This window comes from Megalobrama amblycephala, linkage group LG12 (genome assembly GCF_018812025.1).
Source record: "Megalobrama amblycephala isolate DHTTF-2021 linkage group LG12, ASM1881202v1, whole genome shotgun sequence".
Lineage (NCBI taxonomy): Eukaryota > Metazoa > Chordata > Actinopteri > Cypriniformes > Xenocyprididae > Megalobrama > Megalobrama amblycephala.
In genome coordinates this window covers 17,183,683-17,255,771 of record NC_063055.1, presented here as the reverse complement: position 1 = coordinate 17,255,771, position 72,089 = coordinate 17,183,683, and the positions used below count along the sequence as shown (strand labels likewise).

Below are 72,089 nucleotides of genomic sequence, written 5' to 3'. Positions count from 1 at the left end.
CAATCGCTCCAGCGGCCTCGTTCAGCTCCCACAACACTCGGTCCTGCTCTGCTTCATACTACAGTAACGTTAATAATTGCATCCATGAACAGGATTTCTTCCCGACTCCAATTCCTATTCTTTTGCACCGTCCGTTGAGATGGAGACCACATGTCCCAAGATTCCGCTCTCAAACTTGACGTCATCAAGCTACGCCTTTGTTTTGAATAGGATTCTAGCGACCTCTAGCAGACAAAATTATTACATGTTGTACCTTTAAATATCATCCTACTAAGACATATTATTGGGAGATATGGAGTGACAACTGATATTTATATGTAATTAGTCTAATATACTTTTGTAAAGATCTAATTTGATTTACATTACAAGCTATCAGAATGACATCTTACTTTTTGGCCATATAAATATCAGCATCTGCACCAAATTGCATATTTTTGCTCAGTTTGAATTAAATTGAGGGGTTTTTTTCCTCCCTACTTATGGGCTTCACATTTTTCCTATGTTATACTATATGACGCATAAAAGCCTGTATCAAATATGATACTCAACAAAAAACATACACTGTCATGCTTGTCACTGGGGCAGTACCTAAGGTACAAAAGTGTGATGGTACATCTTTGTACCTTACTTACCCCTAAATGGTGCATATTAGTTTGTTAAAGGTACATATTAGTACTGTAAAAGTGCATACTGTATTAGTACCTTTTTACCTTAGGGAGCTGCACCAGTGACAAGCACCATACTTTTTTTTCTGACAGTGTATGCAAACCTTTTGAAAAAAAACTGTCTAAACTGTTCCATTAAAAAAAAAAAAAAAAAAAAAAAAAAAGTACATTTTTTGGACTATTACTTCATATGTCTAGCTCAATTGTTGATATACTTTTCCCACATTTATATGCCACAAATTAATGTTAAAAACTTATCCCTAAAATGTGTAGAATGACATTAGATTTTGTTAAATGAATTTACTAAAATCTCCTCTTAATCTCACTCGTGTGCAGCTCATTTCTAACTAGTTTAAACTGATGGTGTTACAATGAACCCCTTGTTTCAACCATCCTCCTCTCCATACAGCATTTATTGCGATAAGATGCATGACAGATATGGGTTCCTTCTTCAAACCAGCTCAAACCAGCCAACTATTTGCCAGTTTTAGCCACTATGCCAGAGCACCCCACCCCAAGTTAACATAGGTTATATTTCAGGTGCCTCATTTACATATAATCTCTAAACTGTACGTGACATATAGACATTTCACGCAGACGTTCACCACCACATTTGATGTATTGTGATTAATATCATTCTGTTATGGAAATGATGATGAGTGATATTTACCAATTCATGTGTATATATTATATATATAATAATTTTATGTGATATTTACCAATTCATGTGTATATATTATACATAAAATAATTTTATAATTGATATAACTGATACATTTAAAAGTCTGCATCCCAAGGGTAACAAAATAAAAACTATACATAGAAGGCATTTAAAAAGTATCAAAAATAAATGATGAAGGCATGATACAAAGTTTCCAAGACAGATTTAATGTGACCATCCTATAGCAAAAAGAAGAAAAAGTTCAAATCTGTTACTTTTAATAAAAATCGCCCGTCCACTCGTCCACTCAGAATCAAAGCTGCATCAGAGGCGTCTCTGTTATGGTTGAAGATGACATATTTTAGTAAATTTGTTAGTCGCTGTACACAGCAAACACACTTTTCTCTCTTGAGCACTCTTTCAGTTGATCTGACACTGCGCTGCGGTCACATGAGGTTTAACCTACATTTTAGCTCGGTCACTTTAAGTTATTTAAAAATATGGCATGTTAGTTTAATAAGTGCCACGATTAATAACTATCTAGGCAAATGGATGTCACTAGCATATGTTTGTGCTTGCTTTGTGGACCGTAGACAAGGTTGGGTCCACATTGCTTAACTACATAAAGAGACCACTTTGATGGAGTAATGCACCCCACCTCTCCCTCACACAACACACATATTACAGCATCCTCTGTCCACTCAAAGGGACCTCACGTCCTCACATCCCACAGGGCTGGACATCAATGAAGCCTCTGTCTTTTTCCAATAAAGGCATGTTTTGTCTGTGTTACTTAAATGCATTATTAACAGTTTATCACATCTGAAGGCTGGCTCACGGATGAATTCAGTGAAATAAACCAGGGTTGGATGTGAGGGGCCAGAGAAAGAGGTAAACAGTTTGTGTACATGTGTGTATGCGTCTAATAAGGGTGGAGTTGGTCTGGCTGATGGACAGGAATGATGCCGAAGCCAGACACCTCTGATGATGGCATCAGGGTTTTGACGGCAGACTGGAAAGTAAACACATCTTTCTCCTCCGTCCATCCCAGCCCAACTCCCTAATGCAAGCCTTGATCACTAGCCTAGGTAACGTCTGAGGAGTATGAAAAATAGCAGGACACAGGCAATGCAGTAAGCCCTGCGCAAAAACATTCAGGTTATTTTGACAGCTCAGACAGTACATAAAGTCTCACCAAGGCTGTAAAAATAAAAATATTTGGTGTTAATTTCAATCAAACTTCTCAACTGTAACAGCTACTGAGAGTTAGCTAATGCTGAGAGGTCAGTATAAAATGGAAAGAGTTATTTTGTCCTTCCTTGCTTTTTTTTTTTTTTTCCACACGATGTACGGTGCCTCGATTGATTAGCAGGACTCCAGGCAAATTAGGGTGTTTAGGGAATTAACATTAAGGAGGCACTTCAGTGGCAGCATGAATGAAGAGAATAAAGGAGCTGTTTACTCGTCGGGTCCTAGAACCAGCACAAACCAGCCTAAGGTGGTTAAGCTGGCATCTCTTGAAGATTAGAGAGGGTTTTGGGAACTTGTCCAGGGCTGCGTTTCCCAACAGCATCGTAAGCATAAGTCAATCAATTGCCACCAATGGTATCTACAATCAACTTAGACTTACGATGCTTTTGTGAAATGCAGCCCAACTGGCCGACCAGCTGAAAACCAGCTTGGCAAGGCTGGTGTTCTTCTTGGCTGGTGTTTTGACTGAAAAAATTTACGTTTTATAATTTAAAAAAGTGTAACTTCATCTGAATGGGGCATGTGCTGTGTAAACACACAAAAAAATTAGGTTGTAGTTATTAAAAGAAAATAGTCACACTTGTAGGTTTTCAAGGTCAAAAATGACCATATATACACGTTACACTTTAATTAATCTAATTAATCGCTAATTATTCACACATCGCATTTGGCTGAGAAATCACCCTTAAAAGGTTATTTAAAGTCATTATTGTGTTAACTGAGAAAAGCATCAGATAGACATTACAAAAAGTAGCTTTAGAAAGAAATATTGTATTTTATTCAACATAGAATTTATTACACAAACTTGAAGGTTACAATAGCCATGAGGCCATGAGGATGTGTAAATGATGACAGAATTTTCATTTTTGGGTAAACTTCTTTAAAGGTGCAACATGTTTGCCTGGCAAAGCTAGACTGATATATCTTCTACAAGATATATCAGTCTGGTCAGTCCGCCCTCTGTCGCGATTCGAGTCAACTCCAAACTGTACCATGCAATCAGATTCATTTATTTCAGTGACGCAAACAGCGTCACTCTAGAGCGGCGAAAGTCCCTTCAATATCAACAAAGATTGACGGGAGACCCGAGAGTTTGTTCTATTCAGCCATGAATTCAGTTTTAAATGACCAAAAACACATTAATTATTTACTTTTCGCTGGTGACTCTCTTGTCGCTTTGCTATCGTCATATCCGCCCTTCTCTGATTGGTTTACTCCGCTTCCAGTTTGCTCGGATTTGCTCCACCCTAGAAATCGAATTGATTCAATGGCCGACCAGACTCATCCGCTGGTACAGTGGTAAGGCTGGATTTTCCAGGCAAGCAATATGTACGATTTTTGCAATAAAATATCCAAAAGCCAGTAGACCAGTGTTATATATTTTGTTCACTTGAGTACTTACAATATCCCAAATGTTTTCAACTATTTGTAAATCATGAGAAAATTGCAATTTTAACCAAAGGTGCGTCCCAATTCGCGTACTTATGCACTATTTTATGAAGTTTTTAAAGTATAAATAGTGTGAGTAGTGCGTTCACACTGAAAATTCCAAAAAGAAAAAGTGCACTTTAAATACCCGGATGATGCACAAAATTAACGGAAAAAACGAAGTGTGGAATGTTGGACACTTCGTGCACTCAACTGTCGCAGCTTTAATTACGTAGTGGAGGGGAAGGGAGGATCGGACTCTGTTGTTAAATGACAAAATAACCTTATACAATTCACGCACTACATGGATGAGTGCATAGTGCACAAGTACATAGTGTAAAAGTGCATAGTGTATAGTGCGTCATTTGGGATGCAACTCAAGGCTCTGGGACGTGTGAGGAGTCACCTGTCAATTGACCCTTCGCCGGGAGTTTGACTGACAAGCGATCTAACCAATCATAAGGCCGAATCCTCTATTTAGTCCGACAAAGCAGTCAGGAGTTAGAAGATTAACCTCGGTGGACTTGAACTTGAAAAATGGTGTGTATTGACGTCTTTCTGCGTTTGAAACAACATTCCTTCTCATGTTCATTCATGTTTATTTGATGCTATTAATTAATAATAATAATAATAATAATAATGAATTTTATTTTAGGCGCCTATCAAATCACTCAAGGTCACCATACAACAAGAAATAGCAAAAATAACAATATTAAAATAATAAAACAGTAAATGCCAATAACTTAAGCAAAAAAAAAAAGAGAAAAAAAAGCAGCAATTACAAAACATGACAGTTATAAGAATAACAAAAAACTAAAGTGGTAGACTTGAGTGCAAACAATAATCATGAAGGATAAGCTGTTCTGAATAAATGAGTCTTAAGTTTAACTTTAAATTGAGCTAATGAGTCTGAATCACGGATGTTGGCTGGGAGAGAATTCCAAAGGCGAGGAGAAACACGGCTAAAGGCCCTATGGCCCATGGTGGTTAGACGAGCAGAAGGTGTATGGAGGAGACCCAAAGAAGAAGAGCGGAGAGTTCAAGAAGGAATGTAGGGCTGTAAAAGATCTGAAAGGTAAGGTGGAGAGAGGTTATGAAGAGATTTGTAAGTGAGGAGAAGAATTTTAAATTCAATCCGGAATTTGATAGGAAGCCAATGCAGCTGTTGGAGTGATGGGGTAAAATTAAATTAACTAGTAGGAAGAGATTATCGGTTCACGAGCTTGAGCTGAGGCGCTACAGTGATCTGTCACTACACATTAAAGAGCCACAAAACTGTTTTTATTGTTCGAATTTCTTAAAAAATTACACAATTTGAAAGCTGGGACTTTGTTTAATGTCATAAGTAACCTGCTCTGTCTTGTCTGTCGACGTGTTGTCAGTGTCCTCTTTGCTCCGTGATGTATTTTTCACTTTGTGAGGTGTGACAGCGCCATGGCTTGTCGGACAAAGCAACAGTAACTAAGGGGGGCGGGTCTTTGCGAAAGGTCAATTGCGGCATACCCGGTCTGCCTCGGTTTCCGGTTTTATTTTGTAGGAACCATTGAAACATCAAAGACGCTTTAATATATTACACGCTTTAATATACGCTTTTAATATACGCTTTAATATAAGTTTTAATAGACAAGGGAACAACTGTTTTAATATATGTATACACAGAAAACTAATTATTGTTATATAGCTCAACACGTTTAGTCTTATTGTTTAAATCTAATTTTCTTGATTATTTGAGAGAACCATGCTTTACCACGCCTCAGAGAAAAACACTATTTTGTCAAGCAGCTAACATAGCATAATCAGATGCAGCTTTATTTTTAGTGAGAGTAATACAGAATTTTTTTCCCATCATACAATGTTTTAAAATTAATTGCATGCCATTTATCAACACATAAGCCATCCAGTATTTAATATGATATTTTAAAATCAATCTAGCTTACTACAGTGTGCAACAAGTGTCTCACAGCAGCCACCGAGCGAACACACAGAGAGTCGCTATAACATCATTTTCAACACTCTCAAATGTTTATAATATGATAAATAGAGCTGCGTTACCTCATACTCATAACCGGAAAAGCAGAAGCGGCGCCGGCAACTGTGGCATAATAAAAGTTCCGCTGCTCATGAGGTGTGTGTTGCGCAACCGCTCTAGCGGCCTCGTTCAGCTCCCACAACACTCTGCTTCATACTACAGTAATGTTATAATTGCATCCATGAACATGATTTCTTCCCGAGTCAATTCTTTTCCACCGGCCGTTGAGGTAAAGACCACATGTCCTAAGATTCCGCGCTCAAACTTGGCATCATCAAGCTACACCTTTGTTTTGAAGAGGCCTCTAGTGACCTCTAGCGGACAGAAATCCTATATACTGCACCTTTCTTTTTTTTTTTTTTTTAAAGGAATACTCTAAACTGCCAGTAGGTGGTAATGTCTAAATGAGTAAGTCATTGATTCATTCATTCAATCAATTCGTTCAAACGGCTGATTCATTCAGGAATTAAGTAAATGGCTCTCTTTATGAATGGGCCATTGAATCATTGGTTCACCTGATTCATTCAAAACATGAATTCATTCAGAAAAGAAACACCGCTGTGTTACTCGGAGACGCACAACCATTCTGCTGTGGCCTTGTAGGTAATATTTTTGATGACAAAAATGGACAATATTGTGTCAATATTGTTGTATAAAATCAGTATCACGTTTGCACATTGAACAAAAACAGCACTTGTGTGATACTGAATATGATATAAATATGAGAAAGGAAATATGGATTTTAGGGGCATATAACTGCATTCTATAGGCTACATCATACAGTGAGTTGTTGTCCTGCGTCAGAGAGTCAGACAGATAGACTTCTTATATTACATCTATAAATATCAACAAAATTATATATAAATATCCACAAAATTATATATAAATTCTGAAAAATTATATAATAATAAAGTAATTCATTATTTTTCAGCACCAAACTAAAAACTTTATGTTCTCTCTATTTAACATAGCATAAAACGTTTTCTAACAAAATGAGTTTTGTAAAGAGTTTTTACAGTGTTGTGGAGAATGTGGACACTGGGAACCCCTGACTTCAAAAGGTTGTGGCTAGTCATTGAGATTTGAACTGATGGACTCTCAAAGTTCTATCTTTCTCAGCATCAGTCCGTGGGTGGGCCATATGAGGCTGAGAATAAGTGTCAGTGATACAAAGAATAGATGGAGTCTATACACTTGTCAAAATTGTTCCTTAATATGGTTTTGTTTGGCAATATCTCTTTCTTGTTTCCCCCACAAAAATCCCACATATTTCTCCTCTTGCCACCGCAGGAACTTCACAGTCCCATCCTTGCCAATAAACCGGATCTCCTTGAGCGGACATGCACTGACCACAACAACTTTAATCACAAAGCCAGCTGCACCCTCACATGAGCAACTTCGGCTCCAGCAGGGTCATATCACATAAGGAATTCATATTCTAGACTCCTCACATTACCATCCAAAACATTCTCATGCACATCATTTATCATCATCAACAAGAATCATAATATCCAAAACGCAATACAACCTGCATGGGGCTCTTACAATATGCAAGGCAGAAGCAGCAAATAAAAAGAGTTTTATCTGAATCAAAAGCTCCCAAACTCTAAGCAGTGTCATTCTCTCTGTCTCTGATTTTCACTTTTTAAACATGGTCCAGTATTTACACAGTGTGACCATTTTGTCTTTATTCAGTCTCTGTTTGAGATCAATTTGAACAGGCTTGCCACCATCTTGAACGCAGTTTGCAGAGAGACCACATTTACGTCATGATACTCGTTGAGGCCCGGATTCAAACGACTCTCAACGATGTGCAACTCCTGTCCATGTACCGTAACAGCTATCCTCTAAATTGCTTTCTCACACAAAAAGTCCCAAAGTGATGAGTGCTTTAACCTGTAATTCAGGGGGGTTGAGTAGTATAACCTGTAATTCCTGTAATTAATTTATATATATATATATATATATATATATATATATATATATATATATATATATATATATATATATATATATAAATAAAATTAAAAATTATATTTAAGAGAACTTATGTCATTGATTAAGATATAAATATTATAATAATATAATAAATGTATTTTCTGATTGTATATAATTATTATTTTAAATGAATTTTCGCTAGTTTGAAAAGCCCTTGATGGCTTAGTACTTGAATGCACTAAACTCTTAGAATATTAATATAAAACAGTTACATTGACATGTTCAAAGCAGTTGTAAAATGACTATAAATGCACACCTTTGACTGCAAATACTATAATAAAGGCAAATTTGCTACATTGTTTAAATAAATAAACCAATTGTTAATCGATTAATAAATATCAATGTTTTTATTTAATAATAATAGTTATTGTTATTATCAATTATCACACACTACAACGATCAGGCATAACATTGTGACCACTGACAGGTGAAGTAAATAACACTGATTATCTCTTCATCACGGCACAGGTTAATGGGTGGGATATATTAGGCAGCAAGTTAAAGGGATAGTTCACCCAAAAATGAAAATTTGATGTTTATCTGCTTACCCCCAGCGCATCCAAGATGTAGGTGACTTTGTTTCCACTTGTGTGACTTTGTTTCCACTTGAACACAACCACTTGTGTTCTCTAGCTTTCAGACTTTGAGTTTTTCTGAAACAAGCCTTGAAGGATTTCACGGCTTTGGTGTCACGGCACTTCAGTGAGGTAGCGAGCTTCCCGAGGAGCCCGAGCATAAAAGCTCTCAACTGCTGTTTTTACAGCAACTTTGTCCCATTTTAACCACAGTTGTCTGTTGCGATTTGGGCCGGTTCCTCCGTTGTGTTCAGGGAGTGGTGTACCTGAACACAATGTGACACTCCCTGTGTGCTTCGGCACGAGAGAGCTGTATTTCCCCTCTAAAAGAGCTTCAAAGACGAACCCTGCGTCTTTATCAAGATGTCATTTTGTCTGTGTGTTACTGGATGTGGTCGTTCACTGGTCCCCGCTGACGGTCACAATCGCTGCATCACGTGTCTGGGCGTTCAGCACGCTGAAGCTGCTTTTGTGGATAGTTCATATAACTCATTGTGGGAACATGACTATCGCAGTACTGAGATCGAGACTCTCGTTCCTTGGTTCTCAGGGAGCAGGGGGTCCCCTCCCCTATGCCCGTTTTCTCTGGCTCTGGCCGGGCTGACGGCGCATCGGGTGTAGGCAGGGTGATCTGAGGATCACAGTCAGGGCTTCCCTGCCGAGCGCCGCTCCGCAGGCTCCTGCCCCCTCTACAGTACTGCAGCCTGTGGTGCTGCTGTTGGATTGTGCTGGTCCCTCTACGGAGCGATCTCATCCGTTTCCTTCGGCACACCTGCGGACGATCAAATGTCAATCGTGGCATCGGAAGGTGAGCAAGAGTCCTCAGGAGATGAAGACTCGGCTGCGCTGCCTCCCTCCGGGACAGTAGCATTGCCTTAGGCCGGTCCTGAGTTGACGGTTATGCTTTCCCGGGCTGCCGAGAAGGACGGGCTCATCTGGAATCCTCCACCATGTCCCGGCCCCTCTCGGCTTGATGATTGGTACCTGATGCCTTTCTTCCCGGAGGTGCACGATGAGGTGACCAAGTCCTGGCGGACGCCGTATAGCATTCGTGTGAGATCTGGCCCCTTGTCTGCCTTCACCACCCTGGATGGCGGAGAGGCTAGGGGATACACACGGATTCCACCGGTCGAGCGGTCTGTTGCGACGCAGCTGAGTCCAACGGCCACAGGCTGGCGCGCTGACCCTGGCCTGACTTACGCAGAAGTGCATTTTCAAATGCATCCGTCTCCAGGATTGGTTTGCAGAGATCAACCTGAAGGACGCGTAATTTAATGTCTCGATTCTGCCTCGTCACAGACCCTTTCTACTGTTTGCGTTCGAGGGTACCCTTCGGGCAGGCCCTGTCGCCCCGCGTCTTTACGACGGTTGCAGATGCGACCATTGTTTCGCTCAAGGAACAGGGTGTTCGCATCCTCAACTACCTCGACAACTGGCTCATCCTGGCCAGCTCGCGAGAGCAGTTGTGCGAACACAGGGACATGGTGTTAGCTCACCTCAGCCGGTTGGGTCTTCGGGTCAACTGGGACAAGAGCAAACTCGCCCCCGGGCAGAGGATCTCTTATCTCGGTATGGAACTGGACTCGGTCGCCCAGACAGCGCGCCTCACCGAGGAGCGCGTCCAGTCAGTGTTGAACTGCCTGAGTACACTCAAGCGCAGGACAGCAGCCCCACTGAAATTCTTTCAGAGGCTCCTGGGGCATATGGCATCCGCAGCTGCAGTCACACCGCTCGGATTGCTTCATATAAGGCTGCTTCAACACTGGCTCCATGGCCGGGTACCGAGATGGGCATGGCAGCGCAGCACGTTCCGTGTCCCCGTGACACCGAACTGCCGTCGCACTGATGCCAGGCCAACGTCTGTCACCGACGTTGATGTTGGCTGGGTTATATATGTCGCGACCCCTCCACGTAAGCGGTCCCATATGTGCATTGTCCACGGTTAACTCCACACGGTGAGCGCATGTCTTTCACTTAGCAGAGCCAGCTCTGCTGTCAACTGTCAGATGAGTCTCCCCCTATGCCAGGTGGAGCCATCCCAGGGACTCCATATGCATACTGCCCACGGCCAGTCCATATGTGTATTCTCCACGTAAATTCCTCCCCTGCATGGTAGGTAGTGGTCTCCGCAGCATCCCCTATGGGTTCGCTTCCCCAGTGTAGTCTAGTTTACTGGTGCACCGGGTGGCTGAGCTTGCAATGGGCACTGGAAGGGGTCCATAACTGTGGCGCTTTATTTGGGATCCCAATTCGTTGGTCACTACTGACGTACGTCGAACGTGACCAACTGAAAGGGAACGTCTCAGTTACGTATGCAACCTTCATTCCCTGAAGGAGGGAACGGAGACGTACGTCCCGTCGCCACAGTTTCTATAGCCTCGCTGAGTGCGATTGCATCTGCTTCCTATTTAAATACACCTGTCGGAGGTGGTGCGCATTATGCAAATATCACACGCCAATTACATTGGCCTGTTTTAGTTTATTCGAAGCTGATAGGGCTCTCTAGCGATTTCCCAATTCGTTGGTCACTACTGACGTACGTCTCCGTTCCCTCCTTCAGGGAATGAGGGTGACATGCGTAACAGAGACGTTTTCTCACTATTTTGCCTGTTCTACTCTAATTATCCACATGTTTTTTTTCACCTGATTTTGAAAGATTTCCACTGTGCTTTCATCTCAATTTACAACCTTTTTCCTTTTGTTTTTACACACACTATTTTACTTTCATTCTCAAGTCTGTGCCACACCATAGCATTATTCTCAGCAGCAGCACCCCTGTTTCCTCTCCACCGGTGACACATTCACTCATTCAGAGGAAGTGCAGAGAGGCTATACACTCCCTGTGTGCTTTCGAAACCTTTTGGGTTAAAAAAAAATATATAATTTTAAGACAGGGGTTCTCAACCTCTTTGTCTTTACGGCCCACATTTGTCCTCATGACATTCCTAGTTACATAAATTAAAAGTCAGTATTCCAGAAGAGCTGAATGTTCTTATGGGATAGATACCACCTACAAATTTATATGAATTTTCCAGTTAAGGACTTGTAAAAGTAATTTTTACTCAAATTTTCTACCTGATAAACTAAAAAAAGTATAATATATAATATATATATGACCGTGGAATAATTAGTAGTGAGGAAATTTCACAGGTGGCAACCTATCACAGTACCACGCTTAAATTCACTGAGCTCCTGAGAGTGACCCATTCTTTCAAAAATGTTTGTAGAAGCAGTCAGCATGCCTAGGTGCTTGATTTTATATACCTGTGGCCATGCAAGTGATTGGAACACCTGGATTGAATGATTTGGAGGGGTGTCCCAATACTTTTGGCAATATACTGTATATAATGCATACGAGTTAAAAATTGTTGTAAATTACATAACTAGGTCTAAAAATCACTCTTTGAAATCACTGTTTTCTGGGAACCAGGGAATCCTGTTTCTCTCACACACAAAAATAAATAAATAAATCTTGCTCTTTATTTCTACTTTTAGCTTATTTTAATGCATGTTTTATCTTATTTTGAATCAGAAAAGTCCCCTTGATGTTTGCTAGAGCCCCTTAACTATGAGGCCTCAGCAAATATCAAGGGGACTAATTGAGAATCACTGAAATAAGATCACATTTTGCATTTATGGTTTTGTTAGACCTCTTCTCCTCAAATGTGCAATTTAAATGTTCATCCTAAAATGAAAATTCTGTCATCCTTTACCCTGATGCTGTTCCAAACTTATATAACTTTTTTTCTTCTGTTGGACATAAGTTTAGCAGAAAGCTGATGGTGCTCTTTTACATACAATGGAAGTGAATACCAGAGTAACCAGTGCCTGTCAACTCCAAAAATGACAAAAAGCAGCATATAAGAATCAAAAAAGTGGGCGATATGACATACTCAAATATCTATATCATGACGTGTCACATCTGGTTTAATGTCAATGATGCCAAACATCATTATTACATGTGTTTTGTAATAGATTGTCATATATCAAATTGTAAATAGGAACATTCTAAATCACCCATTTCATATTTAAGAGATATGGCAGAGAGGAAGATTTTAAGCAAACATCTCACATTTTTTACTTCCTCCATCATCACAACTGCATCATATGAATTCAGATAAGCTTGACAGCCTCTGATCATTTATTAGGATATAATATGTAATAAAATGTTAATTATTATTTTTATTTTAAATAGTTTTTCACTAATTTGCAAAGCTTGAATAAATACTATAAATGCAGAATAATATAAAATGGTTATTATAAATGCACACCTATGACCGGACATCCTGTAATAATGTACCATTTTGCTGCATGGTTTTTCAATTTCTAATAAATTCATTTATAAAAATTTATTAATACATAATAATAATAATAATAATAATAATAATAATAATTATTATTATTATTATTATCATCATTATTATTAGTAGTAGTAGTAGTATCACAAGCAATTACTCATAGTAATAGTAGTAGTAGTAGTATTGTCACCTCTGGCCACCTTTCATTCATGAGTTTGTAATAAGGTTGAGTAAATAATGTTAATTTTTGGGTGAACTATCGATTTAACCACTACAAAAGAAGAGCAATCAATCTAGGCTTTGTTTCCCAAAACATCATAAGCCTAAGTAGATCGTAGAGAGCATTGTTGCCAATGGTTTTATGATCTATTCAGGCTTACAACGCTTTTGGGAAATGCAGCCCCAGCCTGTGAAAATAGGTCTTGCTTGTAAAGCTGGTTTGTGTTTCCGGCCCTTAAAATTTTGCTAGTGATGAAATATAACGGTCATTCTGAAAATACCCCACTGTGCTGTTTAGTCCCCACAGCCACTGCTGTACTTTCTTGTGAATTCAGGACTAATAAATAGACTCTGCTCCATCAGCTTGGTGGAAGGCTAAGGGGAAGGCAAGCTGCATAAATAAATACTGCTTAAAGAAATCAAATCCAACGCTATGCACCATGTGAACTGATCAAACAGACTGCCGCCTTTCAGTTATATGGCCAAATACAGAACATTTGAGAACATGAGGGTCATGCACGCACACACAAACGATGGTGGTATTCCCATACACCAGATATTTTAATAGTTCTCATTCTGTCAGACATTTTAAGTGTGCAGGTGTCATTTTCCAAACCAGATTAAAACAAGGCTCCAGACTACAAAAATAACTAGGAAACAAAATGGATTAAATGAAACATTTAAGCCATCTTTAACCCTTTCGCACATAAGTTTCAAATATTCTGTCTGACCCCCCAGCGTGAGTTTTTTAAGGCGACCGTTATTTAGAACGTATCACTTTATGGTTTCCATGGTGACGCGTCATTGCTTGTTACGTGACACACCGCAGCACTGTATGAATGATGATCTGCTTTCATTTAATTATTCCTTTTTTATTCAAAATATTCACAAATTTGTTAACTATAGCATGAAATATCTAATATTCCGATTGCCAAATATGTGCAAGTGGATGTGTTTTGTTGTTTAAACACCTTTATAACGATCGCGTTAGTTGAGCCATATGAGCGATGGGCGCCGCCATGTTAGTTTGCACCGAGCAGAGAATTGGATCTGTTGGATTTACAACCCGTGAATTTATCCACTTCTCCCGAAATACATGAAAGTAAGTGTGCCGGTGAACTGGGGAATAATAGAGTAAGCTTTAAAGTTACTTTCACAATGTGTCTCTGATATGAATTAAACTTGTTGTCAAGTTATAATGGAAAGGGTTGTTATTTCCGCTTCTATAGACATCATTGTGTATTTTACAAACTCTAAATATATTGTTTTGTTAGTACTCATGTGCATTTAAATGTCTGAAACCTGAAATGAACATTATTTGGTTGAAAACACTGCATATATGTGATATATGAAAAGCGCTGCGCGCGTCCGTCTCTGGTTTAGCGCCAGTTAAAGCGCGCACGCACATTTGAATTTGGCAGTTGATCACGTGATGCACTGAACATTCTAATCACACCGGTGTGATCGTACGCTCCTGGGGCCAGCCAAGACGCGTCAAAGGGTTAAATCTCATCTGAAGCTGCATCTTAAATAGCATTTAGGTGTCCTTGCACAGTTTAATAGTTTAGAGGTTGCGTGAATACATTTAAACAACGATTACAGTTGCATAATGTTACAGTATTAATTTAAGACTAAAATATAAAATATATGCTCTATCAAGACAACAACAAAATTAAAGTCTGCTCTGATACTGAAATTAATTTACAAAGAACCAAAGCAGCATCAGAACTGCCTTTGATACCACATGTTGAGCTGGGTCAGAGCAGGCATAGTTTAGTCTGCCTTTACACTGAATTTTGAGATGACACAAAGCAGCCTAATTGTGGCTGTGTAAAGATAAATTTAAAAGTCAAATAATTTATTTATCTGACAAAATACAGAATTGCTCATTTGTGTTTAGCAGCACTGCTGTCCCTGCTCACATCACAATTGCTTGACTTGGTTGAAGATCAACATGGATTGGTGTTTCTTCGGCTTTGGGCACTTTTATGTGCAACTTTTCAAATGCCTGTTATGTGTTTATTGTATTGTTTTACTCTTGTCCCAGATCAAATATTTTAAATGATAAAAAAAAAAAGCATAAAAATGTGAATTTTTTCATTTAAAATATATATATATATATATATATATATATATATATATATATATATATATATATATATATATATATATATATATATATATATTTCTCTCTCTAAAGAAACACGCATATATTATTAAAGAGAGCACCCAAAAATTACAATTCTGTCATTAATTACTCTTCAATAACCCTCATGTTGCTCCAAACCCGTAAGACATTCATTCTTCTTCGGAGCACAAATGAATATCTTTTTAATGAAATCTGAGAGCTTTCTGTCCTTTCATTGACAGCCTACGCAACTACCAATTTCAAGCCCCAGAAAGGTAGTAAAGACATCATTAAAGTGTGACTCCAGTGGTTTAACCTTAATTATATGAAGCGACACGAGTGTTTTGTGCAAAAAACTGATTACTTTTTACAATGTCTTTACTACCTTTCTGGGGCTTGAAATAGGTAATTGCGTAGGCCGTCAATGAAAGGACAGAATGACATGAGGTTAAGTAATTAATGACAGAATTTTCATTTTTGGGTAAACTAACCCTTTAAACTTTATTTTATGTTTTAGTATTAGCTAACATATGGAACAGTTTTTCTTTTTTTTCTCTTCAGTTCATTGAGTGCATAGCTCCCCATTCTACAGTAACCTTTAACCAACAGTCACTTCTGTGTGCTGTGATGAAGGGCCGTTTCATATAAACTATGACTATGAGGATTTAAGTACATAAACTACTGCATTTTTTACTGCATTTAACAAAGACAGATTTTAAACCCATTTGAAACTACTCATGAGCTGAAAGTAAACATGAAACCAAGCAGCACTTACTGAGTGAACATATGCAAAGGGCCTCATTTCTATAAGCGTTTCCTCTTGGCAAGACTCAGGTGCGGGGGAAACTTATCACTACTCAAGGGCTTTTAACATACAGAGAGGAACCATATGAAGCCACTTAAGAATTTATCAATGCAATTGAAATTTTGCCTCTCACGTTCTCACATTAGGTTTTCACAACAACACGAGCTCATCAGAGTGATTATGGGCGAAAAAGGGAAAAAGCAAAGCGCAAAAACTAGCATTTGTTTCCAATCTTTGTGTAATGACAGCGATTTTCCCCACATACTGATAGTTGCACTGCTCCAACCTGCACAGTGTGTGTTAAACATTTGCTTTATGATCTCATCCTTTCTTCTACAGACAAAAAGAAATGCTGCTGGGATTTCACAGGATGATTCCACCCTATTTCTCTACATATTTTTATGTTACTGACTTTCTAAATGGTGACAAAACTAGGAGTTAAGAAGCAGAGCTTACCCTTCAAAACATTATAATCTTACATCCCAAGAAAAATGTGATGAAGAAAACATCTTTAACTCATGAGACACAAATTGCAAAAATAGGAAAAGAACTAAATAACTTCTAACACAACAAGAATATGATCATAAAATTATGAAAGCATACTGTACAAATATAACTCTTATATGCTGTAGCCTTGAAAACAACATGCACCCCATTGGTAAATTGTATTTGATTTTTTTAAGCATAAACTTCAACATTTTGTGAGATTTATGCTTTACATAGAAAACAAGGAAATAATGGTTTAGAAAAATGCAAAAAATAATTAAGTATCTTGTTTTAAGGACAATGCGGTGTAGAAAAAGAAGTCTGTTACTGTCATACAATTTGCAACCTTCTGTGTTTTTCACCAGTTTTACTGAGAAGAAACATGAGAGGCGATGAGGGGAATGGGATCACAATCCAGGTTTGAACTCAGGTTGCTCGCAAAAGTGTGATCCACGTGGCCAAGGTCTGGCTAGTAGATAACCACACCATCGGGATGCAAAAATGTCTTTCTCTATTGATGGCTATATTCAGCTGGATTCAACTTCATCACAAATATTTAATTATATTACATCAGATATTTTATCAGATATTTCTGATTTATTTCCAGGCTCTTAAAGTGTGAAATGGACTTTTCCCTGTCTACTGACTTTGATGTCAAAGTAACGTAATGCAGCAGCTGCAGGAATCAGAGTTCACTGATCATGTGATGAGAGTAATTGACTGACAAGACCATGGCGGATGATTTGTTGCACAACAGAGCCTAAGCGTCTGATAAATGTCTGATCTTGTAAAATGTGCACTCAGCACCGCCGCTCCCTATTCACAGAGTACGCGCAATTGCGAAAGTAAAAACACGAACGTACATTCAAACGTGATGTCAATACCCCGCATTTTGAAAGCGGCTCCCTGATGCAAATATCTCCCAATATGAAAGCCATCTTAGGCAGGGCTGTGTAGTTGTAATAATCTCTTGGCTCTGTATCATTCTTGAAGAAAAATGTGGTCTCTATTTGCACTTTGAATTTTGAGAGAGTACTTTATGGTTGTACTTATTGTTTGCACTTAAGAAGACTAAGAGAAAACTGTGTTATTTGTTTTTACTTAAACTGTTTTTATTTCTATGATCAATTTGTGGAAAGGATTTCAGTTAGGAGGTCAAAAGTTGTAGAAGCTCATAAATCATGGCCAGTTCTAAGAGACTCATGAAATCATACAGGAGAGAAGCCTGTAGAAGTGGCAAAACCTTTTACAGTGCTTGAGTGTTGTTGTGTTCTACTGCATATGATAGTTCATACTCAGAAAGTAGATTTGAAATGACATTCATTACAAGATGATTAGCTAAAATAGGCCTATTTCAAACTAACCTGCAGAAATGGATTTCTTAAAAATACTGTGTAAAAATCTCATCTCGTTCTCACGAACTCAATCTCGTGTCTTATCTTGTCTCATGACATAACGGCTTCGTCACACCCATAGTGATTGGCTCACAACTGAATGGTCATGAGTAAAGATGGCAGGCTTCAAGTCACTTACATCTAGGGGTGATTGTCCTCTGCCAGGTGAGATGAATGGCAATGCTAACCGAGAGCTTTCTCCAGGTATGTACAGGTATTGCATTCTAGCTGTAGCCATAGTCCATGTCTCTGAAAAAAAGAAAAAAAGAAAGAAAGCAATTTACATTTAAAAAACATTTGGGAAATTAGCCAATTTCAAAAAGGACATTAACATCCTGGTGTGCATTTCCCATACAACAACGTAAATTGCTGCTTCAATACCATTGTACGATGCATCGTTGAACAAATCAACTAGCTAGTCACGACTGTTTGCCGAAACCGTATTGTCGCAAACCTGTCGTAAAGCCACATTGGTGAATGATGTCACGCAGGTGGTGGAGTAATAACTTCTTTAAATTAATTTGTTTGAGATTGAATTACCGCTAGATTTTTTTGCTATAAATCACAGACATGGCATCTGAGGACTACTTCTCATTTTTCTCAGTTATTTTGCTTTATTTCCAGATTCAATCATAGGCTTGTTCTACGTACCAGAGCACGTACGCACATGCGCACTCTTCAAAAATGATGCTTCAAATCTCTTGACAAACTAAAATATGTCAATGACATCTGTATATATTCAAAATAAAAGATTGTACTTAATGTCAGCTCCAGATAACAATCCACATCAAAGTCCACGTCATAAAAACAAGAAACTATGCTTCTAACCACAGCTTAAGAGCTGTCGTTCCAACCACACAAGTTTGCGATGTAGTTTGTAAATGTTCATTTGAACTATGGTTTCGGGAAACACCAAATCATTGAACTATGTTAGTAATGACAGAGCTTGCGATGTTAGTTGGCTAATGATGCTTTTGGGAAACGCACTCCTGGATGACAGCTTGTTTTTGTTTTTCAAATCTGAATGTAGTGTACAATCAAGACTGGAAAGGTTTGGTAATTTTCTCAATGTGTTTCCTTGTTTTCATGTTACTGTAGGTAACATGACATAATGGTTTACACAGTTAAATTTTGGTCTTTTCTGAGGAGTGAACCACAAAAACTCATTTGACTCTGGTGTTGAAACTGCATTTTTTCCCTGCTGTGTTGAAACGAGCAGACAGATTGACCAACTGAGCTTCACAAATCATGTGGATTTTGACTCTAGCACGTCTCTGAGCAATTACTGGATAGATTTGCTTGAGACCTTATAGATTATTTGGCCATCATTCCCAAAGCTCCATTATGCAATGAGGGAAGAGGTACGCTCCTGAACTTTGACACATTGAGTTGTCTCTTGCCAAGCTACATTGGTTGGATCTGTCATGACAAAACAAGGCTGAAACAAACTGTCTCATAATTCCCCGTCGAGCACGTACTTGCCTATGCTCTTTTAACTTTATACTGGTGTCCTTATGACCAAAGCATTTGTTCCCTCATTTCAACCCATGGGTGTACTTCTTCACATAAATGCTTTCCTTATGTACTTGTCATTGATTAATAATAATAATAATAACAACAATGAAAAGTAATTCAAAAGTTAAGGGTCAGTAAGGTTTTTTTTTTTCTTTTGTAAAAGAAATAACAGTTTTATTCAGCAAGGGTGCATTGAATTGATCAAAAGTGATGGTAAAGATAAACAAAAAATACAGTAAAAACATTAATAATGCGAAAGAATATTATAAATTAAAATAAGTGTTTTCTATTTGAATATATTTTAAAATACAATTTATTCCTGTGATACAAAGCTGAATTTTCAGCAGCCATTACTCCAGTCTTCAGTCAAATGATCCTTCATTATAAAATTCTAGTTTGATGCTAAAGAAACACATTATTATTATTATTGCTGAAAACAGTTGTGCTATTTGAGATTTTTGTACGATTTTTTTATGAATAGAAATTTCAACGAACAACATTTATTTGCACTTATTACATTTATTAATGCATTAAATCAAAATCTTTTGTAACATTATAAATGTCTTCACTGTCACGTTTGATCATTTTAATACATTCTTGATGAATAAAAGTATTGATTTCTCTCTCTCTTTCTTTAAATCTTACCACAAATGTTTGAATGGTATTGTTTCCACAAAAAAGCAAAAATTGTTCAACATTAATAATAATAATAATAATAATAATAATAATAATAATAATAATAAATGTTTCTTTAGCAGCATTTTAGAATGATTTCAGAAGGATCATGTGACTGAAGACTGAGTAATAATGCTTAAAATTCAGCTTTGTCACCACAGGAAAAAAATGTATTATTGTAAATGTATTATTTTTAAACAAATATTTTAAATGTTAATAATATTTCAAAATATTACTGTTTTTACAGTAAATTTGATGGCATAAATGCAGCCTTGGTAGGCATTACAGACTTATTTCAAATATATATATATAAAAAAAAAAAAAATGTTTCCAAAAAATTGACAGGTACTGTAATTTTGCAACTACATGTTAACTAATCCCGCAGTTACACTAGACTTTGAATACATAACCGGTCATGCAATGTAATATGATATCACTCTGCAACATCTTTTTTAAAAACATAAATTCAGCATATCACAAATAATAACAAACCTAAAATGGAAAAAATTACAATCTACTCCACTTTAGTACAAAAAGTTGGTGTTCTTTTAATTCAGCTAAGAGGTCATACCAATCTTCTATTGGCCACACTTCTTCAAGTGATGTGAATTCACAGGTCAGAGTTCACCAAACTTGAACTATGGAGCACAGAGAAATGCAAAACTTCTTCGTAGGAGCTTGCATTTCCTCTCTTTTCCTCAGCATTCGTATGCATGTGTAAGAATGGAAGTCAAAGGGACGAAAAGTGTGACCGTCCCTTAACTCTCATTCATTTACAACTACATGTCAACTAACTCACTCACATTAGAGTATTAATAAGACTGATAGGTTTAGGGTTAGTAGAATAAGTTGCATGTTCATGCAAAGTTACTTATAGTCAGTAAAATGTCTAAAGTGGACTATTGAAATAAAGCGTTACCAATCAAGTAAATAAATAAAATCAAATTCACGTGTGTGCAAAATTTTGTACACACTGGTAGTGTATGCTTCTGAAAGTAAAATGTTACAATTAACTAAAAATAAAATAATAATAATAATAATTAAAGTTAATTTTAGAAACACTAAAATTCCAAAAAGTCATTACTTTATTTACAGACAGTCTTTGGACTAGTCTAAAAAGAATAAAAATAAGAAGAAGAAGAAAGAAAAGTTACAGGAATAGCCTTTGCAGAGTGGGAGGGATACAGTGTTTTGCTCTGAACGTTTCCTATTTCCTTCAGCGCTCTTGATTAGCCTCCCATGCTAATGGAGAATTTCCTGTGTTAAGAAAACGCCACTCAAACAAACCAAGACAGGGCAATACTAAATTACACACAAACAGGCTAGTCACGACATGCAGCCTTGGAATACCAAAAAGAAATATAAAAACAGCATGCAACGTTTCAAGCCGACATTCTTTTGGACATAAGGAAACATTGTCTTTAATAACTTGCTGTTTGAGAAAAGCATCTTAAATGTTTGACACGGATTAATATACATTATTTTTCTTGGTACTATATCCGATTGATTTTGAGAAGAGCAACACATAGAAATATTAGGAAAGATTTTATGCAAACAAACCCTTGAAAATCACCTGCCGCCAAGTTTCTTTTGATTCGAACCCGAGACGTAATTCTCCAGATTATATGATCTTTTCTTTTCTGTTTGCTTTGCAATATGTGGCTCATTGGTTTTGTGAGCAATCACCTGACTGACATATTTTAGTAAAATATGACACCGTTTTCATTACATTTGCCATAAATGATCACAGTGTGGTGATTTTCCTGCTGAGGCCAATCTGAGTAGTCTAAGTTAACTGCAATATGCTTTAACATGTCCTTCTCTCATCTTGTTTTTTCATCTGTCCCTTCATCTCACCCCATTTGCAGATTCTACTCGACAGTACTTTTTTCCCCAATTGTCCTCTCTTGACCAATACCACATGACACACATTCAAGTTAGGCAATCTCACTCTCTAAATTGGATTTGAACGTTCCTTTCATCCTTAATTCCACTTTTCTCACTTTGCTTTCCCCCCTCAAGGAACGGGATCATGTCGCTGTTCCGCAAAGAGGTCCGTCTCTAATTCGATCCCATCATACGCAGATGTTTCCATGGAAATTAATAAAACAATCCCGAAACAAATTGGTGGCGGGTGTATGATAAACAGGCAGACTAAGGCACTCTGACTGTGCTCATAACTCACGGCCGAGCTTGATAGCATCTAGCTAATTCAAGGAGGCCTGCTCTTTGTAAACGGCATTTCCACTCTTTGAAGGAAAGAGTTGCAGTCTTGTAAACTTCTTACAATCCGGCTAGGCTCTTCTAAGGCAATGCTGAGAGAGACTGGAGGCGGACAGATGTGGGAAGGGTCAAGGAAACGGAGCAAAACAAATTTACGAGGCATCGAGACTATGTGGATACTGAGGAGATTATAGCTTTGAGTTTGCCCGCAGTGATAAAGAGCTTTTCCTGAGTCATTACTGGGATGATGTGAATGTTCTAGAAGGGCGGTTCTCAAGGGCTCAAGCTTCTCGACTAATAATCAAGGTCCTTTTTGCTGGTGTTTAAGTGTTGAATTACAATAAAAACGGGCTTTCATGGGAGCGCCGTGATCCAACACACCTCTACATTACCGCAAGCATGTGGACACCTGGACACCACACTTTAACACTTTACACCATGCGTTGATACCTGAAATTAACTTCATTTTATTTTTAAACATTGGCATTAAAGGGTTAGTTCACCCAAAAATTAAAATTCTGTCATTTATTACTCACTCTCATGCCGTTCCACACCCGTAAGACCTTTGTTAATCTTCGGAACACAAATTAAGATATTTTAGTTGAAATCCGATGGCTCCGTGAGGCCTTCATAGGGAGCAATGACATTTCCTCTCTCAAGATCCACAAAGGTACTAAAAACATATTTAAATCAGTTCATGTTAATACAGTGGCTCAATATTAATATTACAAAGCGATGAGAATATTTTTGGTGTGCCAAAAAAAAAAATAAATAAACGACTTATAAAGTGATGGCCAATTTCTAAACAATGCTTCAGGAAGCATCGGAGCACAAATGAATCAGTGTATCGAATCTGCTGTTCGGAGCGCCAAAGTCACATGATTTCAGCCGTGGCAGTTTGACGCGATCTGAATCATGATTCGACACACTGATTCATTGTGCTCCAATGCTTCATGAAGCAGTGTTTTGAAATCGGCCATCACTAAATAAGTCGTTATTTTGTTTTTTGTTTTTTTGGCACACCAAAAATATTCTCGTCACTTTATAATATTAATATTGAACCACTGTACTCACATGAACCGATTTAAATATGTTTTTAGTACATTAATGGATCTTGAGATCGGAATTTCAACAAAAATATCTTAATTTGTGTTCCGAAGATTAATTAAGGTCTTATGGGTGTGGAACGGCATTAGGGTAAGTAATAAATGACAGAATTTTCATTTTTGGGTGAACTAACCCATTAATATGTCACTTTAACTCCTAATATATTGTCAAAATATTGTCAAAATTGTCAACATTTACCTTCATGTCATTCTAAAGCCATAAGACTTTCATTCATCTTCAAAACACAACTTAATAGTAATGAACCTAAAAGAGATTTCTATCTCTCCACTGAAAGTACATTATGTAAGTAAGAAAACTAATTCATAGCATCCGAGCTTTTAAATCCAAATCTTCTGAAGAGACATAATTGCTTTATATGATGAGCTGATTTAGGCATTTATCTGGGGCTGCAACTAGCAATTATTTTTATAAATCGATTAACCTGGCGATTATTTTTTCGATTAATCAGAAAAAAAAATCTAAAAATTATTATAGATTATTTTTATTTTATTTTTTTATTAAAAATTAATTGTAATCCATCATTTTAAACAATGATAGTCCACATCCTGCCCAATGCTGTCCTCCAAATGTGTAGGCCTAATATAAAGCCTATGAAAACAAATATAGTGGATTCGGCAGGCCTCGACAATAAGGACTGCCCGATGGCCCGGGGCCAGTGTGAACGACACTCGGCACAGTAGATTGAACGGTCACTTGCCCGATCGGGCCAGTGCTGTAGGGTGTGCGATATATATCGTCTATGACAGTGGTTCCCAAACTGGGGTACGTGAGGTGACAATAGGGGGTACGCAAACAAAATGCTGAGTAGTTCATTTAATTCTACCTTAAAACAATATTAAAATCAAGCATGTATTTCTAATTGCCAAAATGTCGTAAATCCAGTACATTTAATCAGATTACCTCAACATTTGCAGTCAAAAATTACTGTATCCACAAGCAGCATGCACATGATTGATTGTGCGCAGTCTGCTGCCTTAAATCGCGCTAAATTACTGTCGTTCTCCACAATGCACCTTTGTAAAAGTGGGGGTTTAGCACTTACTCGCATGAAGAACAAATATAGACACAGATAATGGGTTAATTTCGATTTAAGACTCAAACTTTCTCCGATACAAAAACATACCTTGTGTGAGTTCTTGTATTTAATGATGATAGCGACCAAGAATGCAACTGTTCCCAAATATATCCACATGACTGCAAACGTGTCATTATTAGACAACAGATCAAAAAATAAAATGTAGCCTACATTTTAAACACAGTACTGTCAGTATTTACTCTATTTTGCAGTGAAATAAAACGACAGCAGAACTACAACACACGTCTGTGTTTCGCAAACAATTCTGTGGCTTTGAACGAATCGTCAGAGTCAATGATTCATTCACAGCCATTCATTACTGAATGAATGACTCGATGACTCACTCATAAAAACAGTGACTTGCTGCCACCTACTGGCGGTTTTAGTTTAATATTTAAAAGTTTTACTTAGTTTCACCATCATTGCATATTTCTCTATTGATTTTTTTTTTATTTAAAACATTATTTATTTTATAAAGTTAGGCTATTCATAAAGGTAAAAAAATGCACAGGAAAAACAATTTAGGGGGCAAATATTGTCCCTTAATGGCAAAGGTGTGACTGCAGTCGAAGTGGAAGAGGGGGTAAGCAGAAGGATGGTAATCCCTTCAGGGGGTACTCCAAGCTAAAAAGTTTGGGAACCACTGGACTATGATATCGTAATTGTTGATTTAACGATCTGATATTATCGAGTATGTCCCTCACTTACAAAAAAACAAACAAAAAACACTCATTGAGTGCACGTGACATAGTTTAGTAGGTTATACTAGTGCGCGTGCATATTTAGATTGCACGCTTTCACTGCATGATTTAGTATATTAAAATGCCTATAGAATGCCCCAGAATTCAAGATAAGGGGGAAAAATGTCCCAGTATATGTTTCATATTTATATATATTTGAAAATTATTTATTTAGGATAAACCCCTTGAGATGTAGCATCTCGTTTTCGAGGGGGTCCCAACATTCAAAATTACATAATCTTAACATACAAACATCATGAAATTATAATTAACAATACAAACACAACACACAGAAGGAAAAACAAAAACAAAAAAACAAAAACAGAAACAGTGACAGTCTCAAGTGTAACATGTACAGTCAATCTTTAAATAAGATATTAAACATTGTTTAAACAACCCAAATGATGTAATGGATCTAATGTCTACAGGTAAATTATTCCAGTCCATTGGTGCTTTGAACCTAAATGCTCTTTTACCAATTGTTTTTTTTGCACGAGGAACCAAAAAGTAAATCTGAACAGAATGCCTAACTAGATAATTTAATGAACAAGGTACAAAATATTGCTGCAGGTAACTGGGATAATCAAAATGAATACATTTAAATACAAGTTGAAGCCAATGAATATGTCTTCTAACATTCAAAGATGACCACTGAAGTGCATCATACATTGTACAGTGATGAGTAAAAAAAGAACAATCCAAAACAAATCTGCAAACTCTGTTATATGCTGTATTAAGTGGGGCAAGATCTGATTTTGACGCCGTTTGATAAACCACATCACAATAGTCAAAGAATGGAAGTATTAGTTGAGAAGCAAGTTTCTTACGAACACTATATGGAAAACACTTTTGAGAACGATATAAAGTACTAATTCCAATATTGACTTTGCGTAAAACATGATTAATATGCGATTTAAAAGAGAGATCAGAATCAAGCCATACACCAAGATATTTAATAGTATCAACTTTATGCAGAGATGTACCATCATTACATGATACAACACAGGTAGTAGTTTTGGATTTAAGTTTCTGTCTAGAACCAAAAATCATAATATATGACTTATTTTTATTAAGCACCAATTTATTAACCAAAAGCCACTCTTGTAACATATTAAAATCAGACTGAAGAGATAACTGAATTTGTATAGAATCCGAATTAGAAACATATATGACGGTATCATCAGCATAAAGTTGTACCTGACAATTTTTAGGAATTAATGATAAATTATTTACATAAATAGAAAAAAGAAGTGGTCCCAATATTGAACCTTGCGGCACACCTCTTTGTTGAATTGAAAAATCTGATTTATTCCCATCTATAACAACACATTGTTTTCTGTTGTGCAAATATGAATTAAACCACAGAACTGTTTTTTCAGAAAGACCAATTGCATGAAGTTTATCTAAAAGCAAATAATGATCAACCAAATCAAAAGCTTTAGTTAAATCAAGAAAAATTGCACCTGTGAGTTTGCCATCATCTGAAGCTGAAAACACATCATTAGTAAACTTAAGTAAAGCAGTAGTTGTGGAATGATTAGACCTAAAACCAGATTGAACTGAAGATAAAATATTATTAGCGGATAAATAATTTGAAAGCTGTTTATAAATAATTTTTTCAAAAACTTTAGATATAGAACAAATAATAGATACAGGTCTATAATTATTAGGATCAAGTACATCACCTCCCTTATAAAGTGGAGTAATGCGTGCACATTTCCAGATAACTGGGAACTCACATGAAATCAGACATAGATTAAACAAATCAGCTAGTGGATACATAAGAATATGAGAGGATAATTTAAGAAATCTATTTTCAATACCATCCAACCCAGCACCACTAGTCACCTTTAATTCATTAATGGCATTCTGAACATCAATAGGTAAAATCTTCCCAAATGAAAAAGAACTATTACAAAATGAATTATCATTAAAAATACCAGAATTCAAATAAGAAGCAGATTCTGAAGACCAGACAGAAGAAAAATGCTGATTAAATACTTGAGCAATAGATAAAGAGTCATGAAAAATCGTATTATCAACTCTAATTTGATTAATTGAATGTTTATTTGATGTCTTAACAATACTTTTAATTTTATTCCAAAACTGCTTCGGATTTTTACAATAAGAAAAACATTCATTATAATAATTAGATTTTGCATTTCGAGATTTTGTCTTGCTCAAATTTCTCAAATATCTATATATTTCCCAATCAGCACTACTTCTTGTCTGACGAAATGTTCTCCATGCTTTGTCTCTTAGCCTAAAAAGACTTATAAGTTCGGAGTTAACCCAAGGTAGATGATTGCCTTTAACCTTAACAGTTTTCCAAGGTGCATGTTTATCCACAACATTACTAAATTCATTACAAAAAAAAATCCCAAGCATCTTGTACATTTGGAAATAAATAATATCTGTCCCAATTAATAGAAATCAAATCATTAATAAATAAATCTAAATTAAATTTTTTATATTGTCTGATTTTTATTAATCGTGGTGGCAATTTGGGAACTTTAATTTTCCATACACAAAATATAATAGAGTGATCACTAAGGCAATCAGACATAACACCTGCTCTTAAAAATCTATTTGGGTGTGATACAAGTATCCAGTCAAGAAGAGATTGTGTTCGAGAAGTAATTCTAGTAGGCTCAGTAATTAATTGGGTAAGATTTAAACTATTAAATATATTTTTTTCTTTATCAGATGACTTGTCTAACCAATTCTTATTAAAATCGCCTAATAAGATTAATTCATTTGCACCAAAAACAGAATCAATAGTAGAAATCAGGCATTTAAGGGACTCAGCGGGTGAAGAGGGTGGTCTATATATGCTACCAATAATTAGACATTTGTTTGAGTGAAAAACCACCTTAACAAAAATACTTTCAAAATATAAAGGATCAACCGTAGGTATAATCAACTCTGATACAAGACCTATCGAAACATAAATAGCCACACCACCTCCCCTAGAGCACCTATCACATCTATAAATAACATAATTGCTTAAATTAATTTCATTATCTGAGACACTGCTATTAAGCCATATCTCAGAAAGAGTAATAATATCAGGCTTATTTAAATCAACCCAAACACGAAGTAAATCAATTTTACGAACCAAACTTCTGATATTCAAATGAAAAATTTTCAATCCCTTAATCTTATTCAGCCTGAAAAATAAAACCAACCATTAAACTGTCACTGATCAAACATAAAAACATAAATAACCAAATCACAAAATCCATAACATAAGTACAAAAATAACCAAAATTAATTACAACAAAAACTAACAGAACACTAAACAAAACATACAAACATAAAATCACCACACCCTTCAAGAATGATCCAGCTGCCCCCGACCCCATTATCCAGGGCATTCCAATAAGTAAACCAAATCCTATCTAATCAGTTCAACTCAACTGAAACATCATTAGTAATAATAATTATAGTCGTAACTTTAAGAAAAAAAAAAAAAAAAAAAAAAAAAAAAGCAATAATCGTCGGGAAAGTACAACAAAATAATGATAGTAATAATAATTTAAATTATAAAACAACCAAACATTAGAAAATAAATAAACAAATAAACTTCAGTTAACAAAATCAAACGTCTGCCTCACCTCAGACAATTTACATTATCTTGAAGAGATCTGAGGTGACATGTAAACTGCCTCAGCATCTTTGTGGCAGCTAAAACGTTGCTGTTTACCATCAACAAAAACACACAACGTGCAAGGATAGCGAAGAGAGTACTTCATATTTAGTTCACGAAGCTTTCGCTTAATAGGATCAAAGCTCTTGCGCCTCTTCATCAATTCAGCGCTAAAATCCGAATAAATATATATACATGTCCCGTTGTGCTCAAGCTTCTTTTTCTCCCGCGCGATCCGAAGAATTTTCACCTTGTCCTGGAAGTTGAGGAGCTTAATCATAATAGGCCTGGGACTGGCTCTATCGCTTTGACGAACTGTCGGAGAGCGATGGGCGCATTCAATGATCAGCGTGGTGGGAAAATTGTCTTGCCCCAAAAGCTGTGGAATCAGCCGGGACATAAAACCAATAATATCATTGCCCTCCACTGACTCCTGAACTCCAATGAATCGAAGATTAGAACGTCGGTTTCGATTCTCCAAATCGTCAACTTTGTCAATCAGGTAAGAGTTATCCTTCTCCAGTTGGTGAATCCTAGTGATCGACACTTGCACGTTGTCCTCATTAGCCCCAACACGTTGTTCTAACAAGTTAACTTGATCTCCCAAAGTACTTAATGAATTCTGAATACTGCTCAAACTATAATGAATGGAATCCGTTTTCACATCAAAGTGAGTCAGCATGTCCGTCTTCATCTGTTGAATAGCATCCCACAAAGTTTGGAGCGAGATTTGCGTCTCCTCCATTACAACAGACGAGTAATCCAAAGCGCGGATGCAAAACGTGTTTTTCTAAGACGTAAGACGACAACGCCAACAAATTGAAAGCAGTCCCAAGTAGAAGAAATCTTACAAAGTTACAATAATAGCGATATTCATGCTTGATGCCGTTGAGCTCAACACGCGTTCACTCACGCTGCGGCCATCTTGAATATAACGATTATATCATTTAATATAGTTAAAAACAAGAGCGCATTTTTTCTTCAAATATTAGCATGATTACAAATGTGATATTTATTTTATTCAGCGTACAGTTTAATGAACAAGAACTTAATATCAAGTGACTTACATTTAATAAGTCACCAAATCGCCCGTTTCACTCTATTTCGCCAACGTAAGTAGCTCCAAAGTCCACAGAATTGTTTTGCGTCTCTGAGCAACACTTCCTGAATGAATCAGCTGTTTGAATTAATCTGTCTCAATGATTCGCTCATTAACAGTGATTCACTGCCACCTACTGGTGGGATTAATTTCACATATAAAGTCTTCATTTTTTAGTAATTTCAACAGTATTTAACGTTTTATATTTTCAACATTAAAACATTTTTATGCATCTGTAACTGCTCTGGACTGATTAACTTTAATAAAGTTTAATCTAGTTATATTAGCAATACATTAGATTACAATTTCTGTACCTGAAAATCTAGTTTAAACTTACATGAAAAACTTGAAAAGCACCATTTATTTCATTTATATGTTTGTTCTGTTGTATTTATTATCTATTTGTGCTATTACTCGTAATTTGATTGTTTGTTACTATTTTATACTGTTTATTTGTCTAACAATATTTAAAATATAAGTTAATATAGGCCTATAGCTTTTGGTGTCATAACCCTATTTATTGAGGTTAAATGTAACAAGACAACGAAAACAATAACTATGCTTATTTTATAGGCCCATTTTCTTGTCTCTTACTTTTATTAATTTTTTGTTGTGGGGCCAGTGAAAATTCTGGCGGGGCAAGTAAAAATTTGAACCAGAAAAAAATCCTAAGCGTTGAGCCCTGTTCTGTATCTATGTAGGCTGTGCTGTACATTATAGGCAAAAAAGGGTTAAAATACAAACATTACATTCTAAACCTAAAAAGGAACAAATGTTTACTTGTATGAGTTATGAGGAACACACACATTACTCATAGTACAGTATTCAAACATAGGCTATTAGCCTAATTATATTAGATTAATAATGGTCTATACGAACAATAGTGCCTTTACTGTTACTGCTCTCATACACTTAATTTTCGAACAAAAATATTTATGTAGCAAAATGTGTAATATTTTAGTCAGGATTATTGCGCGCCTTTTTTACTGCGCTTTTCTGTTTGACGCACATGCGCGCACTCGTTCACTGAAGTTTAACAAGTCGCTTGCTGTCAGATTATGCAAAATGGAAATAGTCGCGGGACTTTCTAACATTTAGGCTACAGATAAGGATATAACCATAAAATGTAGGTTATGTGCCAAGGAAAAAACGTGTCAAACAACACATGCACCTGCCAAAGCAAGAGGAGGGCGGTAAACGCTAATGCTTTTGTTTGAAGTACTTATAAATATAAAGCAGTTTCATGTTTCGTACAACTTGGATCATGTACCATTCCGCATCAGCTCACTCTGTCCTCCGTTACTTTCCCTATGCGTTTTGTCCATAGAAATGGTTTATTCACTACTATAGAGCGACGAGATTAGCTGGTTTCTCGGGCGTAGCGCGCAGCGCGACTAATCGATAAATTCATTGTTGGTTATTTTCATTAAGGACAATAATCGATTTATCGATTAGTTTTTTCAGCTCTGAATTAATCGATACATATATACAGCCCATCAATTTCACTATACCTTAAGAGCCATTCCAACGAATGGGTGACATTTTTGTCCCCAGACATTGTAAGTATAAATATGCATGAAAATTAACTCTAAAATACATTTTAATATTAAGCAAAATGTAATGAACATGACTCTAACTGCAAATTTAAAATATATCATTTAAATTATTAAAAACTACTCAGAACACTAAAAAAAGCATTTGTTACATGTCCCCACTATCTAAACCTAAACTTTATCATGAAATATAATCATTAAAATATTTCAGAAATCTTATTTTTGCATTGTTGTGTTATTCCAGACACCATTTATGCTAAAGAAAAAGAATTTTCATGAGAAATCCATAATATATTATATAAAATACACATTTTAGTCATGTCCCCAGGTTTTTACTCAGTCCTGTTACCCTCACACATTGCCCCTTCTAAAAAACTTGGAACAAGACACATTTTCAACAGGACGTTGCATCTTCTGGATCTTATGCAGGCCATGAGAAGACCAAAAGTAAGTCCTCTCTTTTTAATTTCTGAATATTTAATGAAATTGTAACTATGACTGAGAAGGAGAAAAGAGAACCATCTCTTTAAAATATACACTTTCTTGAGGTGAATACAAAGGAATTAATTGACATGCTTTTAAACATGTTTTTTAAAATGTTTTTGTATCAAGACTGAGATAACATGCATCCATATTCTGCTTTGAAACCTTGAAAAAAAAAAATAATAAAGTTGCCTGAGATTGACCAATATACCTTTTGAATAGTTACATATGTTTAGTATTAGTCCAATTCAGTTTAATTTTGAAGAGTTTCAACAAGCAAATGTCACCCATTCGGTGGAATGGCCCTTAAATACTACTTACACTAGATGTTGGTACATGACTTGTTGGGATTTGATCCTATTCAGATTCAAGAGCATCAGTGAGGTCAGTGTTCAAATTTATACCAAAAAGTATTCAATATGTTTTCAGGTCTGGGCTTTGTGCAGACCAGTCAAGTTCTTTACTGAGTAAATCATTACTTTAAAAAACTTCTTTGGTGTGTCCCATTCCTGAATGCTTGTTAGTAAAGGCTATTACTAAAACAGCCAAAATGGCCAGTTAAAAATGGGTGTTCGAATACCTTTGATCATGTACTGTAGTTTCTGATGACAGAAACTTAAATAGAAAAATATAGATTACAATCATTCAATGGATGACAAATTCTAAAAGGTAGGAATTTCACTACTGCATCCAACTTCTATAAATAAAATGAAATAGGACAAATATTGCATCAATAAAATGGCTACACTCCATGACCATTAAATTGCCATGACCAATAAACTTCAAGGAATCTGAATGCTTTGCCAAGAGATTATAAAGTGATTGTACCAAATATATTCTGGTTTCCAATGGTTACTGTGCTTATATCAGTCATTGGCTCAGAAACCATAAAACAACCCAGTGCGGTATCTAATGGCTAGACTATTTTGGTCAGTGTTATCCAATCAAGAACAAGTTGTGTCAATCAGTACCTCAATATATCCAGTATACATTAGACTAGTTTAAAACAAAAATTCAATTTAGCCGACTTGATTAAAGGCTCATTTGATCAATGGACAAAGACTAACTCATTTAAAGTGTAATTTCGGCAATATCCTCTGTCATGAGCCGTACATCGGCTGTTATTTAACAAGCCAAGCATACCGCTTCTAAAAGTTTATTTGGGCATGAAAGCAGAGAGGTGAACTTTTTAAAGGGGCCACTGGATGTCAACACCTCAAGCTGTGCCAGTCTTCACCCCAGCCCTCTGGACTATTACCACAGCCAGCTATGGCACGTTCTCACGCACAGACTAATGACCACCTGCCAAGTCTGTCAGCTCCGACACTTACTGCTGCAGTTCCCATTGACAACCCTAAAACATTCACACACAGAACAAGAAAACACTCAGATGCATGAGAACACAATTACAAATATGTGCTGTTTCTACATACTGTATGGTGAAAATGTCAAAATGCCCTTTATATGCAGTCACAGAGGATATCCCCTCAAACTCTCCCATTCGAGAAATATTGCCCTGCCCCTTATCAAGGCTTTTCACTTCACTGTTTCCTTCAAAGGGAGTGTCCACTGTCCTCCAAAAAAGGGAGCAAAGAGTGCTGACAGAAGCTTTTTAAGTGATATGCTGTATACAGTACTGCAGTTTTTGCTGCTCCCTACACAAGGAACAGGGAATATCTGATAACATTTGTATAAGTTCACTTCACTTGACAAATTTCGTCATTTGGAATATTGCAACATCAAACTCTGAGAGTTGAACAGATTGACAATTAAGAGTTTAATGAAATAACACTGGCTAACATAAGTATATTTACTTTCATAAATGATCATTTTGCATTGTGTATGGATCTGCCTGAAGTGTACATATTAAGTAGACTCGCTTGACCCAAGATTGAGGGGTCAAGGGTCTGTCCAAAGAAACTTCCTTCACCCGCTTGACAAAGCAGAATGCACTTCAAAATGGTGGTGGGGATTCCCTCAAGGGGAAGTGCTCAGGGAAGTTTGCAAGTGTATGTCTAAAAGTGGAGTTAAATGATTAGTTCACCCAAAAATGAAATTTCTGTCATTAAGTATTCACTCTCATGTCGTTCCAAAACTGTAAGACCTTTGTTCATTTTCAGAACACAAACTAAGATATTTTTTGATGAAATCCAAGAGGGTTTTTTTATTTATTTTTTTATCCCCAATAGAAACCAATATAATTACCATCATTCAAGGTCCAGGAAAGTACTAAAGACATTGTTAAAATAGTCAACGTGACTACAGTGGTTCAACAGTGGTTCAGTGTTATGAAGTGAAGAGAACACTTCACTTCATTCGGACGTAAACATGGAAGTGCTGAACTACGTTCACTGTGTCAACTGCGTACGAGTCTGTAGATTCCGGGTAGAGAAGAATTTGTTGATTAAAGTTGTTATTTTGTTTTGTTTTTGCACACAAAAAGTATTCTTGTCACTTTATAACATTAAGGTTAAGGTTAAGGAACGACTGTAGTCATATGACCATTTTAACTATGTCTTTAGTACTTTCCTGGACCGTGAATGACAGTAATTACAGGTCTTAAGGGTTTGGAACGACATCAGGGTGAGTACTTATAACAGAAAATTCATTTTTGGGTGAATTAAATAAACGCAGCCCGAGTATAACTACTCCATACAATTTGAAATCTCACTTAAGACCAAGAGAGAAAAAAGTAGAGCGAGAGAGAGACAGGAGGAGGGGGTGCACCTGTGCATTGTAATCAATCAAAATAAGAGACTGTAAAAGAGCTTTTATTGCTTAATCCAATTAAGCTCTTAACAAGTTCAGATGAGCCTCTTGCTAATGAGTCACTCCACTTCCACAGCACATTTATCACCCCTTTGCTAATGGAGTCAGAGTCAGCAATGGCCATTCACAACCACATGCCCCATGTCACGTAGTGAATTTTGTGTGAGAACAGAGATATCAAATTCTACAAACTTTGACGGTTAGCTTTTTTTCTGTGTAATTCTGCAAAAAACAACTGAAAAGCCATAGAATGTCCACGCCAAATACTGAAAAAGTTGGTAGATAAAATTATCCCTCTACTGCACACATGTTGATGGCACATGAAAAAAAAAAAAATTCCACATCATTTTTTGGTTCATTTGGGAACATTTTATCGATAAAAAAAAAAATAAAAAAAAATTCCCCCCACCCTCCCCCAACCCCCAAATATTTTTTTGTGCGACAATCATGGAGAAAATTATCATCAAAGTCAATTTTTTTTTTTTTTTTTTTTTTTAAATAAAGAAATCATTAAGCAAAAAGGGAAAAACAAATTACAGAGGAGCAGTAATTTATCAATTTGCAACAAGCATATTTTCATACTCATAAGGCATGTTCAGACCTTTATTTTGAAATAGCGATGAACATGAAAAATCATTAAAGATTGGTTGAAACATGTTTGTTTTTATGCCAAGAGTTCAAAAGATAACATCCATTCAATTTTTTGAGAAAAAAAGGTCTGAAATTTTTTTAATAGAAAAAAAAAATACATTTATGATTGTGGCGGCGATCTATAACCCACAAACATGTTATTTTTATGTTTATTAGAGGCTGAATTCATATCAAATTCTGCCAAACTTCCCATACTACTTCTATATAGGATGTCTACTTCATAAATTGTATGAAAATAAAGGAAATATATGGTTCAGATCACTCAAACCATATATGGAAATGGAGTCGCCTTTATATGGTCAGTAATGGAGCTTGGTTGTCATCTAGTGAAAAAGTGTGGTACTGCGCCCAAACAAAATCTTACTGAAAGCTCATTTTTTGAGATATCAACCTGAAATTTGGAACACAACTTGTTCAGATTTTTGGCTTTGATTTCCTTGCAATTTTAGAGTAAAACTTGTTTTGTAAAATATATATTTTATATAAAATATAAAATATTATATTTTTACATTTTACATTTTCATAAACTTAAACTTCTATAACTTTTTTTTCTGTTTCACTTACATAAGTTATTTCACTTCTACAATAATCTGCCAAATTTCATCTTTAAAACAAGACCAACCTTATGTCTATACTCCAAAGTATTCTTGAATTACAACCATTTAAGTTTGGATAGTGCATTTTCTTGTCTAAAAAAAAAAAGTGGGGGTGACAGTTAACAGGTTAAATAAAATTACTAAAGCAAATAATATTGCCTTCTTCTCACACCATGTGCTCCTGTGACCATGTGTCAGAACAGGACGTCCCACCTCTTAATGGTGCTTGATATTGACTCCAACACCTTACTGGACTGTTATTTGGTACTTTCTCGACCTTTCTAATTGGTTATAATCATTTAAAGAAAAATGTACTAAACATAGGGTTTAAGAAAACTTTCCGTTGCCTGAGGGCAACGCTGTGCTGTAGAGGGTTATTTTGGTTTAAGTTCAAGGAGGAGCAAAGCACGCAGACATATTAGTAGACAATTTATTACAAAAAATACTTTATTTAGAGGCCAAAATTGTTTAACTTCTCTGTGTAATTCCTTTCATATTGTAATATTGTGCATAACTCATGTCCAGTTCATAATGTTTATCACTAACTGCACACATTTCCTTAGGATTTAATAAGCAAATATTGCACTGATGTCATCACTGTTGGTTTGATTCTGAATGCCAAGTATTCTAGCCATTTTAGTCATTTTTGCAAGGAGATTTTTACACTTTAATCTTAAATTTCTTATAGAGTCTTCATGTCAGTGTACATGATTAAAACCCAACACAGTTTTTTTTTTAAATGTGTTGGGGTATAGGGCCCTATCATACACTCGGACCAATGTGGCGCCAGGCGCAACGCATATGTTTTTTGCTATTTTCAGCCTGACGCAGTTATCATTTTCACGTCCTGCACCACATTGTTTAAATAACAAATGCATTCGTGCCCATTTGTGCGCCCATGGGCGTGCTGGTCTGAAAACGAGGTGTGTTTAGGCGCATTGTTGGCGTGTTGCTATTTTGAGGCAACTGAAATAGACTCTGCTATTGACCAACTGAAATGGTCTAAAATAATTATTTAAAGAGCACGTTAGTAATATGCGCCTATATGCGGGTGCACAAAGTGAGTACACTCTGCTTATTACACAAACAGGAACATGCAGCAGCACGCGAACATGCCAATTATTAAAAAAAATAATAAAAGGATTACAATTTAAGAATTATTATTGTGCACATAAAGATAAAAATGCTTTGGTGGGATCCATCTTTTCCCGTAGATGGTCTGCTCGTGCACAAGGTTAAAGCAAAAACCTATGAAAATCTGTTTCCTCGCTAAAGAAGTGTTCAGTTTTTCCACTTGCAAATTTCGCTATGTAAATGTCGAATCCATGGCGCAAGCACAACTGGCTTTTAAAGGGAATGGGAGACGAGACTCTGATTGGTTTATTGCACGTTACGCCCAAAATACACCTATTACTCATTAAGAGAATAGGGACAACCCTTTTAGACCATGCGCAGGGAGTGCCAACTATTTTTCCCGTCCTTAAACTAGCGGATTCAGACACACCCTAAGTGCACTTGCGCTGTAGACCATGTGCTAAAGATCTTTAAAATAGGGCCCAAAATCTTTTTTGAGGAAAAACATTTCAGAGCAATCATTTAATTTCATAATCATAATAAAACATAATGCAAACCAGGGTTATCATCATTAACTAAAACTAAAACAATAAAAATATTTTCATTACTTGAAATGAAATTAACATTAACTGAACTAAAATAAAATAACAGACATGGTATTTCCTTGAAAATAAATTCCTGCACAGCATTACAACAACCCATAATGAAATGACTCTTCACAATAGATAATGCTTTACAATGAACTGTAACTGTGTAATAAGCTACATATAACAATTTATCTGTTAAATAAAATACCTTACTCACCTGTTGAGTAATAAAATGGCATATCTGCATAGCTTTTAAAACATTTCAAATTCCTTAATTCTCACTATCTCCGAAAAGCCAAGCTAATGTTGATTCTTGTTTTATTACAATTTTTGTCGCATTTAAAAGTGGAGTTAAATGGTTAGTTCACCCAAAAATGAAATTTCTGTCATTAAGTACTCACCCTCATGTTGTTCCAAACCTGTAACAACCTTCGTTCATCTTCCATAACACAAATTCGAATATTTTTTTATGAAATCCAAGAGGGTTTTTTTTTATCCCCAATAGAAAACAACATAATTACCATCATTCAAGGTCCAGGGAAGTACTAAAGACACAGCGTTACAACAACAACTTTAAAAAATAACAACTTTAATCAACAAGTTCTTCTCTACCTGGAATCTACAGACTCGTACGTAGTTGACGCAGTTAACGTAGTTCAGCACTTCCATGTTTACGTCCAAACGCCAGCTCAGTATTGGCCGAGACTGTTCGCGTGAGCACCACGACGCATACATATGATGCTGATGCAGGAGCCAGCCAATACTGAGCCGGCATTCGGACATAAACACAGAAGCATTGAACTGCTTTCATTGCGTCCGTTCAAATTCCTGAATTCTCACCATCTCCGAAAAGCCAAGCCAATGTTGATTCTTGTTTTATTACAAGCTCTGTCACGTTCTCTTTTTGCCGTATTTTTAAAAACGGTTGATTCCCCAGACATTGGAGATTTAGCGTGTTCCATGTCAAGTTTTCTCACTCATTGTGACAACTAACCTATGCCACTCCCACACTGTACATGCATCAAATCAGCCAGAGCAACTTTACTCTATATATGGATATGACAAGGCACACACGGACAAGTGACATATGGACACAATTTACCCTGAAAACCATCCTGTCAGGTCTAAAATATAAACACTTATAACATGCTTATAATGAATTAGAGTAAGACAAAAACATGTTTTGGAAGAAGGATTAATAATGTGTTGACTCATTATTTGAATTTTATACTGTAATTTAAAGTATTTAAATTTAAATACTGTAGTGTAGGCTACCATTAATTAAAAATTATATAGACACATTTAAAAAAAGATAATCATGACATGACAAAAACAACAAAATTACTAAAAGGTAACTAAAATTTAAAATGAAAACAAACTATAAAAGTATGTCAGTGATATTAAAGTAACACTGATGCAAACAGACAGAATTGAATTAAGAATAATGTTTAATCTTATGACTGCGGGTCTGAACGATATATCTCTGAGCAATAAACAAAGAGGCTTCAGTAGAAGTTGAAAATAACTATGAAGCGCTAGATCTTCTGAGGATATCTGAGTGTTTACCTGTTTATATGTAGCCTCAGCCCAAACTCATTTAGAATGGCATGAAGCTTGTGGGTAAGTGATCATTCTGAAATCTAATAAAGCAATAAAGTCACATCAGGGTTTACAGAAGAATTTCTCTGAAGGTAATGAGCACCGACATACAGACATTTCAGATGTTCAGATGGAGACGCAATACACTTCAGGTCATCTCAGTTTAGTCTAGACCTTTAGCTGCATTAGATCAATTTGATATTTTAAAATATCTTCATGTCAATAAAAAATCTTACAAAATTTATTAGACTGTCAATTTTGCCAACTGCATTTTTTAAAGGTCCCAGGAGAACAACAAAAGCAATAAAACCTCACTTAACTGAAGAGAGAATGCTGCCAACTCTTTGTTGGGTAACAGAGGAAATACAGTACAGTTTGTTTTTAGCTATACTCATCTATATCAAGCACCTTATGACCGGAACTAATTGTGAACCTTGTTTTCAATATTAGAGTGTACTCGAAAATAGAATCTTCTGATTCCTTTGACAAAACTTAATATTATTCACTTAAGACAGCCTAAGAGGATATATTCTTGTGCGATGCACACATTTTTTTCTTTTTCTTTTCAGAAACACTTCCAGAATAGTTTAAAATGGGTCATGGGTCAAGACAAGTATAACATGAGGTTACACTTTATTTTGATATTCCACTTTGCAGAACCTGATCTCATTCAACTAATCAGATCCGAGGGACAGTCGGGGTTTGGTGCTTCTACATCAGTGTTATTCACCTATCATTTTCCTCAGTTCAACAGAATACGTTGACCCAGGAACTCGTCTTACTCAGCAAAATCAGGATGTGTATACACTCTACGAACTATGAGTAATGTTGCAATTACGTGTCAACTAACTCTTAGAGTATTAGTAGACTGTTAGGTTAGGGCTTAGGGTCAGTAGAAGAAGTTGACATGCAGTTGCAAAGTTACTTATATTCAGTAGAATGTTGGTTGGGGGACCATCAAATAGTGTTAGCAGATATTAAGCAGACAGTCTAATTCTCTAATGACTGGCAGTTGACATGTAGTTGCGAAGTTACGTATAGTCAGTAGAATGTCTAAAGTGGACTATCAAAATAAAGTGTTATCTATATCATCTGGGTAACAGTGGTCTAAATATTCAATCTATCTAGGTGTGATGCAACTATTTTCCAGGGACAAGCAGTTTGTCTGGTCACACTAAATATAAAACTGCAACAAAACACAATCATAGCCTGTGCAAGACTGTTATTGTTTAATATACAGCTATGCAGAGCCAATTAGATTTCTATGAACCAATGAGATTTCACCTTGGACCCAGCAGTGGCAGCCAGCTGCGGGCGGGGGGAATCAGATTTATATGGAATATACATCTTTTTTAATTTTAATTGTATTGAATGCACACTTCAATGCATACTTCAAATCTTAAAAGCATTTAATTTTTCTTTTTTTAAAAAAGTTGTCTAAAGCACATGTACACTCTTGATGGTCTAAAATAGTACCAAATTAGGGTTCTTCAATTAAATAGAACCCTAAAAGAAAGACGATTGGTAGGAAACCAGTTACAAATTGAAAGTCAGTCTGTGTAATTGAATGGCTGAGCTCCAGAAAAACAGTAGAGTTGGCTATGACAGTTACAGATTTGAAAAACAAAAAGGCAAGAATAGCCCTAAACTCTAACACAAAGAACCATTTCAGCATATAATGGGTTCTTCAGGATGATACAGTTCTAAACAGAACTGTTACTATATGTAAAGAACCATCTTTTTTTAGAGTGTAAGTAAAGTGTAAAGTACTTGATTATAATTTTATCTGTTGTGTGTTTTTCAATGTTACATTTAAAGTTAATATATAATGTACTAAATTGCAACATCAACATTATGACATTACAATTGTGTAATTACAAATACGTTACATAAAACTTTTAATAGAAATTATATTAAAGTATGTTTTAGTTTAACATAAATGCTTGTCTGTGCATTCAGCAGCACATTTTAACCTTATTTCAAAGACAAAAGAAGTAATTATAAAATTGCATATAAAAATGTCCTTAAGTTCTACTTAAGTGGGACAAAAAAGCAGACTTATGTTCAACTTATTGCATTTAATATTAAACTAGAATACATTTTCATTTAATTTCGATTAACATGCAATTAGGTGTCCAAAACTTAAGTCGTTTAGGCCCGGTTTCACAGAAAGGGCTTAGACTAAGCTAGGATTAGGCCTTAGTTCATTTAAGTACATTTTAACGCCATAGAACGTGCCATAGAACATTATGGTGTGTATCAAGAGACAAAAAAAAAGCACTGACATATTTTAAGGACAAGCTTAAACCTTGTCTGTGAAACCAGGGGTTAAAGTATGTTATTTCAATAATTAATTATATATATATATATATATATATATATATATATATATATATATATATATTTATTTATTTATTTATTTATTTTAAAGTTGGCAGAAGTGTACTTCTTTTTCACAAGGGTTTGTAAACAAAAACACACTTATGTGTTGAGTGATGTGAATAAAACAAGATAATGTCAGACAGAAAGGAGGAAAAAGACAGAGGAGGGAAGGAAGTACTTGATGACAAAGACCTTGGTGACTACTCTGCCCAGATTTTCGCAGCTGAATGGCATGCCAGGCATTTGTCTTGATTGTTCTTCCTGCTTGTGGCCGGGTTGGCGTGAGTCGCAGGCCAGATAAGCATCTATTATTTTTAGTGCTGAACAACGGCCCCTAGGGAGCTGGTATCCTGTTCATATCGGCAAACACTGCAACAGAACACAGTAGAATGTGATAATAGAAGATACTCAACAACAGGTTGGATGTGATATCAGTGGGATGACTAAAAACATGAAAGACTTTGCAGCTGTTCTCTAAAAATAATGGATTTGTGCTTTTGTTTAATGTAGCTAATGCAACACAATTTATGAATGTATCCCAACTTATTATGGAGAGACGACCCACCCCCCAGCCCTCCCAAAAAAATGTGCACCTGTGGATTAAAATATCAAAAGTTTTAGTGCATATAAAATATAACAATTTATTAAATAAATTGTAATTTATTCTTTTAAACTACCTCTAATTAAAGAAAAAAACCCTAATAGGTAGACAAGCACTATCATCCATCTGTTTGACTCCAACTAATCTAAGCACAGCATGATTGACAGAGCCTTAGCCTTGTGACTGAATTCTTAACATACGACAACATTTCTGAGTTTCTTTGAACACCAGGACAATGCAGTAAAAGATGGGTATGAACAGATAGCTTAGTCTGAACAGGCCTGTCTGGTTGCAGTGACTATACTGTCAGGGTGAGATGGTGACCAAGACAAGACAAGACATGACCAAGACACTGGATAATTTTGTTTTTGTAATATAAACACATTATATATATATATATATATATATATATATATATATATATATATATATATATATATATATATATATATATATATATATATATATATAATATACATGTATTAATATACACAATATGCATATACATATATAATATATATGTCTAATATATACTATATATTACACATTATTACTTCAAGACCAACATACAAATTCATTACGATAAAAACTGCTATGTTATTCTGGATGCTTTTCATTTTTGGTGTAATCCTCACTTGGCAAATGTTAATGGATTAGCATGATCAAATTCATCATTTAAAACACAGTTGACATCATTTAAAATTTATCCTGAACCTTAGGATTAAAATCAGATTTTTTTTAAAAATCCTTTTACTTTTAATTTATCTCTTGATTGAATTAAACTAAGTGTTTGCACTTGCAACTTCAAGTTCAGTTCCCAAGAGAACACACATACTGATAAAATGTATACAGTACTTTAAACACTGCAAGCTGAATTCGATACAACAGTCTGCCACATGAATAAATTAAATCACAATAATTGTATAATTTTATAATATAATTATATTACAATTTAATAAATTAAATATAATATTAAACACACTGTAGAAAAAAAAAATTCATGATGTTATCACAACATTTTTTTCTTTTTATCAAATCAACTTAATTAATGTAGTTCAGATAATGTAATATTTTGAGTTTCTGTTTATTAAAGGGTTAGTTCACCCAAAAATGAAAATAATGTCATTTATTACTCATCCTCATGCCGTTCCACACCCGTAAGTGCTTCGTTAATCTTCGGAACACAAATTAAGATATTTTTTGTTGAAATCCAATGGCTCAGTGAGGCCTCCATAGCCAGCAATGATATTTCCTCTCTCAAGATCCATTAATGTACTAAAACATATTTAAATCAGTTCATGTGAGTACAGTGGTTCAATATTAATATTATAAAGCGACGAGAATATTTTTGGTGTGCCAAAAAAACAAAATAACGGCTTATTTAGTGATGGCCGATTTCAAAACACTGCTTCAGGAAGATTCGGATTCTTCTGTGTCGAATCATGATTCGGAATTTTCATTTTTCAACTAACCGTCTAAACCAATCGCCTTCATTGTATTAACTCAAATTTTTTATTTAAATCAACTCAAAATTTTAAGGCAACCAGGTAACTTACTTTAAGTTAAACCACAAATACTTTTTTTACAGTGTGTATTTAATCAACATTTTTTAAAAGACTTCCTTTTGGTAGGTTCACTGACAGATCTCTTGTAATCAAGTTATAATGTAATATGTTGTTACAGTTATAATTTTAATGTTGTTAATGTTGTAAAAGATTAACTTCAGTTTAGACATTAATATTGTATGCGTTTCCTTATTTTGGGGCATATATTATTGCATGTACGTTGACCTGATGTCTATTTCTGATGTGTGACAGACAAGATAAAAAAGTGTTTTATGTTTGTTGATTGTGTACTTGTTGGATAGATAGAAAGAGAGGGGGTGTGTGTGTGAATATTGGGAGTGAGGCACTCTTTAAAACTCCACCCCTCTTGGATGAAATGTGACGGCAAGTACAGCATGCTGAACACCAAAAGACACAGAGAGAGAGAGAGAGAGAGCGCATTATCAGAGAGCGAGAGTGCTTAACCACTGTTGACTGTCGGCAGTGTCACTGCTCCTTTGAGCTTTTGGCAGTAGAGGCACCTCCACACACACGCGGCGGTAACACGCTGACTGAACCTCCTCCACTTCAGCTCAAACTCCACTTCAGCGGACTACTTCAACAGGATGGCTGCTTATCTGCCTTTTCTCTGGTGGTTTCAAGAGCTTTTCTAAAAGTTCAAATGTTTTTCCCCCATCTCTCTTGGACCAGTTTTAACCCAGAATAAAAGGGGCTTTTTTTTTTTTTTTTTTTTCTTCCTCTTACATCTGCAGTTCAGATGTGTGGAACATGGCATATATGTTTGCTTCAAATGCCACAGGACAGCTGGATATGCACTTTTTTTTTTTTTCAGCATGACTGAAGAATATATGAAAAGGAATTGATGCTGTTGTTCAAGATTTGGAGATACGGTGGTATAAAATGCAAGATTAAATACATTATCGTCATGGTATCTCAATCACTTCTTTGAAGACTGAATAAATGTTTTGAGCACCTCTTTGTTGCTGCTTGTTTCTGATATCCACTTCGAAAAATTGCATATCTTGATCTCGGAATACTGAAACATGGAAAATCTGACAAACAACACTCAGTTACCCACTGAGAAGCCAAGTGAACATCCTGAGGAGTTTCATCTGTTCATCATGGTCATGATGATCATCATCGTCATGATTATCGTCGTGGGCAACCTTCTGGTCATCATCTCCATAGCACGAACCTCCCATCTGCAGACCACGACAAATATCTTCATCATGTCGTTGGCATGTGCTGACCTCATAATGGGGGTGCTGGTGGTGCCACTGGGTGCCACGATTGCTGTGACAGGGGAATGGCAACTTGATACCAGATCGTGTGATTTATGGACATCGGTTGATGTTTTATGTGTCACTGCCAGTATAGAGACCCTTTGCATCATTGCAGTGGATCGGTATATTGCAATCACACGGCCACTGCGGTATAAAGTGCTCCTGAATAAGTGCAGGGCTCGAATTATTGTTTGTGTTGTGTGGCTGGTCTCGGCTCTTATCTCCTTCGTCCCAATTATGAACCAGTACTGGCGTGCTTTGGAAGATCCGAAAGCAAAAGCATGTTACGAAAACCCCAAGTGCTGTGATTTTATAACAAACATGCAGTTTGCTATCACTTCATCAGTGGTTTCTTTCTACATCCCACTCCTCATCATGATTTTCGTCTACGCACGTGTCTTTCTCATTGCCACACGGCAGGTACAGCTAATTGACAAGAACCGTCTGAGGTTCCAAAATGAGTGCATTGGATATCAGGTACAGCCATCGCTCCATGGCAACAATAACTTGCCTTCGATGTGCAATAACGTCGGAATGACGACGGCAAGGCGAAAAAGTTCCCGCAGGCGACCGTCGAGATTAACCGTTGTGAAGGAGCACAAGGCCCTCAAGACACTGGGCATCATCATGGGCATCTTCACACTGTGCTGGCTGCCTTTCTTTGTGGCAAACATCATTAATGTCTTCAATCGAGAAGTGCTGGACAAGAACGTTTTTCGTTTCTTAAACTGGTTAGGCTACATTAACTCCGGCCTCAATCCCATCATCTACTGCCGAAGCCCAGAGTTTCGTGCGGCCTTCAAGAACCTCCTTGGCTGTCCCTGGATACCCTCGCTGAGAATGAACTTCCTTTACAAGGAGCTTCGGACTCGATGCCCCTGCTTCATGGGGTCAGCGGAGCCAGGAATGCCTGGATCATTCCAGAAGCCCCCAACATCGCCCGAGACACTGCCTGGGGATGGGAGCAGTCAGAGCAGCTACAGGAGCGAGGAGCCGTCGCCAGGACCACCACACTCCAACGGCAGCACATTTTTTAGTGATTTCTCCGAACCGGAGACGGAGTTGTGAGTCTCGTTCTCTTCTTACTTCTGTGCTGCCAGGTGTATAATATATAGATAAAAAGTTTTACACTTTCCTACTTTACCTTGCTTATATTTATTTTAGTATTCACAATGTGTCTGATCAATTTTCCAAGAAGTTCAGAAGAGCAAAACTGTATGTACTTCTTGATTTTGTATGTCAGTATTAGGTCTGTATTGACGAATGACTGAAATCAATTCCCCTGAATCAATGTCAGCAGGGGCAGATTGCTCAATATCACGTCCAGTGAATTTTAAACCTGCTGTAATCAGGTGACCTAAAGTTGTGAATGCGCTTGCGGCGACTTTTCTCAGGGGGGATATAGCCCTGTGAGAAGTGCGTCAAGGTTGAGCAGGGCAATGTTGAAGTTGTCTCAGATTACAGAGCGAATGGATGTGTACAACATTTCACGCAAAAATGAACGACTTGTTATGTTACTGCTTATGGTGGAATGTAAAACAGCCAGATGAAGTTTGTGTAGGGGGGGAAAAAATACAAGGTTTAAGCTCATAATTGCTTGTGTTTATAGCTGGAATAGACAAACAAGAAGGCCAGTTAAACCTCATGCAGATGAAGGTTCCCCTGGAGAGCTACAACTCTTAATGTTCATAAGCAAAACTGGCATGAGGAAGAATTTTTGCTCTGGTTTGAACATTTTGGCATTATCTTTAAAAGAACGCATGTCAGCAGAAAGGTATGAGGAATGGAACAGTACACAAGCTCTGATATGAAAGAGAAAACATGTGCTCTAAATCTAGCTCTTTCTCTTAAATGCCCAAGAGAACTGGCCATCTTAAAAGAGCAGAATTGCCCTTTTGTTGATTTTGGTTGGACTTTAAATGGTTGATAATGATTAAGTAGCTTCTTTGTATATATGAAAAAAAGTCTCTTTACTTGTACAAGTATGAAAAACAGAAACTGAAAAATATGAACATAAAATATATCCGTCTCAAAAATACTCATGACACCACTACATATTTTAGTTTCTTTTGAGTGTCATCTTGACGAATAGCAGTAAGAATAACGGTGCATTCTCTAGATATCAAAAATGGGAACAAGAAAAAAAAAAAAAAGAGACACCACGTAAAGTTTATACAAATGTTGATTTAACCCCCATCCCAACACAGAGAGACACACAGCTTTTAATATTCATCTCCTATTTCATACAGATCTAAATTTCTTCATCCAGACCAAAAAAATAAAAATAAAAAAAATTAATAAGGATATACAAACACTTCAATATTGTTTTGTTTCATAACGCATTTAGAACATTTTCCAGTCTGTCATATTTACAATGTAAATACTGATCCGATAATTGTAGGGTTTTATCCAGAACATGTGGTAGTTACTTTAATAACTCACTGGAAGAGGCCAATTTTAAGATGTTTTTGTGGGTTTTCATTTGTACAAACTCAGAGCTTCTGCAACACAGGAAATAAATACACTACATTAAATATTTCCTAACAACAACAAAACATTTACAGTATAATGTTTTATAGCTTTCAGTTTTAAAAAAAACGGTGTCAGTGCTCTGAATAAACATGTCACAGATAAAAACAAATGGTAACACTTTAGTTTAGGGTCCAATTCTCACCATTGACTAGTTGCTTATTAGCATCATTATTACTATATTGGCTGTTTATTAGTACTTATAAAGCACATATTAATGCCTTATTCTACATGACAATATTCTACATCCCTTAATCCTACCTAAACACCTAAACTTAACAACTACCTTACTAACTATTAATGAGCAGTAATTAGGAGTTTATTGAGGTAAAAGTTGTTTACTTGATGGTTAGTTAATAGAGAGAATTTGACCGCTAATCTAACGTGTGACCAAAAAATTCAAAAAATAGGATTTTTAATTAACTAAAAAGAGGAATCGAATATTGGAATTGGTTTTGCTCTGTATATAGAGGCTTTTCAGGAAATATGTTTTCCTAGAAGGGGGAGACACACTTGACTATCACAGTACAGGGTTTACAGCAGCTGTTATAGGGGGCTGGGTGGGCAAGCCCTGGAGACATTTCCTAGCCACAATGAAGTGGAAACAATGCACATGCATACACATCTCACATTCATACATAGTCATGTACACCAGACACCACAGGAGAGAGAAATCTTTGTTTTGTTTTGTTTTTTTACATTTTGAGTTTTGTGGAAATAATAGTCCCACTATGAATTGAAGGCACTTGTTGTGCATTATTTTTTTCATTATAGCATTAAGCATTATTGCTAATTCTTTACATATAGTTTCAAATTATAGTTATATATATTTTTATATATATATAAAAATTACCATGTGCTATTTTATAAAGGGCATTTCATTTGATATCATGAATGTAAAGCTATTTTTTCTCGAGGACATGAAGTACAAGCAGCTAAAACGACAACAGACATCATGTGAGGAGTAAAAATGTTGTGGTGGAGACCAAAAGCTAAGCGGTGAGAAAGGAACAACTTAAAGTCATTCTGAGCGACTTCAATCTCCAAATGCTTGAAGCAGGGAGTTCACTGGTGTCAGGTAGCCCATTTCCACAAACAAATCACATTATTCAGCGTATAGCTCACCAACTTACGAGTACATTGAGTAAAATTTGATCAGCCCCGTGATGTCTGAAGCCCTTTTACGTAAACTGTGTACTTCGTTTTTTTGTACACCGTGACCAGGTCTCCAGTGAGTTTTATTTAACACGGGGGCAGCTCAAACATTATGTCTAGCAAAATGTAATAAGACAAAATGAGCATTTTGAGTATTTTTAGTGCAGTGTATTATGAATGTTGCCCTTGCAGACATTCAAATAATGACAGATGGAAGATAATGGCACTGTGTTTTGTTTAACGGGAAGTCAACATTTTGCTGCTCTGTGCAGCTGATGGGTACATAATGTGTTGCCGGCAGAAACACGCAAACGAAGCCACAATGATTGCTTTGTGTTTCAGTGAGCACATTGAGAAAGGGTTGATACCCTGCGTGAGAAAGAACTTTATAAGGACACTTGTTGCCTTTTTTTTTTTTTTTTTTTTGCAAACAAATGTGTGTCAATTGTATATTACTGCTGTAGAAGCTAAATATGGATTTATTGTTGTCCATAAATTTGTTGCTACCTCTAAATGAACTTGTATGGGTGAGAATGAGGTGGTGTTTTTTGGCAAGTGTTAGGGCCCCTCTGTTGCTTCTCTAACACCCCCAGGAGCTGATAAACTTTATCACTGAAACGCAACACTTCCGCCTTTGAGGAGAAGCTGTTTACGACCTAAAAAGAGCAAGCGCAGCCAATGCTCAAAGCGAAGGCGAGATAGTAAGCAAACACTTGACAGAAAACCTCAATTACTTCATGAAAATGAGAGATACATTTTTGGTTCTTTGTCAGGATTTCACAAACTTTGTCAAACAAACAAACAATTGCTCAACTAAACTGTAAAAAATCATTTTTGGTTTAACTTAAAAAAGTAAGTTACCTTGTTGACTTAAAATGTTGAGTTCATTGAAATAAAAAATTTGTGTTAAAACAATGAAGGTGATTGATTTAATCAACAGAAACTCAAAATATGATGTTATCCGAACCACATTAATTATCTAAGTTGTTTTGACAAAAAGAAAAAAATGTTGTGATAACAAATCATAAAAATATATTTTTTTTTACAGTGGAACCTAAGTTTATGGGCCGAGAAAAAAATGACATGGGAGCCAATGGCTCCTAAAATGAAAAATATTTGAGACAAATGGCTTTTTTAGCTGACAAATTACATGATCACTTGATTAAGATGGTTATTATATAATAATTTAATTTAAATAATAATATAAAATTTACAATAATAATATTTTTATTATAAAATATCATTGAAATTCATCAAAAATGAAACTTTTTTTAATTAGTCGGTAAAAAGATTCAGTGAGTAAAGTATCAGACAAACATAAAAAAATGACAGCGTTCAGTATTACAGTCTGCTGTGAATAATTAACTAATAAGCTGTTAAAATCTTGACAGACTTTTAAAAAAGTTCCTATTAATAAATTCATCTTCTTGTGAATCAGACTTCATGGCATGTGTTGTTTGTCATTGCGTGCAATAAACAAGCATACTACCAGGATGTTCTTTAATAAAACCTACCTAATATGTATGCACACACAAGTTTTCCCTGACCATCACCAGTGGCGACTACATGTTCAAATATCAATGCAAATCTTTATTGTTGTCGCACTTTCAACTATTTTAGTCACAGTCTGGATCCCCTGTTTCATTTGGTCTGAGTTCAATGTTTTTGCATCATAGAGTTGGTTTGTGCTCCATTTTGGCAAATTATCTGCAAGTATCAAAGGTCAGTAAACATAGCCGTGAACGCATGCCTTACTCCTCCAACACATTTGCATACTAAAATCAAAGACTGTTTTGAGTGGAACACGTCCAGTTGTTCTTTGCTGATATTTGGCCAAAAGAAATAAATTGCGTTCACCTATCCATGCAAAGTGCAAAGTGATGGACACATCAAAAGTAAAGTTTTGTTGGGAAAATAATCAAATGAGTTAATGCAGGAGACTAGACAGGGCAAAAATTATCTACACTGCTGAGCATTCTCTCTGCATTACTCCATAGGATTACAATGTTCTAGAGTTGTTGTTTTTTTTTTGAAAATGGAACAGCTTTAAATCAGGATATTCTTTCATAACGAGCAAGCCTGGAAATTTCCATTCGCTGAATTAAAAAAAATTGCGTCATGCCGTATGACATTCTACAAATTAGGATGTCGGTTCCATCTGATCATGACTCCACTGATTTAAAAACCATTTGCAAATCGGGCTGTACGGCTGTCTGACACCTGTGTGTGTGTATTTTCCTGGAGCCTGACTTTACAAACAGGTGCTTAATCACTGAATAGGTTTATGAGGAAGAGCACAATACAGCTGACAAGCCGAGGCTGGTATAATGGCTTATCTGCTCTCATCGCCTTCATTGCTGTAACAGTGGGGCACCATGTTTCCACAGATCAGAGGTTTATCGCCACCATCAGCTACTGGTATCGCTCTCTGGCTACTGTTGATCTTTACAAGAAAGGGTAGCTAAGATTGGCTCTTGATTGATAAATAACTGAGTGGCACAACAGGTTTCGGTTTGAGATCTCAAATCAAGGAGCGGCAGAACAGATGGAGTTAAACACCGCTCTTTTTTCTCTGTTCCATTTAAAGGGATACTTCAGCTACAGACATTTAAAATTGTCATCATTTACTCACCCTCACGTCATTCGAAATTTACATTACTTGTTCCTTCGGTTACATGCAAAAAGAGATATTTTTAAAGAAGCTATTGGTTCATCTTTTCCATGTAATTACAATGACCAAGTTTACAGGCACTCTTATAATGCTATTATAATTCAACTTTATCTCATGTCAATGCAATACTTGTGAATAGCAACCATAATCATAATAACCCCAGTGAAAAAAAGTATACCAAAATGTATTTAAAATATTTATTTCATACTAAGTATAGTACAAATCCCTTAACATATTTACTGACACATCGCTTGAGAATTACAGATATAAATAGTATAATTACACTTTATTTGGAGTACTTCTTTATTGCACAATGTGCATTTCTTAAAGGGGACCTTTCACAAGATGTAATACAAGTCTCTGGTGTCCCTAGAATGTGTCTGTGTTTGAGCTTAAACAGATAATTTATAATAGCTTGTCAAATTTGCCCCTATTTGGGTGTGAGCAAAAACACTGCATTTTTGTGCGTGTCAAAGGTGTTATAAACAAATACCTTATAAAAGTTCATTTTGCATTATAAGTCCCCTTTAAAGGGTTAGTTCACCCAAAAATTAAATCATGTCGCTCCAAACCTGTAAGACCTTTGTTTGTCTTCGGAACACAAATTGAGTTCAAAGTCCAGAAAAGTAGTAAAGACATCATTAAAATAGTCACTGTGACTACAGTGGTTCAACCTTAATGTTATGAAACATTAATTCATGTTAATGTTACGAGCTATACTTTTTGTGAGCAAAAACAAAACAAAAATAATGACTTAATTCAACAAATTCAGCTCTCCTCTGTCATTCTGCTACGCTATTTTCGTTGCAGCATTCACTTTGTCAAAACTGCGTACGAGACTGACAGGGTAGAGAAGAAATTGTTGAATTAAGTCGTTATTTTTGTTTTGTTTTTGCGCACAAAAAGTATTCTCGTCACTTCATGACATTAAGGTTGAACCACTGTTGAACCAATGTTGACTATTTTAACAATGTCTTTAATACCTTTCTGGAACTTTAATGACAGTAATTACATTGCTTTCTATGGGAGATAAAAAATAAATAAATAAAAAACCTTGGATTTCATCAAAAATATCTTAATTTGTGTTCTGAAGATCAACAAAGGTCTTACAGGTGTGCAATGACATGAGGGTGAGTATGACAGAATTTTAATTTTTGGGTGAACTAAACCCTTTAATATTAAGCCTAAAATGTGTTTTAATCTCTATACTAATAAAGTATATTAGTGTTTTAAATACTATAATAGTGTGATAATATACAAGATATTTAAAGTGTGCTTAAAGTATACTTGCAATAGTTCAATTTTAGCACAAATATACTTAAGTATATCTTTAGTTAGACCTCAGCACTACTTCCAGATAACTAAAGTGCATTACATACAAAATTACATGTAGTTGTTCCAATTTAGCAGACTTTAAGTAGGACTATATCAATTTAGTATATACCAAAAGTACAATAGCTGGGCATTTATATTAAGTACATACATATGAAAGTGCATTTGTAGTATACTTAGCATAAAATAAATGCATTTCAAAAACATGTTGGTATATTTTATTTTTTTACTAGGGAAGATATGTAGTGTATGCCAATTTTAATAGCAATAAACAGGCATGTAAACATTATAATCAATCTATTCCACTCTGACCAAAGTGTGCATGTGAAGTACACGGATGATGTTGTAATGCACAGATTCCCAAACATGGCGGTAAAGAAGGCCTCACATTTTTGGAGTACTGAACAAATTTAGTTTACGTTGACAATGTCGTGCGACATGAATATATTGCAGTATAGCCTATTGATGTCGAAAATGTCGTCAAAAAGGTGGAAACATTTTTAAGCACATTACCGGAAAAAAATATCTATAAGTGTTTTGCATTTGACGCAAGTAGATTAAATCTACCGTACGAGTTCATAATTCGTGAGATGCTTTGGAGATGTGAATAATGGTGATAAAATAAGCACCATTCTCTTAACGAATAATCAGAATAATGAAAAATACCTCAAAATTGTCATTAAAACATCTTACATGTCCTTAATCTGATTATTGGAAATAATCACATCATTGGCCAATGAATGGAGACTAAGCAGGATCCAAAAACACCTTAAATGCATCAGTCCATATGACTATATTCAAAGTTTTCTTGAAAATAATATAAAGCTATGAATTATTTGTGAACAAATAATTCTCTTTTCGTTGAAAGAGCTGATCCAGTTCCCAAAATTTGTGTGAATGATTCGTTCAGCAATCAGACTGATATGATTCTGAGCTTCAGCTCATTGTAACTGAACATTTTATATATATACCTTTATGTTGCTTTTGCATCCATTAAACATAATGAAAGTGAGTAATGAATCATTATATTGAATTACTGTACAATTATAATAATTGTATTTTTTGAATGAACTATTCCTTTGAAATGTACACAAATCACATATAACAAAACATTAATATTTGATTAATGAATATGCCCAGATGGCCTTTGGTTTCCGAGTAACCCTCTGTACATGTGCATTGAGCCATATGTTGTACATCAGCACGCGAATGCCTTCAAATGATTGCTCTATCATTCTCAGTGAAAAAAAAAAAAAAAAAAGAGCTGGAGCAAAAGAAAGAATGACAGAAAAAAGTACAGACAGAATAACAGAATAAGCAATGAGGTAATTCTCTGCAACAGGATATGAACTCAATATGGAAAAGAGCTCTTTTAGCCATGATATAGAGCAAATCAGCAAGATCTAGCAATCCCTATATCTGCCTGCTATGAGATGACCTCACCGTTATTCTCATTTCAGGAGATGATCCCTTTCTGAGGCCACCTGAGTCTAAGAATATAACTTTTTATCAACAGAGGCTGTGGCATCCGTTTAGTTTATATGGTAAAAGTTTCTTTTTAAATTTACAACAAGCTAGTCGAACCCTCATGTTCTGTTGAGATTGACTTGTTTTTCTTACCCCAATGAGTTTAACTCAACATTGAGATTCTATATAATATAGTTAAATAACAAGAGTTCAGTACATGGAAATGACATACAGTGAGTCTCAAACTCCATTGTTTCCTCCTTTTTATATAAATCTCATTTGTTTAAAAGACCTCCGAAGAACAGGCGAATCTCAACATAACACCGACTGTTACATAACAGTCGGGGTGTACGCCCCCAATATTTGCATATGCCAGCCCATGTTCCCAACATTATGAAAGGCATTAGACAAGGGCAGAACGTCTGGATGTGCACAGCTGAATCAACAGACTAGGTAAGCAAGCAAGAACAATAGCAAAAAATGGCAGATGGAGCAATAATAACTGACATGATCCATGATATCAAGATATTTTTAGTGATATTTGTAAATTGTCTTTCTAAATGTTTCGTTAGCATGTTGCTAATGTACTGTTAAATGTGGTTAAAGTTACCATCGTTTCTAACTGTATTCACGGAGACAAGAGCCGTCGCTAAACACTTGCAGTCTGTATAATGCACAAACACAACTTCATTCTTTATAAATCTCTCCAACAGTGTAGCATTAGCCGTTAGCCACGGAGCATAGCCTCAAACTCATTCAGAATCAATGTAAACATCAAAATAAACACTGTATTTATGCTATTAGACATGCTGCATGACGAACACTTTGTAAAGATCCATTTTGAGGGTTATATTAGCTGTTTGAACTTTTTTTATGTTGTTTAAGGCAAGCGCGAGCTCCGTGGGCGTGGGGCACGAGATTTAAAGGGCCACACACTCTGAATCGGCTCATTTCTAATTATGCCCCAAAAATGAAAAAATGAATAAAAAAAAATCGATGGGGTATTTTGAGCCGAAACTTCACAGACACATTCAGGGGACACCTTAGACTTATATTACATCTTTTAAAAAAAAGTTCTAGGGCACCTTTAAAATATTGCAGTGTTATTTCTCGGTTTTAACACAAATTAGACATGCAATTTCAGAAATGTGACTGGTACTAGTAACATTACTTCTCCATGCATTCTTAAAGGGGTCCTTGATTTTGATTTCACTTTTTTAACTTTAGTTAGTGAGTTGCTGTTAGAGCATAAACAATATGCAAAGTTACGATGCTCAAAGTTCAATGCAAAGGAGATATTTTATTTTACAGAAATCGCTTTTTAAGAACTACAATAAGTTTCTTCCTGGGTTGGTGACATCACAAACCCCAAAATGTACATAAACACTGCCCCTGAGAACACACAACAAAGGAGGTGAGGCCATGTTGGGCTGCTTTAGAGAAGAGGAAGAGTTGTTGTAGCCATGCCGTCATTTTACCCGGATTGCTTCACAAGCGAGGGTCAATACAATGCTGGATTTGCACAAAAGATTAACAAGACGGCACATGCTAGTTGAATCAACTCCACAGCAACTACATAAATTTATCCAATAACCATTCAGAAACGTCCAGTTGAATTCTAAAAGTTGTAACTTTTTCTTGAGTCTCTCCATCAGTGTCTCTAGTTTGAACAATGCAAGTCTGAACACCATTATTGACAATTGTCATTTTGGTTGTGTGAGATTCTCCAGCTTTGTTGTTGTTGAGCACCGAAGTGCAAGCTGTTAAAGCTCCGCCCACTTCTGGAAAGTGGGCTGGGAGCAGCAGCTCATTTGCAATTAAAGGGACACACACAAAAATGTTGTGTTTTTGTTTACACCCAAATAGGGACAAATTTATCAAGCTATAACAAATTATCTTACATGTCCTTACTCTGATTATTGGAAATAATCACATCATTGGCCAATGAATGGAGACTAAGCAGGATCCAAAAAAACACCTTAAATGCATCAGTCCATATGACTATATTCAAAGTTTTCTTGAAAATAATATAAAGCTATGAATAATTTGTGAACAAATAATTCTGAGTTGAATCTTTTTATTGAAAGGGCTGATCCAGTTCCCGAAGTGCAAGCTGTTAAAGCTCCGCCCACTTCTGGAAAGTGGGCTGGGAGCAGCAGCTCATTTGCAATTAAAGGGACACACACAAAAATGGCGTGGTTTTGTTTACACCCAAATAGGGACAAATTTGACAAGCTATAACAAATTATCAGGTATTTTGAGCTGAAACTTCACAGACACATTCTGGGAACACCAGAGACTTATATTACATCTTGTAAAAGTGGCGTTATAGTTCCCCTTTGAAAATAAAGGCTCTTTATTGGCATAAATGGTTCCATGAAGAACATCCATGAAACCTTTTTAATGCACAAAAGGTCCTTTATAGTGGAAAAAGTTTCTTCAGATTATTAAAATGTTCTTCAATCTTATTCTATTCTTTTAAGAACTTTTCACTGAAAGGTTCTTTGGGGAACCCAAAATGGTGGTTGTATGTCATTCGCTACGAAACTTCTCTTTTGGGACCTTTATTTTTCACGTTGGCTTCAGCAAAAACACATTGTTGACAAATGTACCAAATCTAACTAATGCAATAGAGGGAGACAGTGAGAGAAATTCATATTTATATTGCAATATATCATAAGCAGTTATTAAAATGTTAAAATGGCCTTGGTGTCTCTCCTCAACAGACCATGGGAACATTATGTTGACAAAGGACTTTAATAATAATAATTCTCTATTTGCATACAAATTTTCTGGAAGCTGCACTTAAATCAGGAAAAAAAATCTCCTTAACTTGTCCAGTGCTGCACAGTGGAGATATAAAATGATAAGCTATAAAATACAAAAGTATGAAATATAAGATATATACTGTATGTATATATATGAATACCAATAAATGTAGCAATGTGACTGTACTGACATATGAGATAATCAGTGTCTCATCTTAATGTCTTTTTACAGTAACGTCCCCATCACAATACTGATACATCTGATCAAATAAACAAATCAATCATTTTGTCACCTATATGCATCAAGCTCTGTTGGCATGTAGTGCATGTTTAGTAACGCACTGGTTCATCCATAATATGGGCTTCTTGATTCATGCACTTTTGATTTGACACTGAACTCAATGACCTCTACTAGTAGCAGACAACTGAATTGGAGATCACATTATAGATCCATTAAAGCTTATTACATGCAAAGCATCACAGGAGCTTGTTCCGAAAAGTCATCTGAAACTTTGAGAGTTGCCTTGGTGAACAAATATTTGTTGAAATTGGAGAATGCAAATTGTGATATTTGAGCGAACAGCTAGAAAAAAAAGGTAACACTTTAGAATACTGATCCTTCATTAATGAATAACTACACAGGAACAAATGAATAATGCAGTATTAACACTCTAGTAACTACTATTAACTAACAATAAACTCTGATTAATGAATTAGTAAGTAATAGTGCTCAGTTGAAGGTGGTAGTTCACTATTAACTAATCAGTAACTACTGTTTTTTTCATTCCTCCCAGAGAACTACTAAGAACTACTATATACAAGTTCATAATTAACATGAATGATGCATAATGTATAATTAATTCTAAAGTAAAGGCCTTGGTAACCCACTAGTAATGACTGAAGTATTACTAAAGGAATTACTAATTATTTGGATCAGTACTCTAAAGTGAAAAACATGATAACTCTCTAGTAACTACTGAAGTCTTTGTAAACTTTTGATGTTTTTGTATGTTTTTGTACAGTAATTCCTTATGGTATATTTGGTAACACTTAAGTAATTACTAGTGGGTTACCATGATCTTCACTTTAGAATACTGATCCAAATAAATAGTAGTTCCTTTATAAGGATGTAGTAACACTTGAGTAATTACTTGTGGGTTACTATGATCTTCACTTTAGAATACTGATCCAAATAAGAAGTAGTTACTTTAGAGTTATATAGTAACTCTTGAGTTATTACTATCCAATACTTTACAAAAACCTCAAAAGTTTACAATGACTTCAGTAGTTACTAGAGAGTTATCATATTTTTCACTTTAGAATACTGATCCAAATAATTAGTAATTCCTTCTTAAGTATTTGGTAATACTTCAGTCATTACTAGTGGGTTACCAAGGCCTTTACTCTAGAATTAATTATACATTATTCATTATTCACATTAATTATGAATATGTATATAGTAGTTCTTAGTAGTTCTCTGGGAGGTATGAAAAAAACAGTAGTTACTGATTAGTTAATAGTGAACTACCACCTTCAACTGAGCACTATTACTTACTAATTCATTCATCAGAGTTACTTGTTAGTTAATAGTAGTTACTAGAGTGTTAATAATGCATTACTCATTTGTTCCTGTGTAGTTATTCATTAATGAAGGATCAGTATTCTAAAGTGTTACCAAAAAAAATAATAATAAAAAACGAGGGATGTCACGGGGTTAAAAGGATGATTCAGGTTGTTGAAAAAGGATTTGCAGAGCGTCGGAAAGATGTGGTTTCGCTTGTTTTGGATGTCGTGCTGAGATCAGAGTTCTCCTCGTACAGGCAAGATGGCCTTTTAAACAGCAGGAGAATAATAACTCAGACAGCCGCGAACGTCACATTCTGTTATTGAATCGAATACACAGTACTTTCAAAACCTCAGGAATAAAAGAGCGTAAAAGCAGTGTCTAAGAGTGTAATAGTGTACCTGGAGAGGTTTTTCTTTCCAAAGAAGAGATCTATGGCCCCATACCCATATCAACACCTTAAGATGCTTTGGAAATCTGTCACGTATACAGCAGGCGAGGGAGGTGGGGGCAGTGGAGTAAATGTTTCCCACGGTTCAGTTGCAACAAATAAAGCTCTTTTCTAGACTTTTGACAGCTAAAAGGAAATTCCACCAATTTTTCAAAATGTCCTCAATATGTTGGTGCGCAGATGTAAACAAGGCCACTTTGTATTAGGCACCTCACTATTCGTTGGTCATTGAACAACAGCTTTGGGGAAAAAGAAGTAAAAGAAAAGATTATAAAATACCTAATGAGATGTAAAGGAAGCTGTCACGTTAAACCAGAAAGAAAACAAAGTCTTTTTGTCTTGTTTTCCAGAATAAATATAGTGTAAACATAGTAAAACATAGTTTACACTAATATATTTACTTGAAAATCAAAAGACTTTTCAACCCAACTTTTAAGAAGGATTTCAACCCCATACAAAATATTGTCCAGTTTGACATAAAAGCATCTATAAATTGGAAATTACATTGATTATTGGTTATTAACAGCCATTTACCTTAGCTATAATTTGAAAGTAATAATTTTTAACATTTGATAATAATACTGTAATACTAATATTCATATTGTCACATATAACACATTTACTTAAAAACATACGATTTTTAATGACCAATAAATAATAAAATCATTACTTTAAACACTTTGCATCAATATTTTTAATAGTTACAGCATCATTATTAAAAGTATCAATGCTTCAAGATCGATCCTCCCCATACCTAATTCAAGATTCTCTAAAAACAAGTTGTTTTACAGTCTCTTATACAATTTTGCTTATGAACTAAATCTGTTATTTATGGAATGTTTAGATATTTTTACTATAAAAAGACAAATGATGTAGAAAAGAAGAAATAAAATGTATATCTGTTGGTTTGTGTGACATTTTTTGGCGATTCTTGTCTAGAGTCTACAGCATAGAAATACTGTGCATGAGAGCAATACTTAATTTCCTGTGGGATGGCAAATAAACTCACCAAAATTAGTTTAAGCTGTCATTGGCTCAGAGCTTAATTCAATCTTTGGTGACATGATTTGCATAGCCGGTTGCGAATGATCATACTGTTACTTTCTCAGCTGTGCTCCACTGTCTCTTTCTGCCAAAACAGCTACGTAATGAAGTCAATAGCTCTGCCTTTCCAAATTTTTCATGAGAGGCAAGAGTCAAGTTTTCACATCAAAAGTAGAGAGGAGCAGCTGCTCCCGTCTCGCAGATCGGTTTGCCACATTTTATTACAATTCTGATAGAGTGTGATTTTTGAGTCTGTGGCCAGCAGCTGTGTGGATTATAGCCCGTTTATGAGGTGATGACATTCACACCAAAGCCTCGTTCACACTGACCTAGATTTTATTGCTGGAGTTCGCCAAATGTCAGTATTACTGGTGGCATGTTGGATGGCTAATAATGGGCATAGCTTTTGAAAATCAAACAATACTAAATATGATTTGCTTAAAAAACTTGAGCCTTATTGATGTAGCAGGAGGGTTCATAAGACAAAAAAAAAAAAAAAAAAAAGTTGGCTGCCTCATGGTATGATTATAGAGCGAACATTGATAACTCGGTCATTCGCCATGCAACGTCGATCGCACACTCATTGAAACATGTACCAGCAAGGTTGTTTTTGTCTTCGTACATTGCAGAGCTGAGAACCTCGATGTTCTGCTCTGTGAGGCTTTCAGTCTGTTTTTAAAGTTTTGCCTGTGATTAATGTCTCAGAGGTATATAGTATATCAAATCAGTTAAGGCTCATTCAGTTCAGAAAAGGAACTTGGGGAAAAAATGCAGAATGCCTCTGTAGGATAAGCACTGGAGGTCAAAGGGCAGCTCTGTGGTTCTGCTATGCTATGATGTATTAAAAATGGAAAAAATTACCATAGAAACTGGATTGGCAGATGGGCAGAGTGGAAATATTTGTTCAAACTGTTGTCATTCAGCTACCGATGTTTAAACAGCTTTGTGTCTGCTCTACAAAAATATTAAATAACATTTGATGGACTTGGACTAGGATTACCAAGAACTTCTTTTAGAAATATTTGTTCAGAACAAACTTAAAGGGATAGTTTTCCCCAAAATGTAAATTCTGTTATAATTTACTTACCCTCGTTCCAAACCTGTATGACTTTCTTTCTTTTGGGGAAATATTTCAGTGGTTTTGGTTCATACAATGAAAGTCAACGGGTCCAAAACAACACTAAGCCCCTTTGACTTTAATCATATAAGCATAACTTTCAAAATATTCTTCCAAAAACATCTTCTTTTGTGATCCACAGTAGAATGTACTGTAAGTCATACAGATTTGGATCGGCATGAAGGCAGTAAATATGTACAAATATATAATTCTTAAAACTAAATTTGCTGACTTTGTTATCATATGCCTCCTAGGAACAAACTATCTAGCATTTGTTCAAGCCATTCTTGCAGAGGCCTGTAATAGATTAAGTGTAAAAGCGAATAAAACTTAAGAGAACATTTGTCGATTGTGAGGTCAGCTCCTCAACCATGCCAATACTGCGGTTTGACTAAGTGGCTGAAATTATATCATTGTTCTGAACTCTAACCTCAAGGCTTAACAGTTCATTTACGATTAAACTGCGTAGATTAGACGGACAACAGGAACATTATGATGCTGTTGGATCTAAAGGACCTTTTGGTCATGTAACTGTTTGGTACAGCTGGTACTGGAGCATGAAATCAGCCTTGGAAGAGCTCCATTTTGCTGAATGATGAGACAAAGCTACATCGTTGGAAGCACATAATCGGAATACGATGTCTTATTACTCAAAATGACTGGACAAACATTTATGTACACATTTAATGACACCAAATTTCCTTGACAAAAGAGATGGATGTGTCTGTGACAAAAAGAAAACAAACGAGAATTGGATTGCCATGAACTCAGCTGATGGAAGAGATGATTGGGCTGAACTAGGGCCAACAAGCTGAGATTGGATCATGTAGGGTTTTTTTGGAGAAGGCCATATCTGGATGGAATGCTCAACAAAAGTGTCACCCAGACCTGTCAAGACTTAGTTCCCAGTGTAGCACTCACTTCCTTGATATTTGTAGAAAGCCTTTTCCTTCGATACTGGACAATGTCAATCGTCAATGCTTGTTAGCACACATAGGCGTTTTTCTCATGAGAAACCAAAGGCTGAAAAAAATATAAATGGAGGTTGTTGTTTCTTACACTTGTATGTAGCATCTATGAGAAGAATTCCTTGTACTGTACATGAAAGGCCTTCTGGACATCCAAAGACGGGTTTGATAAATGGGCTAAAGCTAAACAGGATACTGATATTCCACCCACAGTACAAGCTAAACCTTTCTATTTAGCCTGATATAAATCATGCTTTCCACTCCTGGTCTACATTTTATTACAATGGAGACCTCATTTCCCCTCAGGCACTGTGTGTGACAGGTATTGTGCTAAATAAATGACTGTGATTCATCTAAAATGGAAACACTATGGCGAGTCAGGGCTAACTGCAGTAAATCAAGGTGAAACTCAAAGGAGAGTAGATATGAGAGTGCATATGTGACTGCGTTATGCTTTATAAACTATCTGTTTTTATAGGTGTGGTCAGAGTGACTATATTTAGCGAGAACATTATTTGCATGTTACCATGCTGGAGTTCATATTCAAGCATAAAAAATACAAACAAACAGTGTGTGCATATGTTGGTTCGGGGAAAACAGGTTTTTCTAGATTTCAAATTGTGCCATAAAATACTATGCTGAGATGCTGTACGAGTGACTGACAGTACGGTTTAATCAAATGACATTAGTTAATGCATTAAGTGTCATGACAACAACCCCACAGTTCATCTTCGGAACACAAATTAAGGCATTTTTGATGTAATCCAATGGTTCAGTGAGGCCTCTATTGCCAGCAATATCAATGAACCTCTCAAGATCCAGAAACTTTTGTGTGCCAAAAAATAAAAAAAGATGACATTTATACAATATCAAGTGACGGGCGATTTCAAAACACTGCTTCGAAGCTTTACGAATCTTTGGTTATTCAGTTCAGTGATTTTTTTTTTTTTTTTTTTTTTTTTTTGGTGCACAAAAAGTATTCTCATCACTTTATATTATTAAGGTAGAACCACTGTACTCACATGTTTTAAATATGTCTTTAGTACATTTATGGATCTTGAGAGGTTCAGTGACATTGCTGGCAATAGAGGTCTCACTGAGCCATCAGATTTCATCAAAAATATCTTAATTTGTGTTCCGAAGATGAACGAAGGTCTTACAGGTGTAGAACGACATTAGGGTGAGTAATAAATGGCATAATTTTTGGGTGAACCCTTTAACATAATTTAAAATTTTAAAGTTAAACTTTTTATTTGATATTATTACAAAGAGCATTTTAAAGTGTACCTGAGTGTTCTAAGAAACATACGAGTTTGTTGTCTTTAAATACACTTAGGTTGCCTTTTATTTAATTAATATTAATATTTAAATTAATATTAAGTACAGATTAAGCTTCACAAGGGGAACCTTATTGCAAAGTTGTACCATTTCTGTTTAAAATGACAGTTTGAAAAGTGGAAAACTGGCAGGAAGATGATAAAGTTGATGGCTGAATAGCATTACCTTCTAATCAACTCTGCAATGGAAATGAAACTCTGGCTAAGAATCTGCGGTCTTCTTTTCACTGTCCTCATACGGATATAGATGGCGGCAGACAAACAGATGCTGCGCATTCTGTCAGAGCATCAGAAACTAAAGGTTAAAAATATCCCTTGGTCCTTTGATTCTTTATGAGGTAAACAGAAATGAATCCATAACAGAGTGAGAGAGATGAATGAGATGAATGATTTGGGTGCCACCATAAAACTATTTCGATAAGCGGACACAGCCAACAGGATATAATAATAGAGTGGATATGGATATTGAAATGAAAAAATGCGCATTTATGTCATGACATGCATTCGATGATTAATTGGAATAATTACCCTGGGAATAGTACACCCCCAATTTGAAATTATAACATAACAGACCTCTCTGACCCCTGCAGTGTCAGGTAACTCCCAAACCTCTCTGTTTTAATGAATAGTTTTGTAAGAAAAACAGCAGTGGAAGCATGACAGGAGGGAACGGCTCGAGCTGAGTTAGCGAGATCACAAACGAAGAAATTCAAAACGTGTTCCAGGTGGCCTTTCTGGGCATGGCAGCAAGGCCAGACGTGATTAAAATATTTTCAGGTCATCAATCATTGAAGTTCACCATGTTTCACATCTGACATTTCATTGGACCATTTTCCCAAATAAAGTGGTGTCCAATATAGAGCTAGAAATGGCCAATATAACCATCTACCTTTACTCAGAAAAAGATATTTTAAACTAAATATACAGTTTTTGAAAGTTGGGAAAATATCCCAGTGTTTCACACTTAACAGCCTTTTGCAGACTAACCTGAAAGCACTGGCCAAATTCGAAACAGAAGCAAGGCTGCGCTGCCACTTACCTCGGCAGCTAGGGTGAAGTGTGCTTCCGGCTGATGAGGCTAACGGTGGCCAAGGACGGGGCTATGTATTGTTTAATATAGCAGTATGGACAATGCATCATGGAGATTATTCCATTTTGGAACTAGCAGTGAAACACTAGCCTTGGTGTCTGTGAAAAGCGTTATGTATATAAACACCAATATCATGGATCATGTTAAGATGTCAGTCAAAGCGGATGGTGCATGTCAAGGTTAGAAAACAATAGTGCAACAGTAGATGCCCAAAATTCAATAAAAGTGTGTGCTGGGTTTCACCTATGGGTTCACTATGGAGAAAATAAAACTAACTGAAAAAGTGGACAGTCCCTGTTGCACTCTATAATATTTGGAAACATAACTCAGCTTCACAAAGTAATTGAGACTAAAACCACTCAATGAAATCTGGCTTAACTGACTGAAAACCAAAGGGAAACCAATATTTATGACTCTGCATTGAAAAACGAACAGAAAATGTAATGCAGCTACTGCACCTTTCAATTATAAGAGCCAATTGTAATCACATCACTTTAGAATGATGTTTAAACAAAATATATATATATATATATATATATATATATATATATATATATATATATATATATATATATATATATATATATATATATATATATATATATATATACACACACACACACACACACACACACACACACACTATATTGCCAAAAAATATTGGGACACCCCTCCAAATAATTGAATTCAGATGTTTCAATCACTTCCATGGCCACAGGTGTATAAAATCAAGCACCTAGGAATGCAGACTGCTTATACAAACATTTGTAAAAGAATGGGTCGCTCTCAGGAGCTCAGTGAATTCAAGCATGGTACAGTGATAGGTTACCACCTGTGAAATAAGTCCATTCACGAAATTTCCTCACTAATAAATATTCCACAGTCAACAAAGTGGAAGCAATTGGGAACAGCAACTCAGCCACGAAGTGGTAGGCAACGTAAAATCATAGAGCGGGGTCACACAGTGCGCAAAAGTCACCAATTTTCTGCAGAGTAAATAGCTACAGACCTCCAAACTTTGTGTGGCCTTCAGGTTGCCAGGAGAACGGTACGTACCTGACTGCATTGTGCCAAGTGTATGGTGTTTGGTTGAGGGGGGATTATGGTGTGGGGTTGTTTTTCAGGGGTTGGGCTTGACCCCTTAGTTCCAGTGAAAGGAACTCTTAATGCTTCAGCATACCAAGACATTTTGGACAATTTCATGCTCCCAAGTTTGGCCCCTTCCTGTTCCAACATGACTGCGCACCAGTGCACAAAGCAAGGTCCATAAAGACATGGATGAACAAGTTTGGTGTGGAGGAACTTGACTGGCTGGGACAGAGTCCTGACCTCAACCCGATAGAACACCTTTGGGATGAATTAGAGCGGAGACTGTGAGCCAGGTCTTCTCGCCAACATCACTGCCTGACCTCACGAATGCGCTTCTAGAAGAATGATCAAAAATTCCCATAAACACACTCCTAAACCTTGTGGAAAGCCTTCCCAGAAGAGTTGAAGCTGTAATAGCTGCAAAGGGTGGGCCAACTCCATATTAAACCCTATGGATTAAGAATGGGATGTCATTAAAGTTCATGTGTACATAAAGGCAGGCGTCCCAAAACTTTTGGCAATATAGTGTATATTATATATATATATATATATATATATATATATATATATATATTAGTACCTAAATATATTTATATATTAGGTACAATGTTCTTATTGTGTGTAGAGTTCTCAAAAGTGCCGAAATTTTAAAAATGTGACGCTTTGAGCGCTAAGTGGATTCGTAAACATCTCTGATTATGCCACTACAATGATCAACGCACGGGAGCATTTGAATTTGAAAGCATTTTGAAAGCGGTAGCGTTTGAAAGCGGGCGTCTATCAGCGGACTGGTCCACGACAAACTCTCCAGTGTGTATATTTGTGTAAGCTCTCGGTGAAGAGCGTCATTGATGACTATTTACAATGTTTTTGAAGCGTTGATCATTGAAGCCAATCACAGATATATCCAATGAGCGTGTCAACAATGGCCAATCAGAAGTGTTTACGAATCCGCCCAACAGTGCTCAAAGTGTCACATTTTTTAAATTTCAGTACTGACTTGGTACCGAAGTTGGTACTTTTTACAACTCTAATTGTGTACATGTTGTTTTACAAAACACTTTGGTATCATGTTAGAATACTGTTCTGTCACTAATGAATAATTACACAGGAACAAATGAGTAGAGCAATATTAACATTCTAGTAACTACTATAACTAACAAGAAATTCTGATTAATGAATTATTAAGTAATAGCACTCAGTTGAATGTGGTAGTTCACTATTAGCTAATCATTAACTACTATTTGTTTTTTCATACCTCTGGAGGAATAATAAGAACTAATGTATATAGTTTCATAATTAATGTGAGTAATGTGTAATGCATAATTCATTTTACAGTAGAGTGAAGATCATGGTAAGCCACTATGACTCAAGTGTTACCAAATCCTTCAGAAGGAATTAATAATTTGGAACAATATTCTAAAGAGAAAAGCATGATAACTCCCTAATGACTGAAGTCATGGTAAGTTTTGAGGTTTTTGTAAGGTTTTGGATTGTAATGACTCAAGTGTTACTAATTTTTAATTATTTGGAACAGTATTCTAAAGTGAAGATCATGGTAGTTAACTAGTAATGACTCAAGTGTTACAAGATCCGTCTGAAGGAATTACTATCCAAAACCTTACAAAAAACTCAAATCTTTAACGATTAATTATATTTTTGATGTAAGATATAATAAGATGTAGATCATTTAAAAACATCCACTTTGTCAAATGATTATTTTAAATGTCAATACATAGTAGTTAAAGATACTTGATATGAAATGGCACCAAAATGTCTTATTCCATTGTATTCTGACTATTTATTAAACCGAGAACCTTTACCTAGGAAATGTATCCGGTCATCTTATATTCTATCACGCTGCCCCCTTGAGGATCGAACGGTGGGCCGGGCACTCTCAGAACATTTCTCATTTTGTTTTTTCCTCTTCCCTCAGATAGCACATAAATGCTCAGTATTGTTTATGTGTTCCTGTGGAGACATGTACAGTAGCGAAGATAGGATCAGAATCTCAGGCATTTAAAGCGAAAGAAAATAGTGGAGAAGAGGTAGGGCTCACAGCAGTGTGACGAGGTTAAATAGAGGGTGCTATGAAATGAGGGATGCTTAACTGAGAATATCATTGGCAAAAGTATCACTCGACCAGAAAGTCTTCATTGGAGAAAGGCAGAGGAGATTGACAATGGAATGGGATTGAGACAAGTCGTAGGCCGGTCTAAAACCTGCTTTAGTCATGTAACATATGCACTATAACTGTAATAGCAATAATATGCACTATTGCTGTTGCTGCACCCACAGATCCAACCGTCAAGTCAATTCAAATTAGCAGAATGTCTACCATCTGCTACAGATTAACCACCAAACCGATGTGTCATGCACATATTTTTATGAAGTTAGACCAGTTTGCACTTCTAGCTCATTTGCTGCCCTAGGCAAGATGAAACATGACCCAAAAACTGAAAGGTGACACCGGGTTCAAATTCTAACATACACTAACATTCAAAAGTTTTTTCATGTTTTTGAAAAAAGTCTCTTATGCTCTCCATGGCTGCATTTATTAGATCAAAAATACAGAAAAAACAGTAATATTGTGGAATATTATTACAATTATAATAACTGTTTTTCTTATCATTTAAAATGTAATTTATTCCCGTGATGGCAAAGCTGCATTTTCAACATCATTACTCCAGTTTTTAGTGTCACATGATCCTTCAGAAATCATTCTAATATGTTGATTTGGTGCTCAAGAATCATTTCTTATTATTGTCAAGTCACCTTTATTTATTTAGCACTTTATACGACACAGATTGTTTAAAAGCAGCTTTAAAGAGATAACAGGAAAATGATTTAAACAGAGTTCATTTCAGCAACCAGCTAAGTGGCCTCAACTAAGTAAGCCAGATATTGTCAATGTTGAATTAATATTTTTGTGGAAACCATGATGCATTGTTTACAGGATCCTTTCATTGATATAAAGTAAAAAGAACAGCCTTTATTTGAATAAAAAGGTTTTGCAACAATGTAAAAGTCTTTGCTGTCACTTTTGATCAGTTCAATGAATTTTTGCAGTATAAAAGTATTTTCTTTACAAAAATAAATAAATAAATCTTACTAACTGAATTTAGTAATCAGTGACCAGCATCCATTAAGATGCCATAGCTGTTTAGATTTATTATCAAAGGCATATATCTGTGTCCCCTCAGTTTGAGTGGAAGGAATCTGCCATATTCAACACATTTTTAAAGCTAAGAAACCATGAATTTGGGAACTGGCATGCAACAGGGGAAGGGGGTACTAGTCCATCCAAATAGCATTTGACAAGTTAATGCCTTTTACATGCCAGTGACTGTCAGAATAAAATTTGCATTTAGACATGCAGCCAATGTCTTTGCCAATGTCGCCGTTTATACAGAGTTTAACAGTGTGGACAGCTTTGACCACTTATATCTTACCACTTAAAGGGTTAGCTCACCCAAAAATGAAAATTCTGTCAATAATTACTCTCCAAACTCGTAAGACTTTCGTTCTTCTTCAGAAAACAAATGAAGGTCTTTTTGAAGAAATATGACAGCTTTCTGTCCCTCCATAGACAGCTACACAACTGACACTTTGTCGCTTCTAAAAGTTCATAAAGAGATCGTAAAACTAATCCATACGAATTGAGCAGTTTAGCCCACTTTTCTGAAGAGACACGATTGCTGAACCGTTTGATTTTAGGCTTTTATTCACATATAAACATTCATCAACTCACTGCTTCTTTTCAAATGTCTAAACATGTTGTTTTGTAACCCTTAAAGGTGAAGTAGTTTCAGGTTTTTTTTTTTAAAAACTGAACACTCCCCCATCTTTTTATTGGTCAGAAACAGATAGTACCACCCCAGTCTTGGTTGATCTAATGTTTCTGTATCAGACAATGTTTCATAGCACCTGCAAATGGTTCTTATAGTTGTTTCTACGTATTCAGCTAGAGTAAGATAAAGTATTTAACAAGTTACAAAATGTATTGAAAAACATTTACATGCTTCAACTTTAACTCTGTCTGATCTTTTTTGTATGTCTTTCCTCCAGCTGTAACCTAGAGGAGCAGGATGGCTGAGAGTTTCTTGCATGGCTGAAAGAAAAGGACGTTGAGGAAGAAACAGGGAAAAGGACTGACTTACATCACAGTTGGCAGGACTTCCCCAGCAGAGACCACAAGGGCCCAGCAAAACATCCATGAAGCCATCAGGGGAGCCTGCTCCAAAAATGAAAGACAGAAGGGTGCAAAGATATAACCATAGAGAGGCAAGCGCTGAGAGAACTTTCTCACAAACAACCCGTCTATGGAGAGAACGACTGAACTTGTACTGCTCATGGAGGAGTGTAATGGCGAGGCGTACTGGAGTTATCCACTTCAGCCCAGTTTGGTCTAGTTTGTTTGGCAAAAAAACTAATCAGACCTGTAGGTCCTCCAACATGTGTTTTAGTGCTATGTTCTGAGTATGGACTTCTTCAAATACATGGACACAATAACTCTGAATAGACTTTCCAAGCACAGTGTTTTGTTTTGTTTGTTTTTTTTCTTTTCTTTTGTTTTTGTTTTGTTTTTTAATGAAAAGTTTAGATTTTGTACAATATCCTATACTAAATTATTATTATTTATTTTACTCCCCACATTTTAGCTGTGAATGTGTAAAATGCCTGCCACATTAATATTTCTGTGTTGTACAGGTTCAGTAGTCCACTGATTTTTCCCAGTCCAGCCACCTCAATATAAGCTACAAGATTTCCCGTTCCTCCCATTTAGCTCTTTAACTCTCCCGAGAACATCGAGAGCGGGAGACAGCTTCACCAATTTGAATGGGATTGTTCAAATATGGTTGCTGTGTAAAAGTGTAAACTGTTGTAAAAAGTAGAGGAAGGCCAACTCTTCACTCACTCAAAATTAGGGATGCGTGATATTAAAATTCTGGTTGATACTGATAAACCAGATGAATAGCCAATGTTACAATTCTACACTATTTTGTGTAAATAAATAAAAACTAAAATCAACTGTGAAATGATAATATACAGTTTGGATAATTGATATCCATTTTGAGATTTTCTGAAGATTAAATTGCTGTTTATAGCAATATATCTAATACCAATACATTTAAAAATATAAACATCTAATATCATCTGATAATCGATATATCATGCATCCCTGCTCAAAAAAAAAAAAAAAAAAAAACCTCATTTGACCCTCATCAGATTTATCTGTTTTGCTGGCTCATGTTCAATGCTGCTATTTTACAGTTTATTTCAGAAATTCAGAAAAAAAAAAAAGAAAAAGAAAAAAGCTTTACACTCCTCCAACCATTACAATATACAGGACTCTACGCACAATTGTTATTATTATTATTATTATTATTATTATTATTATTATTATAGGCCTACAAGATAAGCAAGCACCTGAACCTCATATTCCAGAATGTATTTTTGACATAGGGAACACATTCACCTATTTGTTGTATAACATCACTTTCTATGCTTAATGTGATACTAGCCAAAAAAAATCTAGTTTTTTAATTTTTCCTGTTTGCACAGATCACAATGCCATCTCATACTAAGTCTAAACATACTGCATCCTCTTTCATTGATTTCCTCTGTAATGGCAGTTGACCAAAATGCCCTTCTAGCAAGGATTTGACAGTTGTGGCAACTTTAGCACTATAATATCCAACAATGGAGTTCAATGTTATGTTAACAGGACAAATATGAGAACAGGATTTTAGGTACATTTGTTTTGTTTGTTTTTCAGGTTTTTTATCAGGTACAGTGGTAGAGATAAATGTATTATTTAAGAGAGACTACAAAGGGAAACCAAAAATGAAATGTCAGATGAATACTTATTGATATTAAATACATTTTAAGCAAGCATCGGTCTACCTTTCAAACTCTGTATATAAAATTGTGTGTAATTGTATGTATGTGGGGCAAAAGAATGTTTGCGCTGACAGAAATGCTCAAAATTTTGAAATTAAAAAAAAAAAAAAAAAAAAACTCTTAAAGATATTATATTCATTATGTGGGCTCAGAATGAGTGTAGTGTGAGAAAGATGGTTTAAGTCATTGCATCTAAATGACAAGACAATGTCTTCATCACTGATTTAAAATTTAAATGTGCACTTAGCTTTTTCCTCTTTAAAAAAAAAAAAAAAAGAAGAAGACGAATAACACTTTTGATTCCATTCATCCCTTGTGAAAAATTTTTTTTATTTAATTGTGTTGAATGTGCATTTGTAGTGTACTTCAAATTAAGTACTTACTAACTTAAGTACAAACTTATATTTGGTAACCCAAAA

General features: G+C 35.8%; 1 protein-coding gene across 1 annotated transcript; it reads left to right on the top strand.

The window, feature by feature from the left end:
- The first annotated feature begins 44,208 nt into the window (after window positions 1–44,208).
- On the top strand, window positions 44,209–71,662 carry adrb3a (adrenoceptor beta 3a). Its single transcript, XM_048209228.1, has 2 exons — window positions 44,209–46,248; window positions 69,835–71,662. Exons 1-2 carry the CDS (start codon window positions 44,945–44,947, stop codon window positions 69,860–69,862), a joined length of 1,332 nt encoding a protein of 443 aa, XP_048065185.1. The 5' UTR covers window positions 44,209–44,944; the 3' UTR covers window positions 69,863–71,662.
- The last annotated feature ends 427 nt before the right edge of the window (window positions 71,663–72,089 follow it).

Bases quoted from the DNA above. Each gene is read 5' to 3' on its own strand.
- adrb3a (XM_048209228.1), top strand. From the start codon at position 44,945: ATGGAAAATCTGACAAACAACACTCAGTTACCCACTGAGAAGCCAAGT. The intron at 46,249-69,834 runs GTGAGTCTCGTT...TCTTTCCTCCAG, and splicing joins TCCGAACCGGAGACGGAGTT to CTGTAACCTAGAGGAGCAGG.